We start from the raw sequence: 72,089 nt of genomic DNA, 5'->3' as shown, positions 1-72,089 counted from the left end.
CTTGGGCATCTCTGTATCTTATCTGGATCAAGTCACCCAAGTTGATCCTGCCTTTCCTAGAGCTGGTTCTTTCCCAGCTATGAAGAGCTTGGAAAAGCTGAATTTTCTATTTTTATCATGAGCTTTTCATAGAAAGTTAATTTTTCTGCTTTTCTATCTATGGTCTCAGGACAAAATTGTACCAAACAAAACATACACAAAGTTATATGCTGTTCTGTACCTAAAAATTTTAGAAGATACAGTGTAATGTGTTAAATTTTCTAATTATATTGTGTCTGGGGCAGTTCCAGATAGTGTAAATTCATCATATCTTTAGTTTAAAGCTTTTAGAAATGTCAGAGCAAATTGCTGACTTTGGCAAAAATACATTTTCTTTATTATTTTATCACCTATTATATATAATTTTATAATGTGTATGATAAATTCAATTTTCAACTAAGAGTTGTTTCAGTGCATCCCTTGAGGATACATAAATGATGCATCTTGGTTACACTCATCTTCACCCTTTATTTTCCTCCCTCCCAAACTCATTAAGCCTCCTTCCTTCCTAAAAACATTCCTTCAGCATTTGTGTGATTTTGTTTTGATCTTATGTTGTGACTCAGTTTAACCAAGGCCATCTCTAAGCGGATGAGTTTGAAGTTATGCCCTGGAGCATGAGGAATGCACTAGCAGCTACAGAAATGAAGCTGATAACTTGTTTTCTAACATCAGTTTACAGTTGACAGATCTCAAGGTAAAAGTAGAGCCCTGTAAGCAGCTTCTAAATCCATGACTGTTGACAAGTCCACTCTTGTTCATACACAGTATAGGGGAGTTTTGAAGTCCATGTCTATATTCTTTTTTTTTTTTTTTTTTTTTTTTTTGGTTTTTCGAGACAGGGTTTCTCTGTGGTTTTGGAGCCTGTACTGGAACTAGCTCTTGTAGACTAGGCTGGTCTCGAACTCACAGAGATTCGCTTGCCTCTGTCTCCCAAGTGCTTCTAACTTTCTTCTTCTTCTTCTTCTTCTTCTTCTTCTTCTTCTTCTTCTTCTTCTTCCTCCTCCTCCTCCTCCTTCTCCTCCTTCACTTTGTTTTTACTATTTCAAAACACCCAATTGTTGTAAAGTATTTTTATTTTAAGTATATCTATTTGACTCGATTGCCACATTAATCATATGTTTATTCCCCAATTTCCCTCTTCTGTTTTGCATATATATTACACTTTCTTTTGTAGATTTACAAAGGCACATGTATGAAACTATTTGCTGACATTTTCTTCAGTTTCATCAAGAGATAAATTTTTATTTCCAAAACTGATTTTCTTTTTTATATATTTTCTTTCATTTTATTTTTTAAAAGAAAACAAGCTGTCTTTTTTCATTATACAAATACCAATCCCAGTACCCACTCCCTCCCTTCCTCACATACCCTCCATCGACTCCCATTACCCACCTCCATCCTATCCTCAGAGTGGGTAAGACACATTGCTTTGGGGAAGGTCCAAGACCCCCTACTATATCTAGGCTGAGAAAGGTATTCATCCAAAAAGAAAGTAAAATTATACAATGGAAAAAAGTAAGCATCTTCAACATATGGTACTGACATAACTGGATGTCTACAACACATGTAGAATAATGAAAATAGATCCATATCTATTTCCATGCACAAAACTCAAGTCCAAAGGGATTAAAGACCTCAGTATAAACCCGACCACCCTGAACCTGATGGAAGAGAAAGTGGAAAGTAGCCTTCAAAGCATGGGCACAGGAGTCCAAAACTGATTTTCTGATCATTTATATTTGTTATCTGTTGACAGCTATATTCACTATCTCTGTAATAAAGGAAGAACAGGTCTTTGGCTATTTTATGCTTTCTGTCTTCTCTTCTGCAATGTTCTTGAGGCCTTGAAAGGATGGTGTAATTTTAGGACTCATTACTCAACAGTCACTTTGTCTCTGCATCTTGACAAGGGAAGAACCTCTGCATTTATCAACATGTTGTGTAAAAAGAAAAGTTTATTTGATCAAGGCTGAAACCAACAACATTTGTGTATGGATATAAATTATAGCTATTTAAGTGGCAGTCTGAAATCATGTCTGCTTTAACAATAACAGTAGTCCACTAAGGCATGGGAACACCAACCCATGGACTTCTGATCAGTTTATAGGACTTAGTATGAATCCATTCTGTAATATGAATACTTGCTCATTGGGGTTAATGTCCTGCCCACTTCTCACAGTCGGTCAGTCCCAAAGAAAATCACACAGAGGTCTGCATACGTTATAAACCGATTGGCCCATTAGCTCAGGCTTCTTTTTAGCTCTTATAACTTATATTAGCCCATTATTCTGTCTATATTAGTCACATGGCTCAGTACCTTTTTCAGCAGGGCAGGTCACATCCTGTTTCCTCGGTGTCTGGACAGGACAGTGGAAAGAGCTTCCTTCTTTCCAGAATACTCCTGTTCTCATTGTTCTGCCTCTACTTTCTATCTGGTTGTTCCACCTATACTTCCTACCTGGCTACTGGCCAATCAGCATTTATTTAAAACATAATTGACAGAATAAAAATTGTCCCTGTAGAGCAAGTTCTCAAAACTATTCAGAAAACCATTGGTTCTCCAATAATAGACATGCAGTTATTGTGCCAACTTCACATCTTTCCTGGCAGGGCAGTACTGCAGCATAGAGGGAACAAGACTAAGTAAGATCATGATCAATTTCCAGAAATATGAAAGTTAGCCAGCAGGAGAGAAGCTTCCAGTTCAGAACTACCTTGATTTCTCTAGATCCTACACTCAAGATACACGGTATCTTCAACAACATGATCTTACCATCTAGTTCTAATTGGGTACTAAGAACAATGGCAACAGCTAATGTCCAATGTGATCACAAACAACATACTGAACCAGAAAGGCATTAGTATGAAAACTGGAGTAACAATTTGAAGTTAAAGGTTCAAGAATACAGAATTAACACACACACACACACACACACACACACACACACACACACACACAAACACCTTGTTATGATTCAGCCACAATATGGCTGACACTTCCGGGTTCCAGGGCCACGCATGTGCAGACAAGCCCTCAGGCGTGACCCACGTGTGGCATGGTTGCATCCCCTATGTCATATGCAAATGACGGAGCTCACGCATGCATGTGCAAGGGCTCAAGCAGCTGTGTCATATGTATGTGACGCAACCATGTCACACGTGGGTCACTCAGGGACCTTTAAGATCACTGGAGCCATTAGGCACATCTGCCTGAGTGCTTGTCTGCACATGCGTGGCCCTAGAACCCAAAAATGTCAGCCGTGCTGCAGCTAAGTCATAACACATGTAAAACTGATACAAAAGAATTATACTTTCCACTCTGGAATGACCATAAAATGTAGCAGCGGGGAAGTGAGGAATAGGATAGACTTGGAAGAACATAGATAAGAATGAATTTATGAGACTTATGCATATAAGCTGCTATAAAAAGAAAGGATATGAATATTTTAATATCTTTATACTGGAAGGAAGGAGCAGGATATCCTGCACACAAAGGTTAATGGTCATGCTATAAACAGAAAATTTAAATATCTTATCCCAGTATGCTTTATACAAATGAAATTTAGAATAATTACTCTTTAATCCAATCACACATACCCCAGGGGATGATGGATAATTTTTTTGAGTAGATTTTAGGCACAATTAAAGGTGATAATTTGAGAACAAAATCCATCTTTGTAATGGAAATAATTATTCATTTTATGTTCTTAATTGTAATCATAACATAAATAGCAGTTTACTTCTGTAGCAGCTTTCTCTTTAGCAGGAAGATGGCATGTGGTCAATTCTTGATTGATTACACAGAGTGGTCCCCAGATCATTCTGTTTTTACAGCTCAATTGACTCTTTGGGTGAATGCCCAGCCATGCATAGCTTAAAGTTGAGGCTAAAGTTCTTGATACATTTTGGGAATAATTCCTTTCATCCAGTGTTAAAATCACAGGTATAGCATTAACAATTTAATAACCCTATTCATTGTGTACTTATTGTAAGTATGAAAATGCACTTGTGGATTTACATACCCATAATGCTATGTTTTATTGGCAGGTAAAGAATAGACTTGAAAATATTAAGGCAATAGTTAAAATAGCCATGCGATTTGAAGGAGATTCAAATTAATAGACCATTTGATAATAAAATGAAAAGTGTTCTACTCCACTGCTTCCTTTTAAAATTCTTTTTGTTAAGACAACGGTAGAGGACAGACACTGAGTCTGTACTCCTTTCTTTTGTGAGTCTTGAGGCTCAGAGAAGAAAATCTCACACTTGTCCAAGCTCTGATCTAAAGCATGGTCCTAATTCGTCTTAATAATAAAAACTCAGAGTCAGATATTGGGATAAAAGCTGAAAGATCAGAGAAGTAAAGGACCAAACACAGTCACCTCTTAACTCTCCAACTGCTCAATAACAAAGGGCTGAGGTCTTTGCTCTGACTTATCACGTCCGCTTTCTCCCCAACCTTATCACTTCCTGTCTGTCTGTACAGACTTCCAGACCTCTATAGCCAACTAGTGGATAGTTCCACCTTCTGATCTTCAGGCAAACTGTATTTGTCAGAACATAAACAAAATATCAAAACACCTATCTCTGTATGAAGTCACTTATTTTACATCACAAATAATTGATTTACCTCTCTGTGAATGAAGACCATCCTACCCACAAAATATATGTGTCAACAGTCATGATCAACAGACTATTACTAGAAAATTTCCGGAGTCTATCTTTGAAGAAATTATTTTGGTTAAATTTCAAATTAATTAGTCTCGTTTCCTTTGCTTAATGGTAAATCATTTTAAAGACTAGCTTCTTCTGTAAAGCTCATTATATTTAACTTTTAAATCTAATGTATTAGAGTCACAGTATGACTTAAATAAAGTTGGGTCCCTAAGGTTGAAATACCAGCTTGTATACTCCCTGGCTCTTGACTTTTAATCCTGTGTAAATCCTACAAATTAATCTGCATAAGATCAATTCTAATCTTTGCTATTGAGTGTTTTATGTATCGTTATTAATTAAGGTGATTGGCTTATAATTACTCCATTAATTTACATCACTATACAGATTTTCCATTAATAACACTTTCACTGCCTTTAATACTACAATAAATGTATTAAATCTACATCTAAGTTGACTATAAAATATTTAAAATCTATATCACAGTTGAGTATGTCTGTTTCCTCTTCCATTTACCTGCTATTTCTAGTTAGTTATAGCCTATTTGAGATTTTTGGAGTAGCCACTCATCTACACTTATTGATTTATGTAAATTCAGACAACAGGCCTAATTAAAATATACAGCTATTTTCAAAAAATTAGTAAATATAACATGAGTGTATCTAATATGTTTAACTATTTCCTTCAGTTTTATTCTCAGATTATGTTTCATAGGTTTCTGTATTTGTGAAAAAAATTGAGAAATATAATTTTGATGAAGGCTTGGAATTAGACAACCTGATAATCAATAATTGTCACAGTAAAGGGGTCATTTATATAAAGGCAAGTAACACTTTCAATTTTGTTTTTATTTAATATTTAAAACACTTCACCATAAATAAACTTGTTCATGAGGAACATGTGGCTATGGGACGATTAAAACATCTTTCAGTGTTGGAGAAATTTGATCTTAGTTATTTTACATTTGAAAGAACTAAGTCAATCACAAAGCAAAGAATCAGGTAAGATTTAGTTAAAATTCACCTGACTCAAAAATTGGAAACCTTTTAAGACACGCAATGTGTACTTATTTATTTTGAACTTATGGGAAGTTAGTGGAATAATATGAAGAGCAAATATTTTAAATTTTATGTAGTAGTAAGGGCGGCAGGGCTGCGTTCTCAGCACCCCCGGCCGCCTGCCCGGCTAGCTTATGCCCAAAATAATTACACAGACACTGTATTCTTTTAATCACTGCTTGGCCCTTTAGCCCTAGCCCTTACTGGCTAATTCTCACATCCCAATCAACCCATCTCTAATAATCTGTGAGAACCGGTCTTACCGGGAAGATTCTAGCCTAGTCCATCCTGGGTCGGAGCTTCATGCCGGGAGCAGGGCATGGCGTCTCTCTCAGGCGTCTGCTCCTGAGAGGAAAGCTGTCGAGACTCTGACCTCACTTCCTCTTCCTCCCAGTGTTCTGTCCTGTTTTCTCCTCCCACCTATCCTCTAACCAATAAAATGGGCCAGGGCAGTGCCTTTATTAGCCAATGACCTTCCTCCATCATTTCCCCTTTTTCGGTTTAAACAAAAAAAAAAAAAGGCTTTAACTTTAACATAGCAAAATTACATATAACAAAACAGTTATCAAGTAAAAGTTACAATAATCTTTATCATAACTAAGGAAAACTATAACTATAACTAACTATTCTTAACTCCATCAAAGACTCCAGAAAGATATATTACCTAAGTAAACAAGAACTAAGAAACTTCAAACTCTAGAAATGACAAAGACATCTCGCTGCCTGGACAGTCACCCAAAGTTCTTTTGTACCGTTGGGGCATCCATCTTCAGCCTTCAGGCCCTTGGTATCCAGCAGACATTTCCATAAAGCAGGAAAATTCAAAGTCAGTTCAGTCACTATCTGTTGTGTCCTACAGAATGTCTCGCAGACTCTTTCATGAATCAGGAACCCCGAAAGATCATCTCACCTTAGGCAAGTTCAGTAGTCCTCTCTCTGCGGGTTCTCTGTGTCCAGTTTATGCAATAGTCCAGGCAAGAGCAGTTTCTTGCCCAAATGGCTATCAAACTCCATAAGGATCCTCTTCGATGCCCATCTTCCTCTTGAAGTACATTGTTGCTGCCAGGAGCAGAGTGTCTCATTGTCATGAAAAGTCCTAAGTTATTAAAACATTTAAAATGCCATATTCTATAATCTTTGAAAGATATGAAGAATGCCTATCTAAGATATATCTATGCACATCTAGAAAATCTTAACTAACATGACTACAAACTTGACTATTATTTATGATTATCCATCAACAACCTATATTTACTAATTATACATTACATTTTAATAATGAACTACACAATCACAACACCTTAATCAATATCAGAAATACATATACATATAACAAAATTGACCTTAAATCTCTGTCAATAAAGCAAAATCTATACTAATGCAAATTATTCATACCTATATCATATCCCCCTTTAAATGTAAAAGAACATTTATAAACATTTTTTGGGAATATGGGCGCAGTTATTTCTCTCCAAACTGCTTCCTGCTGAATGGGGGCATCATTAATTAGGGCTTTCATGGTATAACCTGTGTGCTAGTTTCATCTCAGTTGGCAGTTGAGCTTAGCAATTTTCTGAAGGCGTGCACAGGAACCATTCAGGAGGACGTGGTCCATCATACCAAATAGGAATAGAAGAAATGAACAGCGTCTCATCCTCTGTGAAAACAAAATAAGAAACTCCTTTCCAAAGTATCATATCCTTAGATCCAAATTCAAGATATCTATGTTGGATTAGTTCAGCAGCATTTATAAACAAATATCTTTTAGCATCTGTTGCTCCTTCCTCAGCATTTAAATAATTCAAAGAGAGCATAATAGCATACAGTATCAAGATTCTCTGTGTATTTTCCATCTTTGTACAGCTTTGTTTTAACCTCTATTTCGTTTATTTTTACTTTTAACTTTTTGCTTTTTGAGACAGGTTCTCTGTATCTTTGACCTGAAGTAGCTCTGTAAACCAGGCTTTGAACTCTCAGAGATCCGCCAGTCTCTGCCTCCCAGGCATTCAGGATTAAAGGTGTACACTGCTACACCTTGAACTCACAGAGATCTGTTTGTCTCTGCCTTCTAGGCACTGGGATTAAAGGCGTGTGTTACCACACACAACAACTCTCTTCCTTTTTTTGTTTTTTACTTTAAGAACTTCAACTTTTAGTCTGCATATATTTTTAACACACTTTAAACCATTTAAAAATTTTCTTTGTCTCTGAATCTCTCTTTACTATATATCTCTCTTTTTCTGACCACATGAGTCTTTAATTTACCAAGTAATATCAGTAGGACTAAAGGCGTGGCTTTGCCAGCTAGATCCAGTCCATTCCTTAGCTTTCCAGCCTCATGGCGGATATACAGGCTGTAGCCATGTTTACTGCAACAACTGTATGGCATTTCAAGGTCCCTGCCAGCAAGTGAGCTACAACAGACAACACTCAAGTCCTCTCTCTCGGTAGCCGGCCCTCCTGCCTCAAACAGTCAGAGTTTGCCCTGGCAGGATGGCCGAGAAAGCCAGCATTTTTAAACGGTGTAGCTTTTTTCCTGCTATGGCTGAAAACCGAAAAGCATGCGTTCAGCTTTTCATCAACACCGTTTAAGTGTTTTGTGGCAGGACCTCTTAATGAGCTGCAGACTTTGCAGCTAAAGCTGAGTCGGGAAGCCTCTCTTAGATGAGGCGCTTGCTTGCCTCTGGCAAGCAGAGTAGACCCGAGAACACAGCGAGTCTAGTTGCCATCAAACAAATCGTAGCACTTTACTCCAAATGCTCTATTCAAAAGCTCTGTCTCCTGCAGGAGCCAGACAGAGATCACAATGGCGGCACAGCCCCAGGAAGTCGCGCTTTAAAATGACACAGCCTTTTTTCTGCTACTGTTGCTGAATCAGGAAATCTCTCTACAGCACGCCACCAACAAACAGCAAAAATCTGTGTTAAACTCTCTTTCCCTTATTTTTAAGCCTTCTCAGGTTTTTTAAGTGGGTTTAGTTGTTCACACGTCTGGGCGCCAAATGTAGTAGTAAGGGCAGCAGGGCTGTGTTCTCAGCACCCCTGGCCGCCTGCCCGGCTAGCTTATGCCCAAAATAATTACACAGACACTGTATTCTTTTAATCACTGCTTGGCCCTTTAGCCCTAGCCCTTACTGGCTAATTATCACATCCCAATCAACCCATCTCTAATAATCTGTGAGAACCGGTCTTACCGGGAAGATTCTAGCCTAGTCCATCGTGGGTCGGAGCTTCATGCCGGGAGCGGGGCATGGCGTCTCTCTCAGGCGTCTGCTCCTGAGAGGAAAGCTGTCGAGACTCTGACCTCACTTCCTCTTCCTCCCAGTGTTCTGTCCTGTTTTCTCCTCCCACCTATCCTCTAACCAATAAAATGGGCCAGGGCAGTGCCTTTATTAGCCAATGACCTTCCTCCATCAATTTTATAGTTGTCTTTTTGATATAAGCATGTGTGATGTGCCTTGGCACCTTGACTTTGCACATTACCCTCCCTAATCCACATTTTATGATTTACAAATGAGTCACTACATTCAGAATTTTATGTTGGAAAAAAATCTAGCATATTTTTAGAATGAAATAATTGATTAGCAAATATTTAGATGACAAAAATACGATTATCAGCATCTTAATAATTATTTGCTCAAGTTTGAAATCCTAAACAAATGTGTTTAAGGTAAATATTTAGTCTATATAATATTAAAATGAAGTAGTTTTAAAACCTCAGTGTTTACCCAGGATCACTTAATAAGGCTGAATAAAGTGTAAGTTATTCCAGCGTAAGTCTGCCATTCAGTATAGTTGCAGTAGGTCTAAGAATTTGTACTTTTTAGTTCACAGTAGATGTAGATACTGCTGGCTCAAGAGTCATATCCTATGGAGCAATAGCATTGGGAAATACCTCAGGAAAAAAAAAAACAAATGTAATGTATAAAATTTTTCACAAAACCCCAAAACTTCACCTATAAACACAAAGTGCCTGACTAAGCAGTTTTAAATAAAGTACACATTTTTAGAACATTTAAAAATATATCAGGATTATAGCATAGTTACTGGGTATACTACAGCAAGTTTTTCTCAGTATTAATGCCTTACTTTAATGTAATGCATGGCTCCAATTAATAAGTCCAAGGTTGACAATGACATGAACCAAGGCCCACAGTACTTAGATTTACAAGTTGTATTTTAATTTGGTGTGTATGAGTATGTTGTCTGAATGTATGATGCCCCATGTATGTGATTAGTAGAATTTGCTACTTTTTATTTAATATCATTTTTTTTGTTCTAACATACCGTATTTGTTTATGTCTCACTATTTCTTTGAATTTATTTTTGTTAAATTGATATGTATAGGTAGCACATGTATTTGATATGTGTGGATAGTGCAAAACACGCATATTTGATAGTTTATGGATAGCACATAATTTAAGAGACATCTTGCATTATCTTCTTTCATCTTCCCTAGCTATTTTATTGGAGGGTAGTATTTGGACAAAGATCTAATAATTAGGCAGGCTCATAACTACTAAAGACTCTCTTTTTTAGATGAACTTTTCTGACAGAGCCAACTATAAATATATACGACCTGCTGAGGTCTATCCATTTAGTTTATAAGCAGTTGTTTTGTTATGTTCTATCATCCTTGGCCATCCCTCAATATTTAAACACACTTTTGATAAGGCATTAATTATAATTACTTTATAAGTTCTTAAGTTGTTGGCTTAATAAAATTGCATCTCAGGACCTCATTTGAAAATGCAGTCACATTAAGGATACGTGTTAACACGTGAACTTGAATGGAGATAACCACTCAGCCCATACTCTCTACCTCTGAAGGAATGAGCCTTATTAGAATGTGGAATAATTGTGAAACACATACAGCATTGGAGTTGAATTAGGCTTAGACCGTTAGTATAAAGACTCTAAAGAGAGATTCCGCCTTTCATGCTGCAGCTTACAAGTTAAGAAAGAGTGTGAACAATTTGCTTGGTTGTCCAAAACATGAGCTGAAATCTGCCTTACATAAGTTAGCAAAGCCAGCGCTGTCTTCGTTTAACACAGAGGTAAGGATTCATAAGCTGTAGGAGACTGAAACGTTAGGTTTGAAGAAATAAATTCAACAGAACTCAAAGGCTTCTCGTTTCTGTAGATAATAACTTTTCCGTAGAAGACACAATCACTGAATTTGGCAAACCAGAAAAAACTACAATGATGGGATCTCAAGGTGGTGGATCAAATGACAGTACTAGACAGCTGATAGTATTGGATGTGCGATTCTTAAAATCAATAGCAGAGTCAAAGCACAAATTAGCTTAGTTTACGTCAGTCTGATTAATGGTGCTGGCTACTTGATCATGGTGATCTAAGACATGAATATTGATACTAAGTCTACTAAACTCTTATTTTGTCTACTAAACAGAAAGGCTATAGGCTGAGGGAACATTTTCTAATTTAAATCATGAAAATACAGTCATAGACACTCCATTGATGTCCAGGGACTACCCAGTTACAGTCCTAGATTCCTTAAAAGAAAAGAAAACTGATCCCCGTGAAGACGGATCTGGTATTTCCAAACGTTATTTTTTTTTTTTTTTTTTTTTTTTTTTTTTTTTTTTTAGTTTTTCTCTTTCCTTCTTCAGGAGGATGTACAATTTTACCAGGACAACTGTGTACTAGAAAAAGGGAAATAATCAAACTGTAGGGGATTTCTGGGCATTTTCTCTGAACTGACACTAATTATATGAGATTCAAATGTCACTGTAGTTCACTAGGCTTCAGGAGGTCAGGAAATCAATGCAGTTTTAGGTCGGTTCTATCATCACATATTGAGCCCAGTGGGTCAGTCCCTAACCTATCTTCTGCTTGTTTGTTTCTCTCTCTAATAAGTGAAACAGATACTCGCAGTTTACAGTGTCCTTATTGCCATTGTTTAAAATTTAAGTTTATTAATTATGTGACTATTAAAACTGATCCCGATAAGCTGTCACTGTCAAGAAAACCAGTAATTAAAAAATAATCTTATTCCTTGAAAACAATATTCTGGACTTGAAAAAAAAGAGAGGTAGTGATCTTCAAGTCTCCTTTTGCCTGGACAGGTAACGAAAAAAATCTTAAAGAATGACAGCTTAGTCAGGCAACGATGCTAATTGTAGCTTCAATGGCAGATATAGCCTCATTTCATGAGCAAATAATGCCACCCTTTGCTATACAGTAATCAGAAATTATAAAGTGATTGTGTCCATATTAATTCAGTAAGCTCACTGGCATTTCATATGACTATCAATCATTCCTCATTTTCTTGCTTGAGTCAATTTTTACTGTCCCACATGGTGCCATCATTTAGTGTGTGGGGACTTCAATGACTTCTCCACCATAGATATTACATTGGCCTTTTTTTTGCATTGTATTAACAGAGTTGAGTAAACAAGTCATGACTTCTCTCAACTTATTGATAAAAACTTTGCTGTTGGCTCAGCGGTTAAGAGCCTTGCCTGATCTTCCAAAGATCCTGAGTTCAATTCCCATCAACCACATGGTGGCTCACAACCATCTGTAATGAGATCTGGTGCCCTCTTCAGGACTATAGTCATACATGTAGACAGAATATTGTATACATTATATATATATATATATATATATATATATATATATATATATATATGTATATATTACTTCTCTGCCAGAAGGTGGGAATGAATAAGACAAATTCAGGAGCCTTCTATCTCAGTGAACTCCTGAGATGTCTAGTGGTTTTTCAGATCATGCTATGCTATTGATTCTAAAGTGAAGGTTAAAAAAATTGCTGCATCTGGCTCCTCTTGCAACTGAAAAAGAGACACGACTAAGCTGTGTCATAGTATGCGTTTTTATTTTGATATTCTACTTTGACCTTTTTTTACTGAGTGCCTTAGAAAAATGATAGTTTTGAGTGGAGTCCAGAAAAAAAAAAGTTGAAGCTTCCCACTCTCAACTTATTTTTCTACCATTCTCATTTGGTCATATTGCTCTTGAGGCTATTCTTGTCTGTTTGCTCTTGTCTGTTTGGGTCTGTATGTCATCACTACTAAGCTTTTTGTCTAACTCCCCTATTTGAAAAATAAAACATCCTCAAGGATGATGTTTTTTCCAAATATGCAATATTTCCATTGATTCTTGAGGGGAATAAGTGACTGACTGAACACTGGCATGTAGCAGCCTTCAAAAATGGCTTTTGATTTGAAATCGATTCATCCCAGTAAGTTATTCATTGTGAAGCTCTTTACAGACATATGGAAATCACAGTTAGGAACAAAATATTCCAAATAACACAACATAGTGTTCATTAATCAAAGTCTCATCAGAAATATGCATGAATGCACACACACAGAGACAGACACACACACACCAACCACCATGCAGCAGTTTTTGTAGCTAATTGTATAAATCTTAGAAGACTTTTGTTTATTGTTACAGTCCCACTGCTGTGTAAGATGCATTTTTTTCCGGAGGAATGAATAAATCTAGCTGGCTAAATGATGCTGTGTGGAAGATTTCTATTTGTTCATTTTTTTTCTAAAATCATTACACCTAATATTTAAATACAACTATAGTCACACTATTTATGGAAATCAGTAAATGTCAGCAGAGGTAAAAACTGAAAATCTGAGTGGGAATCATGTGCATATCTTTAAAAGCTATATCTATTTGAAGTTAAACCTACAAATTTTGCATATATTGAATTCTTTCAAATGAGCAGAATGATTTAAGCTCCCAGTACTGTGACACCTAATTTGATAAAGCATAGTATGCCATGTTCCAAGACGTCACCTTCTCCCAAGGATGCTCACAGTTCACAGGGGTCTCTAAGGGAATAGAGTGACTGTAAAGAGGCCTGGGATCTCAGGTGTGAAGCAATATTTTCTTCACATGGAAAAGACCACTGTAGAAGGTTTTTGTATTAAAGATCATCCTATGTAAAGTAAGGAGTTCTAGAATAGAAGGTAACAGGGAGGTAATATCCTATGTGACTATATTATATCCTAGTGTTCCTACTCCACTGAATTGGGACTCATTAGCACGCATAAAAGAAATTGCTACCCCACATGTACTTTAAGTTATAAATTTTCCCTACACCCAGAAATTTAGTTCCAATATATAATCATATATGTGAGTGTTGTTGTTAGCTATCTAATGTTCTTTGTAGCCACTGAAATACATCATTGGTAACTTAGGACATGAGAAAGCTTAAGGCGGTGGAGACAATACGAGAAATAAAGTATTTCTGTCTAAAATTTAATTTTCACAATTGTTTTAGCTTCTTCTTAAGACATTAGATAGTTATTGGATCCTGAAATTATTAGATCTTTATTAAATCACTTAGACTATTAACCCACTTCTTCATTTATAAAATTAGACCAAAACCACTGCCTGGCATTTTCAAAGAAGTAATATTTGCTGAAGCTCTTAAAATATGGAAATATTATACGGATATTTTTGTTAGTAAATATCCCAAAGTCTCTTTTGCCTCAAAAAATACTTTATTTTGTCCTTTATTTGAGTTGAACAACTAATGTTTTCACTGATATTATATATACAACTAAAATAAGTGCTCAGCCAGGCGGATACTGATAAGAATGTTTAAATATGTCATGAACATGTAAATATATAAATAAAATATTATATACTTTTCAATATGGTAAATTTGAGACTCTGAAATAATATTATTTAATGTTCAGACTTGGACCTTGCCAGAACTGGTAGGGAAATTAATGTACTGGAATGTTCCTCGAGTTTTACTCATCTTTGATTTTCTAAAGAGAAACTTCACAAACCAAATACTATCTCCCTTGAATGCTTCTTCATCCTGTCTTAAACAGGAATGTAATATCAGGTCAAAAGAGATGGTAGACAATGCAGAAAAGTTGAGACAAAGAAAAGGACAAATGAGTCCATTACAACTCACAGAAATAGCTAATGTTAAGTGACATTTGTAGAACAGGAAGATTGAGAGCTCCTTAGTGCTGGGAGAGCATGTGCCAGGGAAGAGAAGCTTCCCACTAATACAGTGAAGGAGAATCCTTCCTCAGATAGGAAACTAGGTGAGGCATGAATTGATTTCAGTAGATTGTGGCCCAGTTTCTAACTGTGATTGACAGGACAATTTAGATTCTACATAGATAGCATCCTTGAAATACAAAGCAGATAAAGAAGTTTGATTACATTGTTCTTGTGGTTAAGTCGAGGAATGGTCTTTACATCATTTTATCTACATATTACTTTTTATTTTTCAAAATAAGATTCAATGTAATAACCTGTTCAATGTAATAACAAATTCTTCTCTTCTTTTTATTTGCTCATAGATCAACTAGTACTTAACTGTAAACTGTCAGAGGGTCAGGTAGTCTCTAATTATTTAGAGTAATGGATGGGCTAGTGGATAAGTGCTGAAGTGAGAATCAGGAAAATAACTTTCCATCTTGAACAGTTAACCAATTGCTTTTCATGTCAGTTAGATAAAAATTTCAGAGGATGTGACCAATCATTCTCAACTACGATCTTTAATAGTTTTGTTGTTTCTTAAGTTGAAGTGGACTTAGTCAAATGAATAGACTCTGAAAGTTAGATTGGAACAGTTTTGATGTGCTTGCTATTGAGAAAATTCTGATGGTTGAGCTGTGATTTGTGTTCGTTAAGCTTTTTGCTTGGCTCCACACATGTCTCTCATTTGTAGTCACGGCAAACTGGTCATTCATTTTTGCCACAGCTTTGGCGTTCTGATGTCGTATAGGCATTATGAAAATTTGTATGAGAGTTTCCCAAAAATCTTAAAAATAGGGCTACCTTATGATCCAGATCTACAACTTTTTCTGGGTGTATGCATCAAAAAGCCTCCATTGTTCTGCAGGAATGCTTGCGCATGACTGTTCATTGCTGCCCTGTTAGCAATAGTGAAGTAATGGAGTCAGCTGGATGTCTATGAAGAGTGGATTTGGATAATGAAAATGTGGTACATATATACAATGAAATTTTATTCAGTAAAGAGAAAAATTAAATCGTAATTTTTTTTAAGAAAATGAATAGATCTAGAAAGTATAATTTTTAGTCAAGCAACTGAAACTCAGCAAGAGAAAACTCATTGCTTTCATATGCGGATCTTAGCCCAACATATACATATCTATAAATGGGTGTAAATTTTGGTAAATTCTAAAACATTTGAAATGAAACAAAAAGAGGGCTAACAACAGATAAGAAGAAAGTGTTGGGGATCGACAGTAGGCTACATCTGACATGAAAGAGGACAGGAAACTCAAGAGACATTTAAAGGGGGAACCAAAGAGAGTGGAATGGCAGGGAAAATAAGAGAAAGGAGAATACTAAGGCACACTTTGTTTAAACTGTCATAATGATAACCAATACCCTGTATTCTATTAACATTTTTGCTGTGATCTCACTGTTATTTTCTTACATTTCTTTACTAATTATCAACTATGATATATTTATGACTTTCAAATATGGTTCAGTAAAAGAAACCATCAACTTCATGTCACTTGGGACTGCCAATGTCTCACTTAGCTCCATTTAGAACTACTTCAGAACATAACAAGTTATTTTAGAACACTAGGCAATCTTTAGAAACATATTTGTAATATGTTTTCATACTCACAGTAGTGTGATCCCTAATTTGATCAAACGCAGTATTCAGTGCTTTTAAGTGGATCTTCTTTCCAGGAATCCTCACAGTCTGAACAGGTTTCTCTGGGAAGCAGCCAAGTATTTGGTAAGTAGACCTGGGAGAAATACTTCCATGCTGTTAAAGAGCATTTTGCCAGCAGAAAACAAAGTGCAATGAAGAAAAAAAAAATAACCAAGGTAGCAGAAAACAGAGAGATGATTTTCAAATTGTTGTACATACAATTTAGAATTTAAAAAGCATTAGTAAATTGGACATAATCCTCCCTTCCAGTGAAATTTTGGTACTCGGATTGTGCTTTGTCCAGTGGTAGATGGAGAAGATTTACCCAGGTACACTGTCACCTGGTGCCTCCTTAGCTCAATGTCCGCACCGCACTGAATAATATGAAGTTTTTTTATGTGATTTAAACTTTATCAATTGATTAACATATCTCCACAGATTTCTTCAGATATTCTTCAGACAGTTAATAACTTCTATTAGTTACATTAAAAAGTGAGTTTTCCTGTGGGGCTAAATTTGTACTAACCAAGGGGGTTTATTTCTTTTGGCTGTCTGTATTAATAACATCCTAGTTAAAAATATGTCATGCTAAGAATGGCTGTACTTGTGTCGCAGAAAACCGTCACATACAAATGTTCCTTCATCTGCTTTTTATATCCATGACCTCTTTTGAATTTATAACATATGGAAATAGCAGAAAACAGCCAAAATGCAGCATTGAATTATGATAATTTTTCGGGAGCATGGGATTAGACAGGCTGCAACCACATTGTCACATTTATCCCGCCTCTGTTTATGTAAAGTCTTTTCCGTCATGGTCCTGTGCTCTTATTTTCATTCAGTCCTAGAGGTTCATAATTGTGACATGGCTTATGGTCAATAAAGTCTAAAATGTTTACTATATCATTTTTAACATAAAATTTTGCTGAACTAGTCAATTCACTTACACAAAATGTAATCTATGAATACTTAACTCTTCAACAATATATCATGTATTATATGTCATAAATACAAATTTAGAGGTTCTATAAACCAAATTTTCTTTTCAATCCATAATTTGGGGCCTAAATAAACACAAAAAACCTAGCTTAATAAGTTTAATAAACTAACTTTGGTTAGTCTTACAGTATGACATTTTGTCCACTGACATGATATATTAATGATGAGTAGTGACAGAAATACAATGAATTGCATGCAGAAAACTATGGGTTGTTAATATAAAAGAAAATGGGATGATGAGAAAGACATATTATAACACAAATAATAAAAACCCAGAGACAGAGATGTTCAGGTTCAAGCTGAAGATCAGAAAGACAGAGCAGTCAAGCCACTAGAGAAGTCTTATCTCTACCAAGGCTGGTCGACTGGCAACTGGGGCCTGAGATTCCATCTCCTCCAATCTTTATTCCCCTTTAGTGCTGGGATTAAAGGCATTTGACTTCCTAGGACTTAGATTAAAGCTGTGAGTCACCACCACCTGGATCTGTTTCTGCAGTGATCTTGTATAGCCCAGGGTGACCTTGAACTCACAGAGATCCTTCTGTCTCTGCCTCCCAAATCCTTAAAGGTGTGTGACACAACGACACAACAGCCTGGTCTCTAGTGGCGTAGTTTTACCTTACTTGGATCTCAAGGTAAGCTTTATTTGTTAAAACATGCATAAAGTTTCACCATAGCATATCAAAGAAATAGAAACAGATTTTTACAATAAGGGTTACGTGTTAGGTCTGTTCATATGTGGTGGGAACACAATGGTTGCTATCAATAACTTTTTCATTGAACAATAGAAGACACCATAGTTGTTAAAATCATTAGGCCAGAGAATACAAATGAAAATGATATTTTTCAGTTGAATTTTATTCAAAGTTCTAATTGGTTTTGCAGTCTCTTCCCCTGAATCACTGCAGTGTCAGAGATCTTTGCAGATACTAGGACAGTGTTGAAACTGTACAGCCACATAGCTTCTCTCTCTTCTAATACTGGATCATTCCTTCCTTTTCACGGACAATGATCCTAAGATCACTTATAACAGTAGCCACATTATTATCTCTATATCAAAAATCTACTCTACTGCACTCAATCTATCCCAGGAAGTTCCTATTCTGATAAGATTTGTAATCTGGATAACCTACTGATAACTGGAGTCAAGATGTTATTATGAGCAGCTTGGAATAAGAAGGTAGCTCTTGGCACAAAATGCTGAGATGTACTTGTTAAAATACTTACTGCTAGAGAATTATGGTAGCATTCTTGTGGGAATAAATTCACTGATAAGAATGATACACCATCAACTTGAGTAGTATTGGAGCAATGGTAATTACAGTAAACTTTGGAATTCTTGTTGACCACAAGTTTTCTGCAATAAAATAAGGAATAGTACAGGGTAGCTAATTGGTAACTCAGAGCCTAATGTGAAAGTCAGAAGCCCCAGTTAGAAGGCACAGAGAGCCACTTTCCATTTATGGAACCAGAACACAGAGAAATCTGAGGTGAACTTTTGAGAATAAGAGTACCTGAATTCCAAAATGGTTGTATCTGAAGACTTCTTTAAGTATGACAATTTTGAATTGTTCGATTCTCAGGGCTATAAAAATGGCCCAATTCCGGGGCTGGAGAGATGCCTCAGAGGTTAAGAGTACTAACTTCTCTTGCAGCATACTCAGGTTCAGTGCCCATCACCCACTTGGCAGCTCACAACTTTTTAGCCCTCCAGTTCCAGGGAACCTGACACCCTCACACAGAAATGTATGCAGGTAATATACCATTGCAAATAAAATAAGTAAATCATAATAAATACAAAAAACAAAAATTGGCCCAATTCCTATCCTTTTCTGTGAAAAATATCATTCCCTTTTGTAACAATGATTACAGAACATAGAAATAGCCTACTAAAATTTCATAATCAATTAAAAAACTACCATGATGGTGATAAGACATTAAATTCTTAGTGATTTATATAAAAGGTACATGCAAAATCAATCAATACTGTTGTATTTAAAAGACATTTGTTTTATGAGAAAAGATATAACATTTACTTAAGAAAGTGGGTCTAATATTATATGTTACAGAATTGCTTTTGTGAGTTAAAAATAAATAATGAAGATAATATAAACATTAATAGTAAAATCCAAGTAGTATGCTTGAGGGTGAATTTTGTGTTTTATGTGTATGTCTGTCTATTTACAAATTATTTGCAACAATTAACTTTTTATAAGATTAGTAAGGCAATATTGCCTTAAAAAAGTGATGGTGACTATTTCAAAATTGGGTCCTAAAAATATTATATACCATTATAAAAATCATTGTGCTACATTTATTGTTTGGACAGAATAGAATGGTGAACTTTGTCTTTAGTAACTCCTGGGAGATGTTTTTCTCTTTATTTACATTTTCATATTTTTATTCGAATAACTTTAGTAACATTACTTGTTCATATTGATAATGAAAAACATCTTCTTGAATTTAATATCTGTTTTGACAGTTTCACGCATATAATGCATTATTATCATATGCACCCCCACTATACTTTGATTCTTCTTCCATGCCAGCTAAATCCCATTTTCACAGCTTGTTCCATTTAATTTTCATGTCCTATTTATTTTGACCCACCTGCTTTTATTAGAGTTTCTGTCAGATGTCATCAACTCAAATGATCAGGCAGGCTCAACAGAAAATGTTGCAATAGTAGGAAATTCATACATCAAGGACAAGAACTAACAAAGCAAGATAGCACAAATAAGGGATTTGAGCCACTAACCCAAGTTTCTGTGCAGCCTATTTCCCGGTTTCAGGTCTGTCTAAGTATTCAGATGCACAGTTGGAAATTTTAGAAGGCAACATAAATGGATATCTTTAATATTAGATCAGGAAGACTCCCTTGGTTGTGAACATGAAAATCTCTGTAAGATTGGCATTTGGGGCTTTTAAAATGAAGAATGATTGTTATAAAATGATAAACATTGCTCAAAGCTACACATTTTAAGAAGAGATTTGCAACATAGAATGAGTGGTGGGTTATTATTGAGACTATAGAAAGTTTAAATGTTGCAAGTAGCCACTTGTTCGTTTCCAGTTGCTCAGCTAACTTAGACCCGAAATAACCACACAGAAACTAAATTATTTAAAGCATTGCTTGGCCCATTAGCTTTACCTTCTTATTGGCTAACTCTGACATCTCAATTTAACCCATTTCTAGTAATCTGTACATCATCACAAGGTCGTACGTAGCCTACCAGCAAAGACTCAGCACGTCTGTCTCTGACAGCACCATAGCTTCTCTCTGACTCTTCTTCTCCCCAGCATTCAGCTTAGTTTTTCCTGCCTACTTATGTTCCGCTCATCAGAACATCAGAACATCATGATATCCTTTGAGCTATGGGGACCAGCTACAGAAGTTTAAATCCTGGTTCTATTGTTTACTGCTGGGATGGACAGGGATTAGTAACACAACTTTCTCTAAGGATCTTCACACAAAAACATTAGAACAATGTTCTCCTTTTTGAAGAATAACCCAGGTGCTGTATTTACCAAATGTAGATGTTTTCCACAGGTGTGCCCACATACACACACATGTGCACAGCACACACATAGTAAGTAAAATGTAACTTTTAAAATATGTAAGAAAGAATATAACATGCTTACGTTGGATGCACCATATCAAAATATCAGCTATAATTATTTTATCATAATAATTTCACTGTTTTGTGTTTTATCCACAGTACATGACATTATAATTAAATGAATTCTAGTGAAAATAATGCCAGTGCTTTTAACTACCCATACCTATTAGTCCTTTCAAAAAAAATGAAAGCAAAATAGAAGCTTACATTTTGTATTCTTAACCATATCAGTAAATCCCTTTATCATAGGTCACATATCTGATGCTAATAATACATCATTTACTCATTTTTATATTTACTTATTAAAGATGTCATCAATAAGTTTTGATCTGTCTGTCTGACCAAAATTCTCTCCCTTTTTCCATTTCTTCAAGCAGTTTGATCCTCCCAGTTGCTATTGTTATTTATAAGGAAAACACACTGAGTATTGGATTTTATACTTTTTGCCTTTTGTGCCTTTTGACAATTGTTTTAATTGGTGCTGTATATTGTATTGAGTCCTGACAGGCTACTTTTATTATCTTTCTTATTTAAAAAAATTGAACGGTGCATTTTTTATTAGAAGACACTACACGTGGTGAATACATTCATGAATATCTTTTTTATTTTGTTTACCATTTATATCTCTTCGTAACAGCAAGAATAGTATAGGCTTCAGTTTGCTTTTAGAATACGTTTTGATAAAATACCACAGTATTGCATAGGCATCCTGACAGAGATAAAGCACTTGCCGTTGAGGAAGTCAGTGTTTCCTATCAATCCCGAGCTGTGCCTTTTAAAGGTTCCGTGAACCTGGAGTGGCAGAGTTGCTTTTGCTTACTTACAACATGGCGATGTGTTTCTTTTTCTGTCAGGAATTGCTGAGATGACAACTCAAGGGAGCAAGTGGCGAAATGAGAATTAGATAGACTGAGCAATTTTCTGTATGAAATTACATGCCATATGCTCCGTATTTAGGTCACAAAGCATATTAAAAATCAGAATGTGAAGAAAAAGTCTCAAATTTATGTAAATGAATTCTTCTAAAAGTAACAGAGAAAATATAAACTAGAAAACAGGCCTTTTCCCTTTATTTGTCCGTTTCTTTCCCTCGTTGTGTCTCTCCATCCTCCCCCTCTTATTCTTTCCACCTTGTTAATTTTTTCTCTTTATTCTTTTTTTTTTTTCTACAATGAGCATCCAGGTAGGAATTGCACACCCTGAATTAGACAGCAAAGAAGTCGTCGTGTCTATACTTACAGACACCTGCTCAGCATGCAGGGCTAAATAGAGGTTGGGGTTCTATCTAGTGATGGATCATGCGAGTTAAATGTGTATGTCAGGAGGAAATACAAGAGGTGGCCAGCTGAGGGTCTTTGCAATTCGAGGAGATCACAGTGTTCACAATGAATAGCGCTTTTCTTGAAGACAAAGTGGGGAGATGCATGTGACCCAAATAGATTAAAGAGTATCTGCTTGGTGAGAGAGAGAAGTGGAATTCAGTTCTAGGGGCCTTAGCGGGAAAGATGGTACCTAAAGAAGACATGAAGATACATGACTTCACAACCAGGCACCTCCACTGTTGGGACTAATTGAGTCCTGACCTTCAGCTGCTCTTCCCTGTCTAGAACCTTCTAATTGAAGTTACTAGAAACTGTGCCTAGCTTAGAGGATCAGAGGATGGGGTTTTTACCTGTTGGCCATTGACTGCAGTATATTTAAGCCTCCATGGTGCTATTAAAGAAGGGCTTTGGTATCAGTGTTTGAAGGTCTGTGTGTCGGTCTGTCTCTGCGTGTGTATTCTCAACCTCCAGCCCCTTGCCCTAATCTCGCGAACTGGGGTCTAGGGCATAGAGCGCAGACCGGGCCGCGGTGCGCGGCACTCCAAGGCTGGAGAATAGAATGATTAACTATAACTAACCAGAATGTATATATTAACTAAATAACCCACTCTTTTGACATTTTACCAGCTTTTGTTACCAAATACTCAGGCTCAACAAATTAAGGGAACCAATCTATCAACACATGGAAATTCCTAGTATTGTTAAGTGAATAACCAACTCAAAAAGCTAGAGAAGAGAATTGCCCCTCAGGTCTGGGGAAATGGCTCAGTAACAGTGCTCACTTTGCAAGTATGAGACCCTGAGTTTCCATCTACAAATCTTATGCAAGAAACAAGGCATGGAGGTAGCACCTGGTACCCCAAAGATGGAGGTAAAGAAGTGGAAGATCACTGAGGCATCTAGGCCAGTCGACCTAGCTGAAAAATACAAGCGCTGGGTTTAGTGAGAGATCCAATTTGAGAGGAATAAGGCAGAAGTAATAGAATATGACACTGGGCATCTTTCCTCCTCTGACCTCTCCTTGCAAGCATATGAGCACACATCCCTATACAATACGTACACTTACATATGCACACACAAACACACACACATGGCACACACATACTAACACAGGCACACGCAGAGAGAGAATGAATTATTCTTCAGTAGTTTAACTAAAATATATTTATTCCTTCAGTTTGAAGAATATTTGCACAATGTGGGGGAAATCTCTAGAGAGATAGCTTTGGAGACATATAGCAAAAGGAACCAAGTCATTCAGAAGCTCAAGCTGAAATTTTCTAGGAGTGTCATTGAGAGAGTAAAGCAAAAACGGTGAAAATAATTTTAACATTATAATTTACTGATTCCGACACAAAATTGCTGCTGAGCAATTTTGCCTTTATGTGTTTTAGGAATGCTGACATCTTGTCTGCATTTTCACACACAACGTCTCACACTTTGGACCTAACACATTCAAGATGTTCTAGAACTCCATGTTTCAAATGGCTTATGTACTGAACACCGAATCTCAATGGAAAATACAGGCACTGGCCTATTATTCCATATGCAAAGCCTGTGTGCAAAGTTGGGAAATAGATTTTGCTTTTGCACTGTTAGCCAGGCACTGACTGAGACACGCAAGACTAGGCAACTAATACTTTCCTTTTCCACATGGCTAATTAAATTCTCTAGTTGAACTGGAAAGATATTCTATTACCAGTGTTTGCCACTGCCAGAGTAACAGTGTTTTAAATGTAAATGATTTAACTCAGAATGTCAAGTAAGCATGATAACCACAATTTTAATCTTATGTATAATAGAGGAAAAAATACATTTATAAGTGAACATAAAATTCTCTACCATAAATTTCATTTGTGATATATTTTATAAATATATATTTTATATAACACTACGTATTTATACAAATACTTTAAAAGCATTATATACACATATATAAATAGCATATATAAATGTGTTGCATATAATAGCGCAAATATATAAGTATTATATTTTATTTTATATATATATCGTATACCTATATATGTCAAATAATATTGCATATAAAGTGTATTCCAGTATAATCAATAAAAGCACCCAACATTCTGACTGTTTGCAAATATTTGATATAATATTTAATTTCATGTAATTGAACTTGCTATCTTTACTTAGTAGATTTTTCCAGGAAAGAAATGGCATGGAAAAATGCAGGGCTTCCTTTGGGTTTGTTTAACAGAATCAAGTAATGCTGGCCACGTAGGCAGACATGCTGACATATGCAGGGAGCCAGTTTTAGTATGCCAAAGTTGATAGCTCATACAATCTGGAAATCTGCTTACTCAGAGACAGATATTTTTCTAGATGCTCCCGTTCCGATCCACTTCTGCATTCAGCCGCCAGAGGCCATCTCCCTGACAGTCACGCTCTTCCCTTGCCCAGACTGTCAGTTTCTTAAATGACACCAACCAGCTTTTATTTTAGGAGTCTATCAAACTATCAGGCCAGAAATGAATGCACCTTAGAGGAATTTTATTGGGTGTTCTGTAGAACCTGAGAGTAGTCAGAATTCAGATCCACTGCTTAAAAAGCAACTCAGGAAATTAAGTTCTAATTAACTGCATAAAAATAAATTTATCCAGTTAGACATTCCAATGTCTGTCTCACACTGTGGCTACACCATTTTTTGGTTCATAATCTTTATTCATTTGGGGGCTCATTTTGTTTCTTGCTGTTTTGCTGAATGTCTTTCTTAGCTGTGGAGATTCCTGGCAGCTTCTGTAGGGCGTCAATGTATAGAATCCTAATCATCTGGAGATTGGAATCCCCTGGCCTCTTTTCTACCTGTGTGCCCTTTATCTTCTTCACTTGTATTGCTCTAGAGAATACTTCAAGCACTGTAATAAATGGAAAGGCAGGGGGTGGGTATTCTTGATTTGTTCACAATTTCAGTGGACATGCTTTAAGTTTTTCTCCATTTAGCAAGATATTGTCAATGGGCTTGTTATATATACCCTCTATTGGCATTTTCTCTAGAACTTTTTTCATTAAGGAATATTGGTATTATCAAAGTTTTTTCTGCTTTTAATGAGATAGTGTGGCTTCTGTCCTTGAATCTATTTATGTGTTACTTTATTCATTGAATCATCTTTGGATCACTAGCATGAAGCCAACTTGATAATGGTGAACAACCTTCTTTTAAGAATAATTTTTAAGGGTTTCTTACATTTTTTGATTATACTCAACAACCTCCCCCAACCCTTCCAAAATCTAAGCCCTTTTAGCTATAGAATCAACTTTGTATTATTTTGTGTTTTTTAAGGATCAGTTTGTGGTGCTTAACTATTCTTGGACTTGAGGTCCTTTCACTCTTAGAGAAAATTGCCAACAGCTAACAATTGTATATATATATATATATATGTGTGTGTGTGTGTGTGTGTATACATATATACAAATATATTTATATAGTTTTTTTAACTTTTTAAAGCAATTTATTTTTTTTTGTTTGTACGGTTGTTATTATTATTTTTTTAAATTTATTTATTTATTAAAGATTTCTGCCTCTTCCCTGCCACCGCCTCCCATTTCCCTCCCCCTCTTCCGATCAAGTCCCCCCCCCTCATCTGCTGGAAGAGCAATCAGGGTTCCCTGACCTGTGGGAAGTCCGATATGTGTCCTTGAATTTGGTTTGTGTTTTGTTGGGAATATTTGTGACCACATTCATCTGAGATATTGGCCTAAGTATTTCTTTTGTTGTTGTTGTTTGGATTTTGTTTTTGATATATCCAAGTATTAGTAGTCTATTAAACCGATTTGAAAATATTCTTTCAATTTTGTGAAATAATTTGAGGTGTATTGGTGTTAGTTATCCTTTGAAGGTATGTTAGAATTCAGAACTGAATCAGAGGGTCCTGAGATTTTTGTAGCTTTGATTTTTTTGGTTGCTTTAATTTCATTGGATATTGTGGGTCCATTTAAATAATTTATTTCATCTTAATTTTGTTTTGATGTTTCATACATCTAGACACTCATCAATTTTTTTAGATTGTCCATATTAGTGTAATATGGAATTTTAATCTATGTTCTTGTGATTTTCTGAATTACTTAAGTATTTGTTGCAATGGCTTGTGTTATACAATGTTATTGTTTAATGTCTGATTTTATTTGGAACTTCTCTTTAGGTGAATTTAGCTAAAAGTTTGTACATCTTATTAATCTTTTCATAGAATAAGCCATTGATTACATTGTCATTGATTACTTTGCAGTTCTTATTGCTTTTCGAAGACTTTCAGGTAATATTTGAAAAGCATATTAAAAGAATCTCCATGTATCAACTGCATTAGTTTCTGTTGTATACATAGGCTGGTTTAGGATTATGAGTTGTGTCATTTGTCCGATGTTTCTACCTGGATTGATCTTGTTGTTCTTGGACAAGCCCAGGAATGAAACAGCGAAGACAATCAGTGGCAGCTGTTTGCTGTCTCTGTTCACTACAGGTAGATTCCTTTAGGAACTTGGTGAGTAGATTAGAATGTGAGGAATCATTCCACTTCAGAAATATTTTCAAAAAGTGTTAGTTTTTACTTGATAACACTTTTTCTTAATTGTTCTAACTTTTCCAAAGCCCTCTACCCGTAAAGATATGGAATTTCTAGAAAGCCAACACATAGAATTGCTGAGAATTCAGTTCTGGGTCCCAGCTCATCCTTTTTGCTTTGTCTCTTTTCTACCTATGGGCACAGACTTATGGTACACAGTTAAAGACTCAGTTTTGATCCTTAAGACTTTATCTCTGATCTGGCATATGAAGGAATTTCTGACCAACACTGAGTTCCACTGGCAAAGGTCAGACCTTCCAGCCATCATTGTTACAGCACCTATTATCAAATCTTTTCCTCAAGGCATTTATTTTGGTGAGCTTAAAGAAAGAGTAGTCTCATTATCATTACAATTTAAATTATTTTAATATACTCATTCCATGCAGTTAAATTTCTTTTTCTTTTCTTTGTAGTAATCCATTTTATCTTAATTTAAATAAAAAGGTTAAAGTCCTCAAAACATTTCTTCTTATTTTTTGCTTGTTTATATGTTTGTTTGTTTATTTATTGAGACTGGATTTTTTTTTGTTTAGTTCTGATTGTCCTAGAACTTACTCTAGATCAGGCTGGCCCACAGAGAATTACCTGTGTCTGACTTCTGAGTTCTGGTATTAAAGGTCTGTGTCACCACTTCCTGAAAAATTTACCAAATATTTCACAATTCCTCCTCTGTGATCTGTAATCCAGTGATATATATATATATATATATATATATATATATATATATATATATCTGGTTTAATTTATACTGGATATATATATATATATATATATATATATATATATATATATTTCAGGTTTAATTTATACTGGTAAAGACTGAGACACAGGTAACAAATTCTTGCCCATCTTTTTCCACAACACTCACTATAAGTTACTGTGAAGACCTTACTGTTGTGTCAAGATCATTTGCAAAATCTCTGACCTTTAGTGAGTTTAGTAACTAGAGGAACTCTCAAGTAGTAAGTGTGTGAGTCTGTTTATTGCTGTCCATCTCTATCACTCACTCCTTGTGCTATCTTTATACTATACAAGAAACTTATCCCTTCAGATCCTTAGAAACGGTTTAAAATGCAAATATACGAGTCAGTTCCCTGCTTCAATTCAGCAATGGATATGAACTATGCCCTTCAGCCTATGGTTCCTCCCAACCAGTCTCAGCTTACATCCCCTGTTCTCAAACTGCTAAATATTCTGAGATGATGTGCGGTCTGTGACTGGAATCAACTCAAAGGCACTGAACCAAAGAATAGGCACATACACTAGGTAGCCATACCATGGTCCTGGTTATCCAGTGATAAATGTATGAAAGGGGAATGGCTTCAAACAACAATAATTATCATCGTTCACAGCTTCTGTGGATACAAAACTAACATGTAACTTGGCTTTTTATTTAATTTATTAATTTTTGCCATGGATCTCTTTATGGGGTTATTATTTAAGTCAAATGTGGTTGGAGTCACGAGAAGTCATACGTGAGGCCAGAGGCTCTGTCAGTGGGAATTATTCACGTGCTTTCAATGATAACTTGATGCTGGTGCTGACTGTTGCATAGTGATTTCATTTTCCCTCTAGAAAGCCCTTCCTTCCAGATGGCTAGAACATATCCCAACCTGGTTTCCACCAGAACATCATAACTTCACTGAAATCTGAGTGACACTAAACTTCTACAGTTTCTTAATTTAATTGTTTTTATTGAGTTATACACACCAATAGGCATCAATTTTTTTGTGTATGGTTATAAAAGCTAGGAGGCTAGAATCACTGGAGACTCTGTGACTGGCCATCACACCTAATAATGTTAGACAAATAGTACAACAGCATGAATTTAAGTTCAGTATTGCCTACATATTAAGATTCTGTCTCAAAAAATAAACAAAGCACGGGAAATGTAGATGAATTCCTAGGATACTTATGAAACATACATCAAGCCTTGTGTTTGACACACAGTAATGCATAAAGTAGAAGTGGTGGTATGTATCTATAATCCAGCACTGGGGAAGGCATGGGAAGGAAGATCAAAAGTTCAAGGTCATCCTGTCAATTCTTATTGATCTGTATGTCATTTTCAACATACAAGTTCAGACAGGTATATTGGAATCCTACAGGTTCATTGACTGAGTCAGAACTTTCAATTGCAGAAACAGCTTGAAAACAAAATTGTTACAATTAATCAATTTTCAAATATAGAGGTTATGACTGACCATTAAATGGACTTACTGATAGCAGGATTTATTTTGCTTCATCTATAAAAATCAATATAGTACCATTTAAGCATAACTATAAATGTAACTAGGTTTCAGTTTGAGCTATTGGGAGAATATTAGAGATTGCATTTGGAATTGGATTACCTTAGAGCACAAGATGAAGAACTTGTGTGCAAATTTATTGCCAAATATTATCAGTTATTATTAAGGTGCACAATCTTTGGTGTTCTCAATAAGATTTATTCTAAGCTAATCTGTCTTTCGTTGTTAAAACTTTATCTGCTTTTTAAAGGTGTTGTGATATCAAATATTTATTTCATTGTCATGCATCTTGTTAACCCCTTTTTAGCATGTGTTTTTATTCTGAAGCTCTATCGTGTTTTATTTCTCATAATAAGAATAAATTGAAATTTTTTACAAAGCAAATATGAAGTGTTAACAAGACTCTCTTAGAAGATTTACTTAATCAGTAGCTTATCATTTTTGGAACTTAAACACCAGGAATTTATTTTATGTTTTTCAAAGTTACCAATTGTTTTGATAATTGCCCTGTGTAAACTCACAGTCATTATGTTTTTTTTTTTTTAATGGTCATGAATTCGGGAGGGTTATGGTTTGTGGGTACTCTAGGGGGAGACTGAGTGGAGTAATGGTTGATGGATATGACCAAATTACATTGTATAAATATATGAAATTTTCAAAGAGTAAAAGAAAGTATTATTAAAATGATTCAAACCAATGTAACCAAAAGTTATTTGAAAACAGTAATTTTAGAACATAATGCAATTTTCAAAATTCTGTGTACAAATTACCATTCTTATTCCACATCTAACATGAAAAAGACTTTGTGTTTAAAAGAATTTAGTTGAATTTGAATGCTCTGCTCTATGTTCCATTGTGTTTATTTTTCTATTTACCAGAACTCCTGTGTTTTCAAGCCTTTCCTCTATCCATTTAATTTGCGTGCCTTGTTTAATGCAATTAAGATTTTGGCACAATTACAAAGAGTCTAAGGAACTGCAGTGAACACAAAGGCCTATGTAAAATGAAGTAGACAGTTTTGGCAAATTGTAATGCAAAAGAGCTAAAATCTACCAAGATTCTCTTGGAAAAAAAAAAAGTAAATGGGGAGAGGTTTTCCACCTACTCTAATTGAAGATTTGCATAAAACAAAGAATTTGGCGGCCATGTTATGACTCTCCCAAGCAGCAAATAAATAAATTAGGAATGAATAAACATAGGAAAGTGTCTATTGAAGGTGAGAGTGAGCACTCTATTTAATATCACATTTCAAACAATACTTGAGCAGAAAAAAAGCCTACTATTAAGTAGCAATTGCATGTGTATCACTAGCAATTGCCTAGATGGTGTCATTGTGCTTTGGGGACTTATATTCATTCTTTCCTGAAACACAGTCTTCCCCACATCTTACTTTTGCTTACAGATTCAGGGTCTATATTTAGACTTGCCAATAGACATAGCTGACCATATTTATAAAGGGCCGAACACCCAACCAGACAAGTTAAACTGTCAAATAACCCACGGGAGTCTCAATTCACAAAAAAACATGCTAATGACCAGGTCATTGCTTTTTCTTTAGGGCCTATGATATCTTGCACTTACTGAGTATTCAGTAAAAAATTATATATATATATATATATATATATATATATATATATATATATATATATAGCCAGTATCTAGTGCTAGAATAAAGACAAATTTAGAAAAAGTTCAGCCATTTAAAAATATTTGGTTCTTTAGAAATTTTCATGATTTCTCAGTATTAAAAAATTCAAAACTACATGTAGGGGCACATATCAACAATCTCCAGACTCTGACAATATTATTTGTTCAGTACTATCATGAGCTATATAATAAGTCCTGAATTAGCCTAGGACATATAATGATGTACAATGCAAGAAAAATAAAACCAAACAAGACAAAAATAGAACTCTAGTTACGAAATCTACTCCTCCATCAAACTCAGTCTATTATATGACTTTAGTAGCTTTAGTCTAAAAACAAGCATAATCAGTTGCTTCAACATTAATAGCTTTTACTTAATTAAGATACTAAAAGAAGTGCATACATACTTCCCTCCCAGGACTGAATTATTTAATTTACAGTCATATAGAGATGTACTATTCTTCAAAGGACATACATCATTCACAAACATACAAATTCACACTCTTTCAAAAATAAACATTTATTTATTCACAAAATTCTGGCGAATAGCTTGTCTTTTTCTTTACTTGCAAGATAAATATACTTCATATCTTTATGGCAATTAAACTAATTCTAAAGGTCCATTGAATCCTAGACAAAATATTATTATTTATTTGACTCACAATAAAGATTTTATGGATATAGAAAAATCGTACCCTATGGAAAAGGCCTGAAAGGCTGTTTAATGACAGTTCATAGCATTGTATGCTATTATTTAAGTTACCCCTGTTCTATGCCATTTTTTAACTCTTATTTTAAGGTTTTCTGAATTTTTACTGATCACCGATACTACCTACAGAATTCATTTCTTGAACGTGCCTGGATTGGTTAGCTTTTTTAAATCTTTGACCCACTCCAGTTCTTTTGAACCTATCTGAATTCTAGTTCTTTTTACCAAAGCCCTATATACTTTTCTGTACCTAAATCCTGACATTATAATAAGTCTTTCTTTATGAATCTCATGCCCTGTAATGGCATATCTTCATATCAATTTTGTTCCATACTGTATCTCCTATTATTATCAAGGTGAATCTATCTTTAATAAGTTGTTTTTAAATTGAAGAATGATGGATTTCATGAGAATAGAAGTCAGAAGCCCTGGCATGAACCTTTAGATTTACTGTGTGAGAATCCATGGGCTTCATTTTTCAATTCATTTTCACAGATGTCTGTTCTGGAAAATTATGCTGAAGTTACTTCTTTCTAGATGGCCAAGCGAGAAGGGGATGGAGTAGGAATATGGATTGGTATTTTTTTTTAAAAGAACTTAATTAAAAAAAGAAATATAATCTATACCTTCCTTAGATTTATGTCATTCTAGATTATATATAATGCAAATATATAATACAATACTATTCATACTATCTCTTTGATTAATTCTATAACAGATACGCTCATTTTAATAAGTTCTCAATTTTTTCCCTGTAAATTAAGTGAAATTAAATTAACTACAAGAGCTAGAAAAATAATCCACGGTAGCTTGTTCCAATAAAAGATGAAAGAAGTTTCTGGTTCATTCTCTGCAAAGTCAGTGGGGTCAGTTGGTTCCCACAATTGGCTGAAAGGACTGAAATGCTTTTGTGTGTTACTCCTCCACCTAGACTCAGTTTCTCTGCTTGCGTTTCTCTCCAGTTTGAGAGAACCAAATGCTTGCCTTCAGGGAGGATATGTCCCTGCAGCCAGAGCACACATCAGCCTTATAGCCTGCATCTCAAAGAAGAGCAATGGCATCTTTGCCAATAAGTCCCAAAGAACTGTCCTAGAAGGCTACCAGCGATATGTCCCAATAGACTAGATTGTCAAATATACTTTTGCTACATTTTCAGTTTTTTGAAATAGCTTATGCAATTTCCTTCCACCAACATTAGCTCACACAGGAGGACACAACACTTACTCTTTCTCAGTTTCTTCTAGTTCTACACAGCGCTCTTTGGAACCACTGACTCAGTCATAGCAAGCATAACAATACAGAGGTAAAGCTGGACAAACCTCAATTGCCTCAAATACTGACCTCGATGGGTTTGCTCTGAGTTTGTTTCTCCAGCGGAAGGGTAGGAAAGAATCTGTGTTTCCAGAAAGAGGAGCTGTGATACTGCCTTCTAACAAATCATCCAGGAGACTGTGGACTTGGCCAGTGCCACACAAGGTATGCCGACAAATTCCAGTTCTGCTTTTGATTCAATATTAATCTATGCAAGCAAGTTGATGTTATTTTTGTTGGCCTTATTTTTTTTACTCAAATATAATTATATAATTTCTCTCTATTCCATTTCCTTCCTACAACTTCTCCCACTCTGCACCCAACCATTCTTTGTGGACATTTTTCTTATAGTTCTATTTTTTTTACCTCTGTTTAAAAGTATATTCAAAGTCCTTCGCTGTAGGGTGAACTGGTCATCTCTAGTTCAGGAATAGGAAGATTTTCTCACATTCATAGGCAATTCATTCTTATGCTCCCAAACAATCAATTCATAATCTATATAAACTGACTGTTCAGACTTAGAGTTTCCTGACACAGAATTGTTAGAATTAAATGATGTGAAACATCTTGATTTTCCACTTCTCCAAATGAAAATGTGGAGTTCTGTCTTCTGACTTGGTGAACCTTTAAACACGTAGGATATGTGAGGGATAGGATCGATGTGATATATGAGGTTGAATACCAGGAAAGTCAGAAAGCAGACCATGCCAAGACATGTGAAAGGTCACGGTACACTCTTGGTTTTGCAAAGACTGAAGAGAAATGATCAATATTAGATGGATTAGAGGCAAAACTGTCATGTCTCAACAGGTGTGCTATCAGATTAGATGGCAAGAGAGTCAAGGATGATGTTTAGAAGTTTGAGCTTGGATGACAAAGATATATGCTTGTTTCTTTCATTGTTGGTTTGAATTCCACCTGCCTGTTGCAAATTTATGGAATGAGAAATGCAGATTTTGATTAAGCAGAGGGAAACCCCCAGAATTTCAAAATATAAGGTTCTTGCAATTCTCTGTTAGTTAGAAAATTGGTTGTGCTTGGCTGCTTGATTGCAGCTCTGTGGGTAACAGTCAAATATCCACACACAGCATTCATGCAAATAGAAACAGTATGGATTAGTGTGTATGGGGGGGTGTTTTGTGAACAAGAGACAAGAGTCTCAGTACATTTTTCTTGAATGCTGTAATAAATCAGTTCTGCGGGAAACCTCTGTCCTGATACAACATCCCCCCTCAAGGTAATGCAGCTGTGCTCCTCATTTGTTACATGTGTAAGCTTTAACCTCTCTAACTTCCCCCAAGTCAACTTTTATTGCATTTTAGCTTGATGATTTATGTATCATGTCATTAAATATTTCATAAAAAATATACTTTTTACTCAATATCCCCTGAAGTCGTTTTGGCTACAGCAATTTTTCCTATTCCAGGCAGTTGTTCTTTAACCCTAAAATTAAGATGACTGATAATAAGAAAAAAGAGCAATTTCTTTCTTTTTTTTGACTCCTTAGAGTAATATGATATTTATATTTTCTTTATAGGAAAGAAAAAAGCAACGACTTAGTTCTTTCCCATTTTTTATTCGGATGCAAAGCAAATTTTCAGTACCAGCAGGCATCCATAGAGAATTTCTCATCATGACCTTGTAACTGACTTCTCGCTGTGAATTCGGAAGCAAAGCTGAGTAAGTGTATTTTAAAAAGCATGTTCCATTATTTCATTAGATATGACTATAAAATGAATGCACTCTTTAGACAACCCAGACAAAGCCAATCTCATTCAAAACAGCCAAAATTAGCAATCTTTCCACTAATATGTGTTCATAGCTGTTAAGAATGATTTTCTGGCCCTTGATCTGAAGAAAATTCTGAGTTATATTAATATCAGTGTTTGTCTTAGAGATAGAGTTTGTTATTTGCCAGAATCTTTACCTAAATAATTGAGGTATAATATTTCTTTAAATACCTGGACAACATGCAAGTTTGATGTTCATTTTTAACATCCATATTTTAAGTAACTATACTCACAGAAATGAACTTGTTGAAGGATCCATCTGCTCTCGCAGGCTAAGCTGTGAACCATTGTATTAAAATTACTTGGTAATGCCTTTATTTCTGACTAATTCCTGAGTGTTAGCATTAAAATATAAACAGTGAATAAAATGTAAATACTCTGATTTATTTTAAAGTTTTAAATGTATTATCCCCCATCTGTTTATTCCAAGTCTGTTTCTGCTCCTGTTGGTTCATCAATGACTGTTTGATTTATGCAAGTCAAAAATGTCAGTTTTAGGATTAATTGAATGAGTCAAGATAACTGTTTTTAACTTTGCTTAGACAATTTCAACTCCAAGAAAATAATTTTGTTTTAATGGGAATTTATTGACAAGAAAGATAAATGATTGGAGAGAAAAACAAATACCGCTTCTATAAAGACAGTGTTATAAGGAGCGTGTTGCCAATGATCTGTCAAGTATGTTTATGAATGCTATCCTTCTTTAGAGGAGAGAAGAAAGCTCAGTTTTAGCTCAAAAAACTTTCAGACTGAAATCCTGATAATACCCCTTAGAGTAAGAGAGTGATAACTGCACTGTTTTCCGGGTCTGAGGAAGATGTTATACATCTAAATATATGGGTAGATCGTGAGTATACTACTCAACCATGAAAATATGCTTTCTTGATTCTCCATCCTGAGCATCGTTAACCATGGACAGAGCAAAAATGAGCATAAGAATGATGGACTCGGCTCTTCTCTGATGCATGCCACATACTGCAGGCATCTGCAGTCCACAAAAGAAAATGTTTCAACATAAAACTTCTGTGAGTTTTGTTGGGTCTCTTTCTTTCCTAAGCTCTCTGGTGGAAACTTTTGCTTCTCATGTTAAATTAATATCTCTATTGTTAGAGATCAAGAAGCGATAAACTCTGTTCTTTAGTGAAATTATTAAAATATGCATTGTATGGATATCTCCCTTGTTATGAATGCATAGGCATTTAGTCAGTCATAATAATAGTTTTTCTTATATTAAATTATTCAGATTTGAGATATTGGTTTCAGTGTGTAAAGTTATGAGGCATGTTTAATAATCTCTGCAAATCAATCATCTTGAAAATAATTTTGAGTTACAAGTATTTGGTTCCTATCTGAGCTTAATACAGAGAAAATGAAGTCGATGTGATCACTGGACTTAACATTTTGAGCTCTTTAATAAGCTTAGAAACTAAAAAAAATCAGAAAAGATGTGCACATAATTATAAAGTCTCATATGGGAAAAATTTCCAACATTTACTAAGCCACGCAGCAAAATAAAGTGCCGTTGTTACTCTAACGTGCTTTCTTGTGGGTCTGACAAACGAGGTATGTTAAAATTTACCACACACCTTTGCAGGTAAAATGTCAGGTGATTTTATGGCATGATTGAGTGCTTATTTTTCTAGTAAAGTGCTTTAGTTATGAGGGATTCATGTCTTTTGAAAAAAAATCACAAATTTACAGAATTTTAAGAGGGACTGCAGAGGTTATTCTGAGGTTTTCCTTATCTCATTCAGGAGTGCTTTTCTTTCTTGTTCATTTAAATAAATCAAATAGGCATTATGTATTTACTCTGTTTTAGTCATGTAATTAGGAATATATTTCTTAAATCTTTCACTCTTTATTAAGAGCATTTTTCATATTTATATAACCGAAGAAAGATATTTCCTGTGACAAAGAGAAACACCTGTTCACTTCGTTTAGTGTCTCTGTTTTAGACTTTTTTTTTCAATAAAATGTCAGAAGATAGTCTTTGATTGTTTTTGTTACTTGTTCACTAATTGTGTGTGTCTCCTTACTTTATGGTGGACCCATATGCCATTTTTCCTATGTGGAGGTCAAAGGACACTATGTGAGATTCTCCCTTCTCTGTTCACCAGATGAATTCTAAGGTTCACAGTTTGCTTTATTTAGGCACAGTGGCAAGCATCTTTACCCACTGAACCATTTCACTGGACCATTTTTTTTAAAAATATGTTTTCTTCTGGTTTTAATTAATATTATATTTCATTTTCATTTTTGTTTTAACTACTTGAGTATTTTGCCTGTTTCTGTATCTGTGTACCACCTGCACACAGTTTCTAAGGAGACCATAAGAGAACATCAGATTCGATGGAACTGGAGCTACAGCTGTTGTTAGCTAGTGTGTAGATACTGGTAATTGAACCCTGGTTCTCTGGAAGAACAGCCAGTGCTGTTAACTACACTTAACTACAGAACTATCTTTTCAACTTCTGATCCACTTTCAAATCTTCAAAGAACAACAATGACACATTTTTCTTTTTTGGTCCTGCTACACGAATTGTCTGTGTTCCTCATAACACATATTTCCATGGTTACTTTAGTTACCATCTTGTCACTCGTTATTAATGTCCTTTTTTGCCAATAAAAAATACATGTAATTAGCTTGGGTTTTAGTCTATTATTCTTTAATTAGTTTAAGAAAAGAGTTGTACAAAGGTTTGCTATAGTGTTAACATCAATATTTCCTCAAATAAAAGGTATGCTTGACAAACATGCACAATTCTAAGATAAAAATTGACATTCTACTGTATATTCTTATACTGTTTTATCACACTGCAAATAAACAAGCTAAATTGGAAGATAGAAGATAAGGAAGAATTGTTTGTGACTTAGCCACATAGATAAAAAAACTTCCATGGAAAGTGGACCTTTGCACAATATATATGCATTTGACATATAATTTAACATGAATAAATATAAAGATCCCTTTAATTATGATTCATAAAATTTTCCACATTGACTATGAACACTAGAGGAAAAATGTGAAGAATGATTTGTTGATACCAATAAATTGAGACTTGGCTTTCAGTTAATGTAATGCTCCTTAAAATTCAGTGCTGGGTGGAAATAGTTTTAATATGTTTTTGTTTCAAATATGTTTTTGTTTCAAGCTAAATGAATTCTTTGAGTGAAAAAATGAGTTAGCCAATAGACTGAAGAAAAAATTTTGATGCCTTATTTATTCAGCTGATGAAAAAATTTTCAAGGAATGCTTAGGACAACTTAGACAAATGAACCTAAACTGAATTGTAGACTTTATATGTTTTGAAAATAATCTGTTGGACATGTCTGCACTTTGAACTCAAATTGGTTTAGAAATAAAGGCAATAATTTGTGTTTTATTAAAAAAATTGAGGACTTGGCAAATATTGTCTCTAACTGAGGTTTTGAATAGGATATGTTTTAAGGAAAATGTTTCTTCCTGATTCATGGAAATTATCCTTGAATATCTTGAGGCAATATCACATTTTTCTTTTCCTTGAATGCTACAATTTTGTGCACATATTTTCTATTATAGTAAATGACTGAAATGCGGCTTTGAAAACTCCAACAGTTTCAGTAAAGTTGAGATTCCACTTATTTCTCCAAGTAAGTCATTTGACAAAAGGAGTTTAGGGAAACACTTCCCCCACACAAATCCCTTCTTGCTTACTCCCCTTCTGCAATTATTCTGCTAGAGTCTAGTCTTCATTGACTGAGCCTAAATGCTTACTAGAAATAACTGAAAAGGGAGAAGAGACTTATTTGTGATTCATAGTGCAAGAGGTTTCAATTAACGGCCATTTTGCTTCTACATGTAGGTGATTGTTAGGGCAAAGATGCCCACCTTGTAGAGTTCAGAAAGCAAAGAGACAATGCACCTTTGTAACAAAGTCCTTCAATGAAACCCATTAAAGTGTTGTTCATGATTTTATAAACACAATCATCAAATACAGAGTCCTTATGATAAAATCATATCACAAAATTCTTACTTGTGCATACTGTCATACTGGGGAACAAGTCTTTACAAATAGGTTTTATTTTACTTAAAGTACAAACTGGAACAAAGCTTGAAGTAAATGAAAACTCATACCTTATATATAGAGGTATTGGAACATTCTTTGCTAGATAAATATATACTTGGATGAATATAGACTATAATTTGGTGGTGACATAGTATAAGAGTATGAAGATTCTGGGAAAAATCTATCAAAAAGACAGAAATGTCTCCTAAGTTTGCTTTGTGTTCCAAGTGGCAAAGTAAGAGAATTTGTTGGATTAATATGAAGGCCTGAAAATTGTCTATGGTATCATATCATGTTTGTAAGGATAGTGACCATGTTTTCATTTTGTTTCTACATATGCAAATTTCACCTTCCATCAAAGAAGTGTTCCTATTTTTTAATTTTGAAAATCGGTCCCTTTTTAAAGGATTCTGATTCTACGCAGGAGACTGTGTAGAGAGAGGGAAAACTGGCTAGTGAGATTACAAGAAATGAAGTCAGTCCCTGGTTCATGTGAAAAATTGATGTTTTAATAAAAAGTCTATCAGTGGTCCAAACATTCAAGATGGCAACATGAGCAGCGGTGAGTCACACGCCTTTTCAGGCTCTTCCTGTAATGGAGGCAGGTACCTTTTACTTTTACAACACAGATCCCTAGCTAAGCTGGAACTCTACTTCCAAAATCGAGGCAAAACACAAAATACAGGGCTTCATATAGGACTAGCTGAATAAAGCTTTAGGCGGATAGGAAGTAGAAAGTCTTATTTGGACTGAGTAGAAGGCCATAAATTATTGCAGTTCCAAATCTCGTTATCTACAAATATTATTCTGCCTAAACCTACATGTATATAGCATTTTTCTCGCCAAGAAATCGAGACTATTTCCTATGCCCTTGGGTTTCTATTGTCATAGTGACAGGCTTTGGGAAATTGGATGCGGTGGAAGTGTAGCAATGCAATTTCTTTCTTATTCTTTGGGGGGAGGGTATTGAATTTTTTGTTGTTTTACTTTCTATTAATGTATTAATTATACATGTTAATAAAGTTTGGTATATTTTCAAGCACACATAATATATATGAACTATTTAAATCTAATCATCTTTCTTCAGTTCCCTGGCCCTTTCCAAATCCTAGGAATATTAACTAACCTTTACTTGCAGGTCATTGTTTTTTTAGCTCCCGCACAAGAGAAAGAATGCATAGTCTCTTTCTGTTCTTGTCTCATTTCAGGTAACATAGTGTCCTCATATTCTCTAGTTCCTATGTTGCAAATGACAAGTTCTCTTCATTTATTGTGGTATAATACTACATTGTGCACACGTAATATATTTGAATCAACATATCATTCCTGAGTTCATGTCTCAAGAGTTCTTTCATACTCATATGTTCACTTTCACGGAAAATGCATCCTGCATCAAGATATTTGAAAAATCCTTTAAAGATATTTATACCTGCTCATGGGGCCCATTTCCTCCTACTGGGGTTGCCTCACCCAGCCTTGATATGTGGGTTTGCACCTATTCTTATTGCTTTCAGCTGTTGTGTTTTGTTGATATCAGTGGAAGGCCTGCTCTTTTCTGAATGGAAATGGAGGAGTGGTAGATCTCTGAGAGAGGAGGAATCAGGAGAGGGGAGAAGAGAGGAAAGGGAGGCTGTGGTCAGGAGGTATTCTATGAGAGAAAAATTTAAAATAAAAGAATAAAAGAAAAGAATACTTAGATGATGAAGAAATGTGAGGATAGAAAATGGGAAGTCGAGGACACGGATGGGTCAACTGGACAAGCAGACTCTAACTTATCTATACTTAAGGCCAAGCTGTACCCTGCCTCAGGAGAGCCAGTTCAGCTGTCACCAAATGCTACAGAGGAGTACTGGACACAAAGTCCCACACAGACACTCATGAGTAAAAGAACAATATGTATTATTTGGAGTCATTTGTGTTTGTTAAGTAACGGAAATCACTGATTTATAAGACAAGCAGCATGATTAGAATATTTTGGTAATTTATGGCATGCTGACCATCCTTAGCAATTCTAAATGCCACGCACGGCGTCCCCGTGGCTGCGCTCTGTGCACTGGCACCGAGTTCGCGAGCTTCGGGCAACGGGGCTGGAGGTTAAAATACACAGACACACACAGACAGAGAGACAGCAACACGGGTCATCCTTGAATTCCCCAAGAATGCCCCCTTTATTGTGTTCAGGGGCAGATTACATAGAAATAGCCACGCCCCAGCCAAACCCACCAGAAACCATTCTCCTGCCATCATGAACTTCTGAAGGTCTCGTGCTCAGAGCAGCTGTAGGCACTCAGATAAGGGGATTACAAGAAATTCAGGATCTGAGGTCTCACTGCTCCCAACAGCTACTCTCCGTTTTGTGTTTAAAAAGGTCTACTTCTTACAAATGTATATTATTGGGGTTGCAGAGAACACTATACTAAATCATTTATTACAATTAAACTGGTTAGAAGGACACTTTTGCCTTGGTTGAAGACAGGGCTAGTTTGTCTTGGTAAAGTAGTCCACATTATATCCCTGTGCCTACTGATATTCTGTATTCCAGAAATAAGTTGTTATTTGTTTCATAAAGATCTTGTTTAACTCATGAAAAAGGAGCCCTATTAGTCACAGTATTTTGTCTTTGTTCTGGAGACTTTTGTTCTAAGCATTCATGATTTATTCAGATACAAATTTTGTCTACATAGCCAGTCATCATTTCTACTTTGTTAGTAGAATTCCTTAGACTATTTCATTAGTTACAGGCACATCAAAGACCATTCTACATTGAAAGATTATAGTGGTTTTCTTACTATAGTCTACCCAGAAATAAAATATAAAGGAATCATGTTTGGATGCATGGATTTTAGGAATTAAATTGTAGGGGTAGACTATATATTTAATTTTTTGTTGGGTGGAACATATATCCATTTTCTGAAGGTCAGGAAATTATTGTGAGTCATGTGTGTTAAGCCATGACTTGAGGATGAAAGCAACAAGCTATAAGAAGCTGATTTTCTATAAGTTATGGGGCTTTATTTCAATACCAGTTTGAGACAAAAGTAAAATGAACATTTTAATGGGTTAAGGATATCCTTCTGATTTTCTAATACACGTTACTAATGAAGACTTGTTTCTTCACCTATGACTATTTAACCCCTCTGATTTTACGTCTTGACCATAGCTTGACATTGGCCTTCCTTGTTTCCTGTCACTGATGGGTAATGATTGCTCATTTTTAATATCAAACATACTAGGCATGTTTAGTATCCCATCATTTAGTATCCCATCATTATATATTATCACTCCTGATCTCTAATGGAATGCCCTCTTTCTACAACTTTTCTATATAAGTCATTGAGCTGGTTTCAGCAAGAATTCTGGTAAGTCAATTTAGGAAGAATTTGCGTACCTTTGTTGTTCCTTTCCATACATTGCCTGCTCTCACTCTGCTAGCTTACAGTATCTCATTCTCTCATTGCAATAGCTTTAACATCCATTGGAATTATATTGAATAATTAATCAATTATTAATAAAATAACATCCTTTACTCTTTTAATAAGTATCAGTATTTGGTCCATTTGGACTTGGATTTTATACATGGGGATAGATACGGATCTATTTTCATTCTTCTACATGTTGATATCCAGTTATACAAAAAACCATTTGTTAGATATGTTTTCTTTTTTTCCACTTGATGTTTTTTGCTTCTTTGTCAAAAATCAGGTGTTTGAAGGTGTGTGGGTTAAAATCTGGGTCTTCCATTCAGTTCCGCTGGTTTTTCTGTCTGTTTTTATGCCAATACCAGACTGTTTGCAGTACTGTAGCTCTGTAGTAGAGTTTGAAGTCAGGGATTGTGATGCCTCCAGCAGTTCTGTAATTGCACAGGACTGTTATGGCTTCACAGGTAATTTTTTTAATGATAAGGAAAATCTTTACTTTTCATTTTTTATAGGACTAGAAATCTGTATAAAAGGAGAATGGGAAAAAGCTATGGACAACTTTGAGAAGCTTTCATTGGAAAAAAAAATAGGTTATTGTTGCGATTGCCCTGTTCATTGTTTTCACTTACTTCAAACATATTTTCACTGCTTTAAAAATCTGTTAAAAATAATGTAGCACTGAAACAGTTAGGTAAATAAGCTTGTTTCTTAATTAATTTGGGCTACTAGGACAAAATATTACAGATTTGAAGTTGTACAGTAGAGAAATTGAAGTCTCAGCATTCTACAGCCTAGGAAGATTCGATTTCAGGCAGACAGAGTATCTGATGTAGTTCAGCTTTATCCAAATGCTACCTTCTTGGTCTATCTCACCAGCAGGAGGATACATGGGCTCCTTAGGTGCATTTTTTGCAAGTACTAATTCCACCCATGAAGGTTCAGTTCCTCGTGACTGAATCACAAGGCAAAAAGACTCTACCTTCTAACGTTTTTACATCAGTGAATAGATTTGACCATGGTGAATATTGGGATGACACACAACAACACTTTCAGGAAAAAAATTAACTGGCATCATCCTGTCTTTTTTGCATGTTAATACAACTATTCATACTATCACAATTTGGAATGGCACAATTTGGAATTTTGCTTTATGTGAAGTGGTATGTGGAGAGTATTTTGTTGTAAAATAACTAATTTTTTATGACTGATTTACAGACAAAATTCTGTAAATTCCTGTTGCCACAGGCTGTGGTGTGGGATTTTCCTCCCATTCATTGTTCTGAAAGCATAACATCCTTTAGGGACTGTGTTGATTTTCCAGTCTCTGAACATATGCTGAAGAAAAAAAAATGCACTCTTTAATTTCTTTTAAAGTTGTAGAGCTCATCACACACATGAAACAATTGTTTCATGAACTCAAATGCTAAAGTCAAGTTAGCAATTAAGCAATATGTGTGTGTTATGTATGTGCATATATATATATATATATACACACACATATGGAATATACATATGGAAAAAAATCAGGTTTTAGACATTCATTTTAAAAATGGCAAAGAAGAGAATGAACCAAATCCCATGGAACCAGAGAGTGGAAGTACAACTTTGTAAGATGTGCTCTCCACGTTACTCTGCTCCTTGGAGAATTACAGGCAGCCTATGAAAATGTAGTCGGCATACTTTAGAGATTGTTACCTATTCTCCTTATTGAGAATCAACGTAAAAAAAAAAAAGACACAGCAAATGCTTTGCTAATTGCTCATTGTCAGCCACCTTGGCCCACATTGTCAGGTTATCCATTTTACCTAAACAGGGAGTAAGGGGATAGATGCCCTTGTTCCAATCAGGTTTTAGATTTCTTCTATATCAATTTTCATAGTGACAGTGAAATGTGCGTGTTCTCTTCTATTGTTCCTTGGTTATTGGTGTCCCTTTAAGAAAATTTACAGAAAAATGCTTGAGAGCATGTTAGTTCCTATTTTATTAGTGCCTACCTACTTCTACAGTTAATGAGTATATTGATAAATAAAAAAATCTCTGTACAATAGTCATATTTTAGTTATTATTTTAAGCAGTTTGTTGAATTAATTGCACTTCAAATACATATAAAATTTGTAAATTATTGATAGAAGTTGAATACTTCACTCAATATTTTCTACTGTTACCTCAAGTTGCTTTCAGGTGAGTTTGCAAGGTTAAGGGATTTAAGAAGATCAAGTAAAGATCACCATCATTGTCTCTAAGACATAAGCATATTTTTGGTGAGTGGTCATATTTCAATGAGTGGTCATATTTCTTCCTTGGACATTGTGGATTGTCGTTAGCAAGAATCACCTCATTCACTTGTTAATCTAGGAATGCCTGACATCATTTTAAATGACTCCTTGCTTATTATGCTGGGGACATTGCAGTGATTGCCATCAAATTTACCAATGTGATCAGCCTCTACTTCCTTCTTTTCTTTCTTAACAGGTGACTGCCAAGTTAAGTTCCTTCTTTTCTATTAACTGACAGATGCATTGTTAAGCTGAGTTCCCTTCATTTTTCCCTCCATTCCACCCCTGGAACATTTACTAATAGGATGCTACATTCCATCTTCCACACCTACTACCTCCATCATTATATGTCCATATCTTCTTAATGAACACACCACCGCTGAGTTACCAGCAAAATAGGCTAAAAATTCTTGAAGTCAGATGTGTGACATCTCCAGCTGTTATACCTCAACATGAGATTGAGCTTCTCATCACATCCTTGCCCACCACACCTCAAGACATTGCTTTGGATCACCTAGAACTCTGCTTTAGCATGCTGCTATGCATTCCCGTTTATGTTTGTGGTTTTATGAAAACTACACTAGAAACGGTGAAGACAGAGAGCAGAGTGTCATCAGTGCTCAAGGAGTTAAGGAGATTTAAGTCCCTCTGAAGGGTTTTAAATAAGAGGTACATAGGATCTTTTTTTTAAATTTATTTATTTATTAAAGATTTCTGTCTCTTCCCTGCCACCGCCTCCCATTTCCCTCCCCCTCCACCAATTAAGTCCCCCCCCCCAGCCCGAAAAGCAATCAGGGTTCCCTGTCCTGTGGGAAGTCCAAGGAACCCCCACCTCCATCCAGGTCTAGTAAGTTGAGCATCCAAACTGCCTAGGCTCCCACAAAGCCAGTGCGTGACTGGACCTATCGCAGGCTTTCTGTGGGTCCTGAATTGCACAGGTAAAGGGTGAGATTTTACGGAATGATGAATAGAATGAAAATCCAGGAAGATCAAGCATGTGGTATTTTGAAATGAAATAATTACCAGAGCTGAAAGCAGATTGGGGGAGGGCGATACATGACTCCTCCCAAATAGAGAGGTTGTGACAACAAGTCAGATATGTCTACAGGGAACATAGCTTATGACAAAAAGCTTAGCTTTATATAAATAATCATCATGCCATCAAGAGAAACGGACTTCATTTTATTCACATCTTATGATTACTTAAATTCAAATTATTTTCTAGTTCTTCAATTAAAACAAAAATTAATAGCATTACCATAGGATGTGTAGTAGAGAGATAAGGGACAGTACTGATTTCAAAAACTAATACTGAAATCTTTGTTTTGCTAGTAGATCACCTATTAGAAGATAATTAAAATAAAATCAAAGACCAGAAATAATTTATAACCCTAAATATACAGGTCAAATGATGATAAGGAAAGCAAGCAACCAAACAAAAACAGTCTCTGAAACAATTTGAAAACAGATGGCAAAGATGCAATGAATTGTAATAATACATTTTATGATATACATGAATTAAATATGCCAAATCTGTGGTCTAATTACCAAGCAAATCCACCATAAACCCTTCACAAGAAGCATATGTGCATACAAAGACACAAATCATTGAAAGTTCAATGAGTAGAAAAAATAGATAAGATGAGGTTAACTTTAGCAGATGGGATATTATGTAAAAATAACATTTTCCTCTGATAAAGAATAAATTAATCAAGATTTTCTCAATGTTTGAGTGTATATAAAAATTAAACAGCAAACACCAACAAACCAATAATGAGAAATACGCAAATCCATATTTGATGATGGTTTTACTATTATTTATTAGTAACAAAACAAGTAGATGGAGTGTCATAAAGTATGCAGTATACTTTTTTTTTTTTTTTTTTGGTTTTTCGAGACAGGGTTTCTCTGTAGCTTTGGTGCCTGTCTCGGAACTAGCTCTTGTAGACCAGGCTGGCCTCAAAACTCCGAGAGATCCGCCTGCCTCTGCCTCCCGAGTGCTGGGATTAAAGGCTTGCGCCACCACTGCCCGGCCAGTATGCAGTATACTTAAATGACACCACCAACCAGTTTAACTCAATTGACCATTATAGCATTGACTGGAACAATGCAAAATACATTCGACTTTGAATTCCTAATGAAGCATTTTCAAAACACCACATATGCTTAAGCACAATGTTCTCAACACCCTAACAAAATTGAACCAAGAAAAGACAGAAATTTGAGTTAGACATCAATAAAAATATATCTGAAACTCCAAAATATTTTGGAAACAGTATTTCTAACAAGTTATCTGTCAAAGGAGAAAAATATAGGACAGTAGAAAATATTTAACATGGCATAGAAAAAGTAAGACTTATTGAAATGTGCACTTTGCAGAAAGAGAAACATTTTAAAGAATTTAATGTTTTAGGTACTCATATTTGTGCTCTATATGTACATATAATATATGCTCCAAGTTTCTGAGCTTGCATCTTAAAAGATGAAGAAAATTAAACAAAGACTAAAAGGGAACTATTTAACCAAAAAGAAGAAGGTAGGAAACAATAAAGAGTAAAAATAAAAGCAGTTGACAGCTCTGTGAGGAGAAAATCAATGAAGTAAGCAGTGATCAAGTGGAATGACTGTATGAGGCTCCATTAAAATAATGGTCCCAAATATCCAGCATGCTAATATATGCATGACAAATTGATTCACCCCTAAGCTTTTCCTGACTGTTTTTTAGGCTGTATGGCTTAAAATAATAACAGGGTCTAAGGTGTTAGGGGAAATTTTTTGTTTCTATAAATCTCCAGTTTCATTTCATATTTGTATTAGAAGAAAATAGTGTTTTGTTGTCAGATTGGATATGGTGCTTTCTCACAAAGAGACATTGGACAGGAAGGTGGAGGCATGGGAGATAGTATCTTTACTGATGAACATTATCACCCACAGGCCTAAACTATGATCTTCATGGAACCCTGTGACAATAGTAAAGAGATTATAACCTTCTTGCTGTCTTCTAGAAACAGAATTTGTCTACTCTGCCTATCAAGATTTCTGAAATCTTCCTTCTCTTTGGATACACAGCCCCATCACCCAGAGAATCACACAGTTAAGTATTTCTCCTCTTCTAAGCCTCCATGTAGTTTGAACAACCTGGAAGCCTACATCTTGACCATTGTAAGAATATTTGATTAAAGTCTGTGCCACCAGGTGCTGATCCAATGGGTTCTGGATAGCAGGCAACACACCTGGCAACGGCAGCTTTGCAGCGGTGTCTTTTCAAAATGAGCAGATGTTGTGGGACTGTCTATTTGTACACTGTGAAGATGTGTCTCTGCCAAGAAGCCTTCTTTTTGGTTTAATAAAGAGCCAGAGGGCCATTAGCTAGTCAAAAAATAATAGGTGGGACTTCCATGAAGAAGAGAGGTGTTATCCACCAGTGAGAAACTGAGCATGTTGTACATAGAGTATGGAGAGGAGGTAATGAGCCACATGGCAGATTGTAGGTGAATATAAACTGGATAATTTAAGTTTTACATTAGTTGCAGACAAGCCTAAGCTAAGACCAAGCTTTCCTAATGAGTAAAATGGTAGTTTAAAGATAGTCTGCCTACAAACAAAAGTCTTTGCTCTTTCCTAGATGAACCATATTGTCTCCAAGAGGCTTGAGTGTCATCTATAGTATCTGTATATGTCATTTTATAGACTACTCTTTGTATTCAACTTTACTGTGTTGAATGATAATGTCTTCAGCATATTCACCATTGCTAGAAATCTAGCACCTATTGTAATTCTGACTATAATGGGTTTCATATAACAATCTCATAACTATCACTTTAAAATTTTAACAAGGCTTAGTTTGTCTGCTGAGATCTCTTGATGGCATCAAAATTCTTAATTCACTTCCTATTCCTACCACCATGTAATTAGGACAGGTGTTGCCAGAAGGGAAACATTTAACAAGTACAAAGTTTCAATGGCCACTTGTGACCATAGATTCTCTAATCTCTGATCTTTGTCTAATACGAATACTTTAAATCTTTCCTATTTTCTGTGAAGATGATATCTATTCATTTACCAGATAAACCTGGAGACTGGCAATTGCATTGAGGCAGAAATCAAACACTTTTCAGCTTCCCTAGTTGTTCCTAAAAACTATATTTCAGGAGACACTTTTATATTTCAATTATAGGCTCAGTTTAAAAATCTGGATGTTTGGTAGGTATAGAATTTGGTAGATACCAATTTAGCTTATCTGGGCATAACTGTTGTCAAAGGCTGTCAAAAGCAAACTAACTGCATCAACATCATTGTGAAGGTGTCTTTTTAATGCAAATTTTCATACAAGTTCTTGGACCTATTCCAGGGATTCTGTGCTTTAATAGCCTATACAGTGATTCTTTCTAATCATTTTATTAACTATTTAATAATTTTGTAGATGTAGATAATGAATTTTGATTAACTGAGTTTAATTTTAGACACTAGCATAAGAATTAGTGGGGATTTATTTATGTGCAAGTAATTTACCACTGTCTACTCCATGGGAACACATAACACCTCTCTCCATCAACCATTGGCTGCCCATAGTTCCTCAGGGATAAATGGGTGGGTCTTGTGAAGCTCTAGTCCATGACTGATAGGATGTTGATGCTCAGTTTTGTGCAGGCTGTGTACTGGCAGCTATGGGCACAGTGAAAGCATGAGTTCTAAAGCTATTTCATGCCCAGAAGATACAAACAGCACTTCCTTCCATTTTCTGACTCTTATTTTCTTCCCATTCCCTCTTTCTGAGCATTGAAGCAGTGATATAGGTGCACCATTTATGAAGGTTCACTCAACAGTCACGTATTCTCATTGTTTGAGGAAGACTGACCAGCACACTCAACCTATGGGCATAAACACAAATACTCAGAAACACATGGGCAATACATCCATTTCTCAGAATAACATTAGTAGCTTATCCTCTTTTCAGGTTTTATGACCTATTCAGCCATAGGGTTTTGATTAAGTTTACTATAGTCATGTGTTCATCCATGTGCTGTGGACTTTGAGTCCAATTAGAACACAGTTGGTTACTTAATAATATCCATTCTACAATTACACATAAATTATTATATGTGTTTGATTACAAAGAATTTGTGGGTTTGCCAGAGATAGTTCGGTGGCATAGAGCAGTTGTTACTATTGAAGCAGATCTTTCGTTTCCCAACACCCACATGGAAGCTCACATCTGTCATTGACTCCAGTCTCAGGGGACTCGACACTTCCTTCTGGCCTTTGGAGGCATCCGGCATGCATGTCGTGTATGTACATACATGTAAGCAAACACTGATACACATAAAGTAAATAAAAGCTTTTAAAAAAGATTTTGTCATACAGGGTGACAATGAAATATTCTGAGTGAGTTTCTTCTTTCTTCCAAACCCACATTAAATTTCATTTTTCCTCTCTGCCCCTCCCATCCCATTCTACCGCAACACTTGCAGTTACTGGAGAAATACAATTCACCACATGACAACAAAAATGCCACTTTCTTTCTGATCCAAATATAACATACTATTCAGGAATCATAAAAGTAGCATTTCTCTTCTCATAACAGTTTAGTATCTGTTAGTGTTATAACCTTTGAAAGCAAATGTCTTATAAACAAAGCTAGGGAAATCTTACTGGTGAATACATTTCACATCCTGAACAATAATAGACTGGACATGTGGACTATCACTTGTGAAGCCCTTGGTCCTACTATACTTGTGAGTTTCTATGTGAAGATATCATTACTCCTATTTAAAAAATATTGTGGTCTTTGGGAGGTCAAGGGAAAGTGAATAGTCTGCCAAGTGTACCTTTCAAAGTTTCTCTATTATGGCACCTAACATTCTGTGCTTTTATGATTAGCATAGTTCAGTGTGCAGGGTGTGACAAGCAGAGTTCCCTGGTGATATTTTCACCTCTCCTCAGACTCAACGCTTTAAGCTGTATTTCTTGTCCATGCCTCAGAAAATAGACAACATTCAATGTACATCAGCTTCAATGAAAGTAAAATAAATTAGTTACACAGCAAAATGTTTTTCTAAATATAATATCTGAGCATTGTATTACTTGAGCCTGCATTTGGGCAAAATGATTGTCAGTTTATAAATAATTTTTTAAATGTTAGATTCAAAATACAAAAAGGCATCATGATGACAATTATATAATCACCAGGAACAGTAGTTCAAAGAAGCAGTCACTAACACACCTTTCATCATCCCTGCTCAGCTGTATTCATTCCCTTTAAATGGAGTGCCCTTAGTGATTCCTCTGGGAGGCAGAGAGAGATTTCCATTCAGCATGGTTTGGATTGTAGGGAAAATAAAATCAATGTTCCCTCTGCATAAACTCCTTTTCCACCAAATGTGGCAAAGTGTTTTGTGCAAAGTACCTTCAGTATCCCACTAAGGCAATGAGCTCTGTGCACTTTTTTTTTTAAATTTATTTATTGATTAAGTATTTTCTGCCTCCTCCCCGCCACCGCCTCCCATTTCCCTCCCCCTCCCCCGAACAAGTCCTCCTCCCTCTTCAGCTGGAAGAGCAATCAGGGTTCCCTGACCTGTGGGAAGTCCAAGGACCGCCCACCTCCATCCAGGTCTAGTAAGGTGAGCATCCAAACTGCCTAGGCTCCCCCAAAGCCAGTACGTGCAGTAGGATCAAAAACCCATTGCCATTTTTCTTGAGTTCTCAGTAGTCCTCATTGTCTGCTATGTTCAGCGAGTCCGGTTTTATCCCATGCTTTTTCAGACCCAGGCCAGCTGGCCTTGGTGAATTCCCGACAGAACATCCCCATTGTCTCAGTGTGTGGGTGAACCCCTCGCAGTCCTGAGTTCCTTGTTCGTGCTCCCTCTCCTTCTGCTACTGATTTGGACCTTGAGATTTCTGTCCGGTGCTCCAATGTGGGTCTCTGTCTCTGTCTCCTGAGTGAGGTAAGCCAGACCCAAAAAGAGGAACATGAGATGTATTCACTCATATTTGGTTTCTAGCCATAAATAAAGGACATTGAGCTTATAATTCGTGATCCTAGAGAAGCTAAATAAGAAGGTGAATCCAAAGACAAACATATAGGCATCCTCCTATATGTTTCAGGCGATGAAAGGAGACAGAGACAGCTCTGTGCACCTCTGAAAAAACAATCTGTACGGTGAAAAGTAAAATGGCAGGGAAAGCCACAAGGGAAATAGTGGGTTTTTCTGAATATAGGCCTATTACATGGAATTTCTTCTCTTCATCAATTGTGTGTGTGCATGTTTATGCACACATACATGAACATAAATGCACATGTGCATGTGGTATTTGTGGGTAATGCATGCATGTATGTGTATGTGCAGGCGCCCATGCAAGGAGACACGGGAGCAGGATGATGACAATCTTTTTGAGAGTCGTCTTTCACTGAACTAAAACCTTGAATTTTAGGTTAGGCTATCTGGCTAGAGACCTTTTGGAATCCATCTGTTTTCTATCACCGATGTTGGGGATTACAAGCACCTGCAACTATGTTCAGCTTTTAACTTGTATGCTAAAGATTTGAATTCAGCTCCTCATTCCTTCCAAATGAGTACATTGAAGGCGTTTCCACAGTTCACAATATTCCACAGTTTCCCAGTTCACAATCTATATTCTGAGGGATGAAAGTTGTGTACATGATTGAACATTTATATAAGTTATGAATGTTGTTTGTGTTCGATGTTTCTTTTTCTAGGAAAGGCAGGAAGTCATTCTGGATTAGAGAAGTTGCTCCATCAGTAAAGTACCCTGTACTGACACCCAGAACCCATGAACAAAAGTTAGGCATGATGGCACCCTTGCAATCCCAGCCTCAGGAAGGTAGAAACAGGTTTATGCTTAGGGTTCATTGGGCAGCCTGATAATCTCAGATTATCTATCCCAGTGAGCCCCAGGTCCAAGTGAGAGAACTTGTCTTATGCAAAATGTAGAGTAGTTGTTTTCTGGAGAATGGCACTTGATAATGCCCTATGGACTTCACGTACACACACCCACCCACCCCTGTATTGTGTTGAGTATATGCAGATGGGGAGGGAAGATTCACTTCATTCTATTATTTGATCCTTCTGCCTAAAAATGAGACCGATTAGTTTAGCTTTAATTATATCTTGGAACTTTTGATTTTGTAACCCTTTAAAATGAAGGAGTATAATTTATGTTTTAAGTGAGTAGGATTTCTGGTACACAGTAGGCCCTCAAACAGACAGGGTCATGTTCGGATACCTAAGAACGGGTGACCTGTGACTGTGATAGTACTAGCTCCTGCTTAACAGTTTGGTGCTCGTTCCTTAGTTTCAAGCCTTCCAGAAGTGACCTCTTCATAAACCAACTCCATTAGGTAAATATCTGAAGACTCTAAGTAGCAATGAATGTCAGCACAATTTGATCACGCATCCATTACTAGCAGAGAAGACAAATGGGCAGTAAGCAGTAGGAACAGCAGTTGGAATATTGCAAGGGTACAGAGTAAGCAGCCTGATGTCATCCCTGACAAATGCCAAGCTAATCACCCTTTGATTATAGTGTATGAAATTTCAAAAACTAAGTTTTGCCTAAATATAATACTCAACAATGATTTCATTTCCTTTCAAATGTCCTATATTTATTTCTGAATGATTATGAATTAACAATGGACTCTTTATGTTAGCCTGAACTTTTCAAACACAAAATTTTGACTATTGAATTAAAAACAAACACCTGGCTTGAGGGATGAATGTTTTCAGAAACTGGTTACTATTTTACTTCAAGAATCCTTATTGGATTTATAATATAAGATGATAAAAATGAAATCTAAAACAGCCATTGTAACTAAAACCAAATAATGGAAGTTTTTCTTAAGCCACACATTTGTGGGCTTTAAAATTCAAATGAGTAGAACAGTTTAGTATGATAGAGGATCTCTTTCTTTGAAGACAAATCACAATTAGAAGAGTCTTACATAGTGTCTCCAGCAATTTTGGAATGTTTATGCCATTCTCTACAGCATGATGGCTATTTTTGTAATAAAGCATCACTAGTCTCATAATTTTATGTGCTTTCTCAGCTTTAATATAACATTAAGTTCATTATTTTTGGCAGTGGAAATAGAAGCATCCATTTAAACTACATAATTTTAGGAATTTAACAAATGAAAAAAATCATATAGCAACAGCTACATTCAAGCATTTCTATCATAACCCAAAGGTTCCTAGTTTCCATGAGTCCTTCCAAGGGCATCTGAGTATATATTATTTGATGCCTGGGAGGGTTAGACTAGTTGATATATGAGGTCATTCAGCATAATTTTGCCAAGTGCTTCAAGATTTTCAGAATTGTGATTTTCTTTGTGGTTAAATAAAATCTCATTTTGTATATGCATGATATTTTCTTTATTGATTTATTAGTTGATGGACACCTAAACAGCTTCCTTTCCTTATCTACTGTGATGAGAAAAGCAATAAACATATATGTGCAGATATGCCTGTTAAGGTGTATATAGTACTTTGGCTATATTCCTGGGCAGAGGGTAATAGTTGAAATATATAATGTCAATAGTCATCATAAGCAGCTCCCTTTCACTTTTAATTTATTTCTTGTTCTTCTGTGAATACTGCTCCATTGGTAGGCAGCTGAGCCTCTGGTCTCATGCTAGATTCAGCTTGGCAATGTCTGCCTTAATTTGTGCTTAGATAGACTTGTTTGATAAAATGCACTTTGTACTGAGGCTAGACTTCAGTCATCATCTTGTTTGTTCTCTCTTGAACTTATTTTTATTTATTTCCTTTTCCATTACCCCCTAGGATGGCAAATTAGTTTTATGTGTCAACATGACTGTAGTCTTCTGGTTAGGTGGTGTATTTAGCCATAGTTTTTCCACAGATGTGGTTGGCATCTAAAATTAGGCAGGATCCAATTGGGCAAAGGGTATTATTCCGATCAATATTTCCACAACTCATATAATCAATTAAAATGGCTTAAAAATAAAGTTTTACTTAAAAAAGAAACTCACCTCACTCAAAATGATATTTTCTAGCTCCATCCATTTGCCTGAAAAGACTTCAAAATTTAAGACCCAGAAAGACAATTATCACATGTACTCACTCATAAGTGGATTTTAAACATAAAGCAAAAGAAAAAAATCAGCCCACAATCAAAATCCCAGAGAACCTAGACAACAACGAGAACCCTAAGAGAGACATACATAGACCTAATCTACATAGGAAGTAGAAAAAGACAAGATCTCCTGAGTAAATTGGGAGCATGGAGACCTTGAGAGAGGGTTGAAGGGGAGAGGAGAGGCTGGGAGGGGAGCAGAGAAAAATGTAGAGCTCAATAAAAATCAATAAAAAATGAAACTTACTTTGTAGGCTTCAGAGTCAGATCCTGCGTAAGTCATTGTTTTTTTTTTACAGCATTTTTAAACTTTATAAATATTATGCTTTTGTTTGTTGTTATTTTAGTCTTCATGTATGTCTGTGTTCATGTTCATGCAGTGTTGACAGAGACCAGAAGAGAGCATTAGATCGAGACACTAGTTACAGATGGTTGTGAGTTGTCATTTCAGTGCTAAGATTTGAACCCAGGTACTCTGAAAAGCATCCAGTGCTCTAAACTGCTGAACCATTCTCTCCAGCTCCTGCCTGAGATGTTCTCTCATGCCATTATATTCAGACTATTCCAGTCACATTCCACTTGTGATTGACTAATTCCGATGAATTTGCTCTCTCTTTCTGCCCCTATGTTCATATACAGAAACATGTGCACTTTGTTCTCTTTGTTTTGATTTATTTTTTGATCCACATTCTCACTGTATAACCTTTAACTCACAGAGATTCACCTTTCTATGCCTCCAGACTGCTGTAATTAAAGGCAGCCTCAACTTATCTTTTGAAAATAATTTTATTGGAGAAAAATCTTATGAAGGATTTTTTTTAGTTGTTTCTGGGTTTTCAGGAAGTGACTCTAATTTGGTTTTATATAAATTTTCAGTGGCAAAGACAATCTGCCACTCTTCAGTATGATATAGCAACACAGAGATATAACATATTGATAGTGATTGTTTCTCATTCAATAACTACAGTAAGTGGGTGATAAGGCATTTAAATGGTAAGCTTTACAAATTTAACTTTATGTGTAAAATTTGAAACATTTAAAAATTATGTCCAGTTTCTGAAAATAATAATAGTTTCTGAACTAAAAATGAAATGACAAATGAGTGATTGCTTTATTTTAGCTTTTTCAGTTTTTATTGTTCTGTTTTTGTTGAACATTTGCCAGGTTCATCTTTTTACTTTCTTATATATGATTGCCACTTTTTTTTGGGGGGGGATTCCTTTATTTGGTTACAGGTTTTTTGTTTGTTTTATTGGTTAGTGTTATTTTTGTTTTCTTGGTTTTGAGAGTGTTTATTATTTTATTGGCTAATGGGATTTTGAGAAATAAAGTTGGGTAGGTAGGAAGAGAGAGGGAATTTGAAAAGACAGAAATAGAAGAATTTTCTATCTATCATCTATCTATCTTAAATATATGTGTCTGCCTATCTGTCCATCCATCCATCTATCTATAGTTAAAATTACTTTAAATAATAAGTTTTAACATAATAAAATATAATAAAAATTAAAACGTCAAAAATTAAAGATAAAATGAAAGCATAATCTAATGTCATAGAGATTCCAGTCTAAGAGTTTTAACATATTTCTAAATATCTAAAAATTTTGATGTTCAAAAAATGATTGCTCTAGTTTGGATATGTTTATCTATAACTTTCTTCTATTTGAATCTTTGTGAGGTGAGTGGAAATAAAGCCTCTGAGGAGTGTGGACTAATAAAAATTATGTCATTGGAGGGAGATCCCTGAAGATATTAATGTAGTTTTTAGAGGCCCCTGGTTATTCTTCGGACAGGAACACAAAAGTAGAGAGAGACTGATTCATTTCTGTGCCTGCTTTCTATCCATTTTCCATCTCTTTCTATGTTTAAACCACCACAACGTTTGCTCTTAGGACCTCATGAAAAATCAAATTGCTAGGACCATTACAACTTCAGCCTGTCAGATTCTGAAACTGTACATGAAATGACCTCTCTCCTTTATACAGGATCTCGCCTTGGATATTATCTTATAGTCATATTAAACAGCCCAATATAATGCAGAGAAACATAAAGTTACCCATTATAATTATAGGTAATCCCTATTCAACGTGCCACTTTTGTCTGTGGTAATTGTTCAAAGTTGAATTTGGAATTTCTGTGAAATAAAACAAACTTATCAAGAGAGATCTTATCTCAAAGGATGAATTCAAGGGTAAGGACAGAGAGTGAATAGCTATTTAGGTTATTATAGCACATGGTTTCAGTGTGCTATAAAATTTAAATACAATGTCTGAATAACATTTTGTAGAATTCTTCCATAGTTCTTTAGAGTTCTGTGACATATGTTTTGGGTGTACATAATCTCTTAGTGTATTATTAACTATAATCTCTTAGTCTATTGATTAAAATCAACTGATAGAAATTTTCCGTATTTAAAAAAAATCTGAGTTTCAAAAATAAATGACTAAAGTATGATTGATAACTAGCATTTTAACTGTTTTGTTTACCACAATTCTAATTTAATGTATAATTACATATGCAATTCACACATTAAGACCAATCTCTGCAGTTTGTAAACAGTAGAATAGATGAGGAATTTAGTATGACAGGTGTTGATTTAGTAAGCTCCAGTGGAGCGAGAATTTTCTCCACGACTGTGCACCTAATGCCTTTGGAAGGCATTGAGCGCTTGCCCGAGGCCGGCAAACATTGAACTTTTGGTTCATAATGCTGAGATATATATCATCCAATATCTCATGTGTACTTTATCTAAAGTGCGACAAAATATGTAGGTCTTTCTTCGTGAATGTACCAATTTGATTCCACAAAATCTGACTGAGAGTTTTGAAATGATATGTAGCCCTATTGGTCACTGATAGCTGAAACCGGAGAACAATTTATTCTTTTATTATTTCTAACTTATTCGAGACTAAAAATAGTCTAAGATAGCATTTCCTGAAGTGCGAGTTGCTTATTAGTCTCATTTATAAGTTATTTCTTATTCTCTTATTACATCACTAGCATTATGTTTATAGTTTTAATAAGTAAGAAATATTTAATGCACAAGGAATTAAAAATATCTACAATAATCAACTTCTATTTTTTCCTCAAGTTAGATGTTTTTCTGGCTTAGTCGGAGCCTCTTTGGCAATAGGAGTTTCATCTTCACGCATTGTGACAGTTGAACTTGTAAACATGGTTTAATTTAAAATCCTGGAAACATAGCTCTGGATTGACTGTGATGGATTGACTAAAACAGTTTACTAAAGTGGAAATATCAACTCTCCACAGGAGCGGTAACATTCAATGGAACAGGATCCTAGACCGGATCTAGAGGCGTGAGCTCAGCATCAGCCGTTTTTATTGATGCAATGTGAACAGTCACTTTACATTCCTGCCACCAGCCTTCTCTGTCATGATGGATTGGGAGCCAAAATTAACTAATCCTCCTTTCAGTTGCTTCTGACAACTATTCTTGCCGCCTCAGCACCAGGGAAATTATCCAGTGTATACACAAACCTCTGCTCATGCCGGTCTCAACCTTCATTTTTATTGTTTTTGTGTGAAAGTCTATGTTCCTTTTCTGAAATCCTTTGTATAGAAACTTACTTTTAATCGCTAAAACTTAATAACCTGTTGCATTCTTTTTAGTTCTCTTATTTTCTCTTTCTATTTGATTATCTACCAAACATTCTGAAATTTTAAAAATTTAACTCTTGATGTCTTCCACATTTGTTACTTTTTACTTGGGGTATTTAAACAATTTATACTTTTCTTCTGATCCAAATTTGAAGCAGCTTCCAAACTGCCTCCAGCAGCATTGAGTTCAGATTGCATTATCTGTTTTATTTTTTAACACAAATATCGCTTTTTCTATTTCTTTTCCTACGTAATATTTTTATTGATTATATGGGAGTTTCACATAATACACCCTAATCAGATTCACTTCTTAGTCTCCCCAGGTCTACCCCCTTTACTTGATACCTCCCCCATAGAAAATAAATATTAAAAGGTCCAATTTGTTCTACTTATATACTCACTGAAGCATGGTCAAACTCCCAGTGGCCATTCCCTTAAAGAAAATTGAGTCCTTCTTCACCCCCATCTCTGTCAGAAGCCTTCAGCTGTGAAAGAGCAACACTTCAGGATCCTATCACAATTTGATGAGTTCTCCTCAATGACTTCCTATCTAGACTGCTCCTTGTTGTGGGGTGTGGCTAGAGGTGGGGGAAAGAGGTTATCCCAGAAGCTTTCTATGTCTCTCATTCTCAATTGTGAGTCTACAGTCATCAGGACCACTGCAAAAGAATCGTCCTTACCCCTCACAGTCAGCGGCAGCAAAAATCATTGTGTTTCACATGGTTTCTGGCAGCACTAAGGGCCGCAGACATCAACATGGACCACAGATCGGCATGACTTCGGGTGGCAGCACAGACCAGAAACATCCACATGGTCTTTGGTGGTAACATGGACCACAGCAAACCACTGCCACCAATATGGCCCTTGGTGGCAATGCAGGCCTCGGACATTAGCATACCACCTCCTCAAACTCCCAGCAGCACGGACTATGGGCATCAACAAGACCTCTCTCTAGCAGTAGCAGAGATGTTGGGTGTTCAGTTGGCTTCCACTCCTTTGCCACCTGCGCCTCCAGTTTCATCACATTCCCGCTGTGCATGTGGGTGTGTGCATGGGGTGTGTGGATGTGGGTGTACCCTGCCATTTTTTCTTCCGATTTTCTGAAACCACAATTTATAAGCATCTTCCCATTGAAACTGCCTCTTTTTTTTTTAAAAAAAAAAATTTGTTCTGGAGGTACAGTGAGCTCTGCAGACTCATGCAGTAGGGCGGTCTTCCAGCTTGTCCCTGGGTCCGACCACTGCGACTCTTCTTCCACTGCTATAGGGCAGATGGCAAATACAGGAAGGAGCACGGGCTTGGCAGTGACATGGCACCTCTCATCGACGCACCTGATCCCTGCGGGGCTTTTGGAGGTCATCAGCCGCAGCTTGGTCTGGGATATCTAGTACCTGGGGGTGAAAGGAAGTCTCTGCCTTTAGCCCAAAGCAGGAACTGTGGCCATTTTGGTGCCACTTCCCATTGTATTATGTTCTTAGTAAATCCCTTTCAGTGTCTCCACAAGGCTGAAAAAAGAGGTATCCGACTAGGATCAGTAAACGTGGGTCTCTTTTTGTCCCGGACTTATTCTTTTGAAGAAGAAGGGGAGAACAGTAGATGAAAGAACTCAGGTTGGGTGGGAGTAGAGAAACACTTGTAAAAGTCCTGTTATTTAGTCTTCCTGACAGTCAAAGCAGTCTAAAGAAAATTTTTGTAGCATTAGAGTCTGCAGGTAATATAGATGAATATGACTAAAACAGGTATAGCAAACAGACAGTGAGAATGGCTGGATTTTCTCCAATTCTAAACAGAAACTGTCCTGGAATTCCTGAGATGCCTGAGCAGAACATGTTATTTCATCTATCAATGAATCACAATGATTTTCTAAAATATGATATAGATAAGGCATTTCTAAATTAGTAGGCAGCTACTCAAAAATATCTACTTTCAAGAGGTTTCAAGTAGTATTTTTGGCTTTCATCCTCTCTTAGCTGTAAAAGAAATTACAATTCTCTGATTTGTTTGGAACCTAGAAATCTCCAAAATCCTTCTCATGATAACTTGGATATAATAATAAAGCCTTTACAAATAAATTTAATCAATTAGATCAAAGTTCTTTATATTGAATAAAGATAATATCGATGATAACAATTGAAGATTTATTTTTCAAAGTAGAAATCTACCCTATATTTATGGATTGGAAAATAGGTTTTAATTAGACTGTTCATGTTACTCAAAGAATTGTATAGATTAATACAATATCTACCAAAATTCGAAAGAGACAAGAATTTTACTTTAACAACAATTTACTTTTTTCTCTGTGGCTTATAGTAGGTTTCAGTTCTTAAAAGCTCATGTTTCCAAAAAATATAATTTCATATGATCTTAAATTTTCTAACTTGCACCATACTGTAAGAAAAATTTAAGTCAATTATCAAATTGGGAAAAAGGATTTTTATTTTTTATGACTTACAGAATTGTTCAATTTGAACTAAAGCATAAAAATATAATAAAAAGATTATGATTACATTTTATAAAAGGCCACCTTTAACATAATTAAAAATTAACTACTAACATACAAATATATCTTAAACCTGAATAAAGTATTACTGAAATATGGAAGTATACAGTGATGGACCCTTTTGAGTTGGAGTATTGCTCCACATTTATTTGAGTAGCCACAAAGATTCCCAGTAGAGTTGATAATGCATAGGACTATCAAGCAGGTATATGCATCAATTCTGTGTTGAAGAAGGGTTGTAGGTGTATACACACACACACACACACACACACACACACACACACACACACACTTTCTGACTCCATGCCACATTGTAAGCAGAATAATGGAACAGAAGTGGGCCAAAATACACAAGAGTTGTTTTTTATGAACAGTTTTACAGGCTTTCTCTTTTACCTTTCTTTTCAGAGATGGTTGGGCAATGTTTTCATTTTTGTACAATCAGTCAAATAGCTAAAAACAGCTCTTTTAGTAAATATGGGAACATTCTCTTTTTTATTGTTTTACAGGGCAATTTAACTACAATTTGTTTCAGCTTCTAAGGTCTGGTTTCTTTTTCTTTAGATAAAGAGTTCATTAAAAATTCTCCCAAACAAAAATGTAATTCATTTTTTTCTTTAATAACCTGCTGCTTTCATAGCATTTAAATAGATGTACCCAGATAGTTAAATTATTCATTGTTTCATTTAAAACAACAAGATTAAAACTGAAGTTCTAGGATGTGGGTTGGTATGTGAATTAACTCAGGAATGAAGTAAACTGGTAAAAATGTTTATTTGCAATTTGAAAGAATAAAAGTTTACATTAACTTGTGCTTATTTCCAATGTTTTCCATATTAAAACATTTAAATAAGAATTGACTTATTTTCATTCATTTTATGAAAATGTATTTGGTGATTTAATCTTCTGCATATGAAGCATAATATACTTTTAGCCAGCATTTCTCCCATTAAGTTGTATGATATTAGTTGAACACATTGGATCACTGGTGTTTATCAGTTTCTCACTACTGAAATCTTAGGGAGGAGAGTGACTGGTACAGAATCTATATATTAAAAAGTGCCCAGAGATGTGCTTCAATAGATGTGCAAAGGCTGCTGGTTCAACAAGTTAGCATAGTACAAGATCTGTTAATGTATTGATGTCTAGAAGTGTGGTGTGCATATGTGTGCATGTATGTGTCCACTATAGGTTAATTGCATTTGCAAAAAACTGTTGGAATAAAGTTTAGAAGATTTCTCGAAGTCCTGCAGAGCAGAGTGACATCTTCTAAAGTTCTGATTCACTGTGAAGGGCTTATGTGGATATTGAGTTTCACATCTGGGAATGTTGCCTCAGATTGGACTACTATAAAGTGGTACATCTGGTGTCTCTTCGACAAAGACTCTAGGTCTTCATATGACACACATGTACAGATTTCCCACCATATGGCTCTTAGTTTATCTCTTAAGCCCAGCATAGCATATACCTTCATTTTTCTATCCTACCTCGTTCTTTGATCATCTTCTTCACTTCATAGGAAATGATGTATTCCTGGATGAGTCATAAGCTTAGTGATACTTGTAATGAGGTAGAAGAGGACAAAGCTGTATGCAGAGAGAGGAATTTCACAGACTCCAATCTGTAGGATACTAAAATATAAAATAACTTGAATGTAGACAACAGCAAAATTCATAAATGACTTTTTATACGGAGTGTTTTGTGTTTGGTTTGGATCACGTTACATTCGAAGACAATGGTTTAATATTTTGTCATAGAATATTGATGGGCATAGCTTTTGTAGAGTTCTGGATAGCTTCTTTTATTATAGATGAGAATCAAATCAAAAGAACAAATCCAACTAACAGAACAACAAAACAAAAACTTTGGAAATGCACTATTAAAACTTTCCAGTCTCGGTATTACGCAATAATGCAAATAACTCAATAATTACAAAATAACATCTACTATGGTTCAATATGCTCATCTATAGTCAAGATGTGTTTAAACAATTCATGTATATGTACTTCATTTCACGTGGAGATTAAATGTGAATCGGAAATTATAAAAATCAGATTAATTATCATAGGAATTGATATTTTAGGAGTAGTTCCAGAACTTCTGACAAAGTCACTAAATACAATGCTCGTGAAGACCTTTCTTCTCAAATATAGTACTAGCATGTTCCAGCATTCTGATATTTTTCCTTTTCCATTTACTTAATGGCATATGATTCTAAACTCTCTATACATTTAGGAAAAATGTTGTAAAACAATTCATCTTGGGCAGAACTCAGTTTTACTAACTTCTCCAACCAGTAAGAAAAAAAAATAAAGAATGGAGTGTGAATTTTCCTTGAATTTGGAGCAGGCCCCCAAGAGGCTAACCATAAATGTGAGAAGGGTTTTTTGTTTCATGCTTTGTCCTAAATTATTCATGTGGATTTTGCATTCCATTCCATACTATATCCTTGCTTGTTTTAATAAGATCTGCTTTAAATTATTTACTAGTGACAAAACAAATATCCCTTTGTTGTTTCATATGGATGGTTCTATTGCTTTCTGCCTGTTGTGGGAAATAAAAGCACTCAAAGTTACCCACACAGCTGACAGAAAGTATTGTGAAACCGTTGTAAATTCCCAAACCATTCCCGCCGAATTACCTGAATCTGAGTGGCTGTTCATCATTTAAGTGAGAAGGGTGCTGAGTTAAGTTAGTGTCACATTGACTTTTTTTAAAAAATATTTTCCTTCTTTCATTTAAAAGAAGGATGGCTCAATTTTAAGTTTGAGAGTTCTGTATTACCTATTTCCTATAATAAGCCTTACCCAGCATGGGGAAGCAGGATTCCAGAAATGTTTTCACGGAGTATGACGTTATAATTGAAGAAGTTCAATATGATGTATTTTGGATATGGCCTTTGTTAGTTTCTAGCATGTACTGCATCTTTATCTTGGCTGCTGGTATGGTTCTTGGAAACCAGTGGGAATTTTGAGAGCTGGACCTTGTGGGAGGCCCTCAAATCAATTATAAGCGTGTTCTTAATGAATGGATCTAGAAAACATCATATTGAGTGAGATAACCCAGACCCAGAAAGACCATTATCACATCAGTGGTTTTTAGACATAAAGCAAAGAAAACCAGCTTACAATTCACAATCCCAGAGAACCTCGACAACAACGAGGACCCTAAAAGAGACATACATAGATCTAATCTACATGGGAAATAGAAAAAGACAGGATCTCCTGAGTAAATTGGGAGCATGGGGACCATGGAAGAGGGTTGAAAGGGGAGAAAAGATGAAGGAATGGGAGCAGAGAATATTGTATAGCTAAATAAAATAAATATAAAATTACCAAAAATTTTAAAATATCTGATGCATTTCTCAGAATTAAAAAAAATCACTAAGAATGCATAGAATTCTTCTCACAGACAGGATGAGCATTACCCATGATCCTCTTGTTGGCTCCTGCTTAACAGCTATGAAACTCGAGCAAGGGAATGGCTTGTCTGAGATCAGGTAGCAGATTGGGTACAAGCTGGGGAATGGATGCAGCATACCATCCCAGAATCATTCTGCCCTCACAGAATAGGAAGAGAAAGCAGAGTATGTTAGCTATGGCTTCCTTTTCCACAATCCAGAGTCAGAATCCATGGCTTCGTCTCCTTGAGTAGTGTGGATAGAGCCAGATTTGGTGAAAGAGCTGGAGATACTTCATGACTCTTCATACATCTTGCAAATGTATAAACAAACACAAAATGACAAGTTACAAGTGATTATGGCAAACTGCATAGTCATTGTGAATGCATGAACAAAGTATCTGGTTACAAGCGATCAACGCAGGCCACATAGTCATATTTTGTCTTGTTTCTTGATACAGGGGCTTACAATGTAGAACATGCCAGCCTCTTGCTTGCAACCTTCCTCCCTCAGCCTCCTGAGACCTGGATTGCAAGTCAGCACTGCTAGACTGCTAGACCCTCCCCCCATGCTAGACCCCCCCCACCATGCTAGACCCCCCCACCCTGCTTCCTCCAGCCGCTGTTTTCACGTGTTGTCATTTGTGATGTGGTGAAGAGTCACCAAGGACTCAGCTCTCAAAGGAGCAATTTTTAACACAACTTTTATAATAAAGTTTTTTTTTAATTTATTTATTTATTAAGGATTTCTGCCTCGTCCCCACAACCGCTTCCCATTTCCCTCCCCCTCCCCCGATCAAGTCCCCCTCCCTCATCTGCTCGAAGAGCAATCAGGGTTCCCTGACCTGTGGGAAGCCCAAGGACTGCCAACCTCTATCCAGGTCTCGTAAGGTGAGCATTCAAACTGCCTAGGCTCCCACAAAGCCAGTACGTGCAGTAGGATCAAAAACCCACTGCAATTGTTCTTGAATTCTCAGTATTCCTCATTGTCCGCTATGTTCAGCTAGTCCGGATTTATCCCATGCTTTTTCAGACCTAGGCCAGCTGGCCTTGGTGAGATCCCAATAGAACATTCCCATTGTCTTAGTGTGTGGGTGCACCCCTCGACATCCTCAGGAATATTAACCTTCATCAGGCGATGAAAGGAGACAGAGACAGAGACCCACACGGGAGCACCGGACAGAAATCTCAAGGTCCAAATAAAGTTTTTTTTTTTTTTAAAAAAAAAAAGAGAGAGAGAAATAAGTGTGTGTTCATGCCCTTCTCCAAGCTCCTCTACAAAATCGTGATATTTTGCTGCCATCAAACTCCCTATCATTGTGACACACTTGTGACCATCACCAAAGCCCAGCAAGAAGTGGTATTCAGCCTTGAATCTTTAATCTTCAGAACAATGAACAAAGTCAACACTTTTTTTCCAAGTTAATTAGCTACTGGTATTTTGTTATAGCAATGTACTAAAGACCACACACGTTTGGGAAACATTTCTCTGTGTCATCAACCTCAGGGGAAGTGCGTGCGTGTGTGTGTGTGTGTGTGTGTGTGTGTGTGTATGTGTGCGTGTGTGTGTATGTGTGTGTGTGTCAGAGGGTGCTACAATAAAATGTGACTAAGGGGTTCAAAAAAAAAGATAGCTAAAGTCCTAAAATTAAGCCTTAAGACATGAACGTCATTTCATCATCTGAATGGGAAATAAATATGACTTCACAAGATTTTGAATATTATTGGAAGTGAGCAAAAATCTGTGAGAATGACCAAGTTAGAGGAAAGCAACTTTCTAAAGTCAATGTTTGTGTCATATTACATAATTAAAACATAATGCAAAAGCAGGGGTATAACTCAGTAAGTAGAATGCTTGGAAACATAAAGCTCTGGAATCAATCCCAGTACCACATGCAACTGCACTGGGAGGCACACACCTGTATTCTCAGCACTGTGACTTAAGGCAGTGGAACCAGAAATGTACAGTCATCCTTGTCTCTGCAGCAAGTTCTAGGTCATCAAGAACCACACACACACACACACACACACACTATACACACATCACATACCACACACAACCCATATGCACATAAACAAGTTCATGGATTTAGGTGCTATACTGATGGAATTAATGGAATGACAGAGTCTTTTGATCACTAAGAGATTGTTTCAAAGGTCAAATTGTATTCTTAAGATATTTAAAAACATCCATGCATGGTGGTACAAACCTTTGATCCCAACACTCAGGATTTGGAGGCAGGTAGATTTCTGAATCTGATCTATAGAATATGTTTCAGGGCAGTCAGGACTACATAGGCAAACCCTACCTTGCAAACAACAACAACAAACAAAACAAAAAAGAAGACAAACAATAATAAAGAAGAAAAGAAAATGAAGAAAGAAATTTTATTGCAAGCATTTTTTTTACATATGGATGTCATTTTTCAAACAAAACAATAAAAAAATGAGAATTTACAACGTTGCTGCCACTTATCTTTTAGTTGGCTTTGCTGTTCCTGTTTGTCATTAGTTTGGATTCCCTTCCTCCTTCACCTCTCCCTGATTCATGGTCACACAGCTCTAGAAGTGCAATCCTTTGCTAATACTGGAAGGACCCTTATCTTTTACATGAGGGAAGCCGGTCAGTTAAACTGCTTCCTTAAGTTTGCTACAAGGGGAAGATTTTCCTCAAACATAATCCTCTACAGAAAACAAGCAAAGAATGAAGTAATACCTTGTCTAATTCCCGGAGTCATGCAAATATATTGAGCTGTTTACTCCAACTCCAGGTATATCATGATACAAGAAGAAAAATACATAAACAATTGGAAATAAAAGATTGTGCATGTGTCTGCACATCTGTGTGTGCATATGAAACTCAACACTTCTGACTGCAGAAAGCAGCTGACTGGTTGCTAAATAATGAATCAGGATGGGGAAGGAAGAGGTGAGCAAAGAACTCTGACCTGCTTTGCAAAAGGTCAGAGTGTCCTGGGCACAGAAATTGCGCATGTCACAGACATGAAAATGTAGGAAGTGAAATAATGTCCTGGGAGACTGGATATGGTAGACTCATGGCAATGAGTACGTCCATACAGGACATCACCCCCCATTTTGCATATTGTGAAATTAAACCCCTCCCATACATAGAAAAATGAACTATGGATGTGCCTATGTTTTGTCTTTTTTCCTGATTTGTTTTCTAATTTTCTAGCAAAATTGTATATGGCCCTACTCTTCACTGGTTGTTTCTAAAGCCTTGCATATCCATCTGATTTTTATACTCAGGTATCGGTGTTGCTCAAATACTGAAGATTTACCATGCACTTGGACAGCTCTAGTTTCTTCTTAGGACTATATACTTTCAGAGGTTTATGGCTTTATTTTTGCTTTAGGCATTTTTTTAAAACTTGAACTCCAAAATCCATTTGTTTACATAGAAATAAAGCAAAAGCATTATTTCTGATACAGTCTGTTATTCCATTTCTTCAAAGACAGGTTTAAAGATGGCAAGGGGCAGGGCTTATTCTAACTTGATAGAAACAAGTTACTTGAAACCCAAGATTTGGACAGAAACAAATATTGGTTGTTTTATAATAAGACAAAAACATAGATTTGTGGTTGCAAAGAAAAGACACTTTTCCTTATTGTAAGTCTATGATTAGAAAGATTATCAAAGTCAGAGGGGATGGAGGATATCAGGAGAACAGGACCCACATAAGCAAATAGGCTGGGTTCACAGAGACTGAAGCATCAAGCACAGAGCCTGCTTGGGTTTGCACCAGGTCCTCTGCATATGTGTTTCAGCTGTCAGCTTGGTGTTTGTGAGCTGCCTAACAGTGGGAGCAGGTGTGTCTCTGACTCTTCTGCCTGCTCTTGTGACTTTTTTCTCCTACTGGATTGCCTTGATAAGCCTTAAGATGAGTGTTTTTGTTTTGTCTTATTATATCTTGTTTTGTCATATTTGGTTGTTGTCTAGGAGCTCTGCCCTATCCTGACTGAAAATGGTGGGGTGGAACTTGGGGAGAGGGGAGTTGCGGGGGGGGGGGGGAGCTGGGAGGGGAACTTTTGCTGAGGGTGTATTTTGTGATAGAAGAATCTATTTTCAATAAAAAGAAACTATCGCATATGAATGTATGAAACACAAGAGTTTCTAAATTAGATCTGAGACCAAATGTATTTCTTATTAAGCACTCGTCATCATAGACAATGTTAAATTCTAAAATATATGTGTATTTATTTTATATCATTGTTTTAATTTCAAAAGTCAAATGATTAGATTACCTGAACATGTATTTATTTTTAATGCTTGTAAGCATACATACATAGTCTTAAATTTTGGAATTACTAAGCAATTGATTTTAAGCATTTTCTTTCTCACTGAGGCAATTCATTTAGTGTGTTTGATAGGTCATTGTATAACTCTAATTAGGTGAACTCTAATTGTCAATGTATATCTGTTCTTTTTTTCTCCATTTGAGTCCCTAAAGATTAAAAATATCTGTAAGAACATGACTGCACACTGGTGATACTTCTAATCCACCTCTTTCTTGTCTCCTTCAAGTATTTTGCTATATTTTCTGTATGCTATTAAACTTTTGACTTAAAATGGGAACACAGTGCCCTTCATGTTCACTCTGGTAGTCCTCATAGTTCTGTAGGACCCCCCCCCCCCCAACAGCTTTATCAATTCACTGAAGTGTTTGTCCTTTCATCCATTATATAAATCCATTCTGGTCTTAAAAAGCATATAATCTTACCTCCTACACCTGATCATTTCTTTGCCATTTCTCACATAATTGGCTTTTCCCTTTTTAAAATTGATTCATTTGTTTTTGTTTTATTAAAATAAATGTTTTGCCTGCAAGTATCATAGAACATCAGAGAGAGATTTGGGCCTCTTGGAATTGAACTTACAGATGTCATGAGCTGCTGTGTGCGAGCTGGGAACTGAAGACAGGCCCTCTACAAGTGTAAGCGCTCTTAACCACTGAGGCATCTCTCCAGGTCCTCCACCGGCTCTCTCTTATCTTATAGGACACAGTTTACATATCTTCTGAAAGCCTTCTGTAAACAACTACCAAATGGATAAGACCAGAGGCTGTTACACTATCTAGACAACTTATTAACTGGCTCTTAATAGTTTTTTTGCCCCTTTGTTATTTTCTTGTCTATAACCATCCTCCTATCAGAGGAAAATAAAATAATAAATGACCAATATTTTCTCAATTAATGTTTTCGATAAACAAAATAATGTGCAACTGTTCACTTGGTAGGCTAGGATTCTCTATCCTATACAACATTTAACATATATCAATGAAATATACTTTCTTGAAATTCAGTAGCTACAGTGTGAAAGAAATGCCATGCTACTTCCTGTCAATTTTCTAATCTTTCAACTAGAGAGATTTTGTAACAACATGCACTTACTGTATTTGCTATATCAACAAGAGTACTTTGATACATCAGTAACATGTATAAAACTGCATTCGAAATCTAAGATGGTTTCATTGCTTTTTGTCATGATTCTTAAATATTTGAACACTGTTAACTTGTATATTTAGCAGAATGCCCCTGAATTCTGCTTAACCATAGTAGTTAATGATTGATTTTAACCGTCTTGTAAGGAAGGAGAAAAGCATCATAGATGGCAGGCTAAAAATATCAATATGGGTTTGTGAAACTTTCTCTGCAAACTACTGTTTTAAGTTAACTTCACTTTTCCTCTCCGAAGCCCTCGGTAGATTCTCGGTCTTTCAAAAGCTGTTTTAGTTCAGAGGTAAGACAGTGAGGCTGCGCCCCTGAAAAGAAGATGACCAAGTACAAATGAAAGGTGGGGGACCACAGCATGAGGACAAGCTGATGGCCGGGGATCAAGGCCTCAGACACAGGGAAGAATGGGAGAAAATGACAGAGGCCACGGAGACAGGCGCCTCAAGATTTCAAAGATGTCACTTTCATCATGGTCTACAAGTGAAAGAAGAAAGGACTGATGTTCAAAGAGTCTTAAGTTTTTTTGTTGCTCATAAAGCCCTGCCTCTGTCCTTTGATTTGACTGTGAGCAACGGTGCATTTTTAGGATCAGAAGTGGCTCTAAGATCACAAACTCAGGATAGTTACAGTAAGTTTCTTAGCACTTAAGAACTTGGGAAAGAATTGCAGTAAAAACCGTTGACTTCTGCATTACTTTCCAGCCCTTCACATTTTCCCGATAGATAAGGAAGTGCTGGGACGGGATTGAAAAATGAAAGTAAATGAAAGATGGTGAGCAAAAGAGAAAAATCCCAGTCAAATACTCTCTGAATGTGTGATGTCAGTTACTCATCCTGAACTTAGAAAAGAAAAACTGTCCTTTTTTAAATTCTAATCTAATCACAACATTTCTACCCCCTTTTTCTTCCTCCAAACTCTTCCCATATATCTCTCCAAATTCATGGCATCTTTTTTATCAATTTTATGGCACACATATATAAATTTTTATATGCACATATGTTGTAAGTATAACCGGTTGATTCCATATAGTATTATATACACACCAACATACACAGACATACACACACACATTTTATGGGCTAGGCATTTGATGTTGTACAACGAACTGGTATGATCTTTGCTGACAAAGATCATTTCTCCTGCTCCGAGCTTTACTGCATAGCCTATAGATCTATGTGTAGGGTTGAGACCTCATGGGCTCCACAAAAGACCGCCTCCCTCTCTCCCAGTCTAGATCAGGAAGCTAAAAAGCTGATACTGGGTTGGGCTGCTTAGTACCACATTTTCCAAGGAGTTTAGATTTATTGCTTTCTGTTCTCTTCAAAAAACAAGGGCCTTAGCTTCTTTGACCTCTGACCAGCAAACGCTATATGTTTGAGAGTTTCATAAGACTGGCCATCCTGCACTCAAGGCTTTCCTTTCCTAAGACGAACCTGAAGAGTAATATAAACTGTAAAATTCATGACATCAAATGTATGGACTGGAGTAAATGAAAGAAAACAGTATGTAGTAAAACATAACACACGTCAACGAAGAAGGTCAATGACCTAACATCCACATGTGGTTCGGCACAGCTGGAGTTAAAAAGTTACAATGCTTGTCTTGCACTGTGAAGCTGTGTAATAGGCAAAATCATATTTTTTTTTAAAAAAAATCACAGCATCCCATCTAGGCAAAAAGTCATGCCATGTTGCAAGTCAAGAAAGATTGACAGGAACTCATAGAAGAAATGCAAGTAAAAGCTTCTTGAACAAAACCAGAGCCGAGAGATTGAAGTGGTTGCTGTGCTATGCTTTAAGCTGAGTTGAACTTTCTCTAAAAGCCACACTCGTTATGTTCTTCCCAGCCTCCAAGCAAAAAAAAAAAAAAAAAAAAAAAAAAAAAAAAAAAAAAGGAGAGAGAGAGATCTTTTTTACACTGGTAATTGAAACATTGAAACACAGTCTTGTGCAGGATATTCATGAAAACTCTTAATATTCTCCATGGTTACATAAACTTCCCTTATACGAACTTTTACAGGCAATTTTACAAAGCAAGATTTGTTTAGCTGAATGCGTTTCACTATAAATCAGGTTTTAACAATACATGTAAATGATAATGTGTAAAGCTATACAAGCTTTAGGGTAGAGAACCTGTTAGTCATGAAGATTCTGATGATGTTATTCTAAACCTTCTCTCCCCGAGATCTTAATGAAGACATTGAACTTCCCTTTTCTGACATGTCCAAAGTGCTTAAGGATTCAATGCGCTTTAGTATCTAACTATAGATTTAATTCTGATGACAAAAACGCAAAGTTCTCACGGACCTCCTAGAGTGGTCACTTACACTAACAGCTGAAGATGACCTGCCCAGGGAATGTTTGCTTTTAAATCAATTCATTTTAGTGTGTATGTCTTTTTTTTTAAGGAAGCAATGTTATCCTGAACCAGCAACCACTGGTCTTTGTACTTGTATGGGGTTTCAGCATCAATTATAGAAGCATTAAAATAGTGCAGCACTTAGCTAGTGATGCCTAATGCTGGGGATTTTGTCATCCTTGAACATTCGTTTTTTGAAGTGAAAAATCCATTAAGATGACCTGGAGA

This window comes from Microtus oregoni, unplaced genomic scaffold, assembly GCF_018167655.1.
Source record: "Microtus oregoni isolate MIOR12 unplaced genomic scaffold, Mior012 000001F_ref0000356, whole genome shotgun sequence".
Taxonomy (NCBI): domain Eukaryota; kingdom Metazoa; phylum Chordata; class Mammalia; order Rodentia; family Cricetidae; genus Microtus; species Microtus oregoni.
This window is presented reverse-complemented; position numbering follows the sequence as displayed.